The 72,089-nt window shown below is 38.0% G+C and overlaps 2 long non-coding RNA genes across 2 annotated transcripts; both read right to left on the bottom strand.

Annotated features, from left to right (window-relative positions):
• Window positions 1–31,552: 31,552 nt before the first annotated feature.
• LOC110905415 lies at window positions 31,553–33,314 on the bottom strand. Its single transcript, XR_004878401.1, has 4 exons — window positions 33,267–33,314; window positions 32,812–32,967; window positions 31,855–31,985; window positions 31,553–31,784 (listed from the first exon to the last, which is right to left on the bottom strand). It is a non-coding gene; the product is annotated as an uncharacterized LOC110905415 (long non-coding RNA).
• A 1,882-nt stretch (window positions 33,315–35,196) lies between these two features.
• Window positions 35,197–35,639, bottom strand: LOC118486350. The gene is made up of 2 exons (XR_004878621.1): window positions 35,553–35,639; window positions 35,197–35,478 (listed from the first exon to the last, which is right to left on the bottom strand). It is a non-coding gene; the product is annotated as an uncharacterized LOC118486350 (long non-coding RNA).
• Window positions 35,640–72,089: the final 36,450 nt, after the last annotated feature.

Here is a 72,089-nt window from a genome sequence, read left to right on the forward strand (position 1 = left end):
GATGGTAATTGGTTGAAAAACAGGTTTGAATAGCTTAATTGCTAAACCTACAAGTGGTTGTATGTTTGCGGAGGCTATAAGTAGTTAGGAATGAGAACCAGTTGATCCTACAAGTGGTTAAATCAAGGTCATTAAATTGAACTTAAGTTAACTATTATTCAGAAGATTGGTAAAAACAATATGATGATTTGAACCCCAATTTTACAAAAGGTAAAAACAACTAAACTTATTTTCCGGAAAAACCATTCTGATTAAAACAAACTTAAGTGTTTTGAAATCATTATGGGAAAATAGTTTTGTTGTGAGGGGGAGTTCTGATTGTTTAAGCCAAACGGATGGAGAGAGGTGTTTTGATATCAGTTGTCATGTTTCTGTATAGTTTGTTTTTCAATTTTCTTTAGATGTATTTGAATTTTAGGGGGAGTAAGAATTTTTAGAAAATCCAAAAACATCAGAAAATTTGAAAAAGCCAAAAACATGATAAAACAGAAAAATGAGTTTTTGTTGCATAAAAGAGGAAATGATAGTACATCAGTAGACTATCACAGCACGCTAAAGAATTGTAAAGTCAAATTGTGATAAACAATCTTACTGCGGATGTGTCAGTAGATTTTCGCACATTTAGTAAATTGAAAAGAGATATAAACCTAAATCAAACTTACTTAATTCGTGGGTAACTATTCTTGGATATATGGGTAACCCCCGAAATCTTGTTTGAAAGGTCCCGTATTCTGAGATACTAGGTCTTTATACTCAGTGATATCTGGGGTATTATTCCGGGACTTCTGCTCTATGGAAATACTGACCTAGTCCCCGAATAATACATTCTGCTAAAAGCTTTGAAACATAAGCTCGCCCTCAGCAATCTGATTAAACAATAAAATTGATAATCTTTGCTGTTGTAATAAAAGATCCTCTAAAGGGGACCCACCAAAAGTCGAGCCGTCATCTCTCTGCTGAACGGAAGTTCTGACCTGAGCTCTCACGGTTTCGCATCTACCCCTTTACAGATATCATCTGTGGTATACTCACCTGTAAGACTGAATATTTGGGATCTGGATACGGGAGTATATTCAAGTGGAGTCATACACAATTAAGTTTAAGTCTCTAAAACATTAATATCGTATCTCGATTCAATTGAAATCTGTGTGAAAATTTAAGTGGACAAACATACTGATAATCTAGGTAAATTGTTTAGAACTCAATATGTAATCAAGCTTAACGGTGTTAGTGATATGTTTCACAACTGATATGATCCTCTTGCACAAACTCACAAAAATATTGTCTGTAAATAGTTGTTTTCTGTTTTTCTATTTTTTAATTCTGAAAATCCAAAAAGATTTTTGGTGTGTTTTAGCATAAGTTTTGAAAAAGTCAAAAAGATTTTTGACAACTGGTGTTAAGATGCTGATTTTTGAAATTCAAAGTGCTAAACTTGAAGAACTGGTTTGGGAGAGTGTATGTGAAGTTGTTAATTTTGTTTGCAAAAGAGCTAGTAATCGATTCTGAATGCAAAATCATTATTATAGCTTATCAACAAAGTTTCTGAAAAGTTTGAAAGTTTAATTTTTAATAATAGAAACTTATAGTTAGGTAGAGATTGTGCAGGTTTATGCTGAAGTGCCAGGTTACGATTTTGAACCTGATGACGTTGTGAATTCCAGACTACGATCCCAGCTGTGTGAGAGGGGGAGTCTGAAAACACTGTGTCAACATTCAAGAAAGAAGAGTTTGTTGATGATGAAGATAGAGAATGAGGATTCTTGAAGTGACAGATATTTCAGAGGCAGGTTGTCGACTGATGAAGATAGTAGATTGACATGTGTGAAGACTCTATGAAGACTCCGTCAACATCCGAGGGGGAGTCTGTTGGTGCACTTACGTCTGCTGACTACGTCTTTCATTGAGTCTTGAAGTTGAACAGATCAAATATGGCACGGAAACCTAGAAATACATGTTTGTATAGGGTTCGCTTATCAGTCACTAGGTTAGGTCCGCTCATGTGTCATATATTGTCTAGGTTCGCTTATTCGGTCATTGACTGGATTCGCTTATATGGCATGAAGCCAGGTTCGCTTATATGAATGTTCATATAAGCGAACCCAACTCAGTATATATAGGGGGTGTTTAGAGCAAACCAAGACAGACAGTTTATGGTGTATTTTGTTCCGGCATGCTGCTGAAGTGCTGTCAAACCTTGTAATTGCGTTCAATATCAATAAAACAGCAAGTTTAAACTGAATACAGCTTGAATAGCACCGGATTATTAGTTTCCGTCTCTTAATTCGGATACGAACTTCTCTGAACGACTCAAACAGGGCCGAGATCGATCCTACAAATCATGACAACTCTTCAATCTTGATCGGTCTTCTTCAGGAACTTTTCCTGGAATCATGTACCCGGATCTTTCTCTGGCTCTAACTCTCGTCAGACTCCCTCTTTCACCAAGCTGGGATCGCTGTCTGGAATTTCTTATCACCTTTGAAATTATATCCAGGCTTTTTTCTCTAATTAAGCTCTCCGCAGGTTCTGATGCATCTCCTGGCTTTTCGAAGCAACAGGATCAGAAACCTTTCCATCACCTACACACCTCAAACTCTCAAACATATAACAAAAAATATTGTGATTCAAATTAATGAATCATCTAAACATTTGAGGATTTACTCATTAAAAAACTTTTCCAAAAATTTGAATCATTCTAAATTCTGATTCAACTTAATGAATCATTTTAAACATTTCAAATCAATTATCCAACCCAACTGTTCATCATGTTTAGCCTTTGGAATTTTGAAAATCAGCTCTTCAACATCAGTTGTCAAAAATCTTTTTGGATTTTTCAAAATATGTAAACTGAAATGCAGAAATGAAATATGTACAAACACTATTTTTTGTGAGTTTGTGAAAGAGGATCATATCAGTTTTGAGACACATCACAAGCACCGTTAAGCTTGATTTCATTTTAAGTTCTAAACAATTCACCTAGATTGTCAGTATGTTTGTCCTCTTAAATTTTCACACAAATTTCAACTGTTTCGAGATACGCTATTAGTGTCTTAATTACTTAAACTTATTCGTGTGTCCCACCACTTGAATATACTCCTGTATCCAGATCCCAATATTCAGTCTTACAGGTGAGTATACCACAGATGATATTTGTAAAGGGGTTAAATTGCGAGGGCCGTGAGAGCTCAGGTCGATACTTCCGTATACGCAGAGAGATGACGGCTTCGACTTTTGGTGTGTCCCCTTTAGAGGATCTTTTCTTCAACAGCAATGATTATCAATTTTATTGTTTAATCATTTTTGCTGAGGGCTTTTGCTGTATTTCAAGCATTTTGCAGAAAGCATTATACGGGGACTAGGTTAGAATTTCCATTCAGCAGAAGTCCCGGTATAATACCCCAGATATCACTGAGCATAAAGACCTAGTATCTCAAAATAAGGGACCTTTCAAACAAGATTTCAGGGGTTACCTATATATCCAAGAAGTTGTTACCCACAGAATAAGCAAGTTTGAATTTTTAGGTTTATATCTCGTCACAATCTACTAAATGTGCAAAAACCTACTGACACATCCACAGTGAGATTGTTTATCACATTTTTAACTTTACATTTCTTTAGCATGTTGTGATAGTCTACTGATGTACTATCATTTCCTCTTGTTTCAGCAAAAATCATTTTTAAATTTTTCATGTTTTTGACATTTTCAAATTTTCTAATTTTTTAAAAAATTTTACTCCCCCTAAAATCAAAATATGTTTCAATTTTGATTTTCTTGGAAAATTTGAAACAAACTGTACAAACTTGACAACTTGATGAGAATCACTTCAATTTTCCATCCCACCTGGCGTAAACAATCAGAACTCCCCCTTTCAACAAACTATTTTCCCATTATGATTTCAAAACACTTAAGTTTGTTTTAATCAAAATGGTTTTTCCGGAAAAATTAGTTTGTTTATCAACCACTTGTAGGTTTGGGGTCACTTCATCACTTTGTTTCTCAAACACATGAAAGATTTATCATTTCCGGTTTTAAAAACTCAACACCACTTGTAGAAAATCAAGTACAACTTAATGTCCCTAGTTTACCACATGTAAGACGAAAAATCACGAGAGTGAAATTTCTCAAGAAAGATGCCGATTCATGTTCCACGCTTACCAACCTGGGAACTCCGGCAAGTTAGGTTTTTCATTTGAAAAGTTTCACCCAAGCCTGACGATCCTTGGGTGTTTTTGAAATTCCTTTTGACAATGATGGAAAATTTTCATCATTCATTGTCAAACCGGAATCTCCACTTTTTACCTCAACCAATGGCTCCTCTGGCTTTGACGAACCAGAATCATTGCCTGCACATGGCTTGTCTGACTTTGACCTGTCAGATTCATCGCCTGCAGGTGGCTTGTCTGACTTCGACCCGTCAGATTCATCGCCGACCATTTTCTCTTTCCTTTTTAACCTGTCTGTCCTCAGATTTGTATCTGATGAACTCAGTTTGTCAGTCTTTAAAGAGCAAATTGGTTTATCAGATTTTTTATCTGATTTTCCTTTTGTATCCTAGGACAAAATCTTCTCCAAATACTCTCGCGCCTTCTTCCTCTTCTTTCTCAGTCTGTCTTTCTGCCCCTGTGAAAGTTTAACTTTCTTTTCTTGAATTGTCTATTCTTGAACTTTAGGTTTTTGAACCTTCTGTTCTTTGGGCTTGACATTGACTGGAATCTTTGCCATTTTCTGAGAATTAGCCCTCGATCTTTCATTTGATCTCCTTGGGTAAGCTCTGGGAATGTGACCTCTGATTTGGCAGTTATAGCATCTTCTCGTCTCATATCTCCAACTCTGGCAGTTAACAGCAATGTGTCCTCTCACTCCACAAGTGTAACACATTATGTTATCGTACCATTCACCACTTTCACACCAGATGCTCAGATCATAGCATTGTCTGGGTTTGTGGTAATCATCACTCCTCCTGAAAACTGGATTTGGCTTTGAAGCACTGTGGTCAAACCTGCACCACTTTTCACCAACTATTTTTGAGTTTTTGTTTTCCAATTTTTGTGATTTTTGAATATGATTGGATGACTGAACTGATGAACTTTTATTATCTTTTTGGGAATTTTTCAAATTTTTAATTTTTTGTTTTTGTTCTATAGTCTTCTTCAAAGGTTTCTGCATAGAGCATTCACCTTTTTCAGTAGAATGTAAAACAGTTTCTTGAAATTTTTCTTTTAATTTCAAAAATATTTTTTGTTTTTCATTTTCATCATCAGCTCCTTCATCACAATCCTCTACTTTGACATTGTCAAAGTTTGTGACATTGTCACTTATTGAAACAGAATTGATCGGTTTTGGACAGGGGATATTCAAAAACTTAGATGATGTCACAAAACCTTTCAATTTCTTTTCAAGCTCATTAATTGTAGCTCTTGAATTCTCTGCTTCATTCTCAAGCTGAGATATTCTCTCAAGATGAGACTTGATTGATTTTTCATTTTCAATTTTCATGTTTTTAAGAACAGATTTTTCATTTTCCAAAACTTTTATCTGTTCTTAAAATTTTGTTTCATTTGCTTTTAAATTTTTGTTTTCAAGCTTTATCCAGAAATTTTCATTTTCTGAAGATTTCTGTTTGCTTTCAAAAAAATTTTCTTCTAACTCTTTGATTTTCTTTCGAGCACTTTCACCTTCTTTTTCAAGTCTAATAATTTTCTGAAGATGGGAATTTATCATTTTTTGCTTTTCGATGTTATTTTTACTAAAAATATTTCTCCCATCTTCAAGAATTTTTATTTGACTTTGAAATTCTTTTACCATTTTTAATTTTTCATTTTCAAAACTTTTGATTTTATCATCAAAGATTTTTGTACTTTCTTTCAGTTTCTTGTTTTCCAATGTCAAATTGTTCAAACTACTTAACAGTTTGTCATTTTCATCTTTCAGTTTTTCACAATCTCCCTGCAAAACAAGAATCTGTATATAATCATCAACTTGCTTCTTATCATTCAACTTTTTGACTTCCAAAGTCAAACTTTCCGCATCTTTCAAGAGTTTGTCATTTTCAGTCTTAAAGCTGTCACATTTAGAGCACACTGATTTAGAACTTGAAGATCCAAACTTCACAGATTCTTCAATTTTTGAAGCTTCTTCTTCCTTTGTCCTGAATGTACCTGCACAAAAAATTTTAACGAAATCAAGAGGATCCGCATTCTCATCAATATAACAACCCCTCTTCATATCGTATTTCATAACATATTTTGCTCTAATACATTCAACAATCCTTTTGCTCATCTCAAACATTCACTCCATTCAATAGGTAATGCATCAGCAAACTTTGTTATTTTTTCAGCATCTGATAAGAAAATCTCATGATTTTTTAGGTAACCTAGTAAAACATTATATCGGTTTCTAGATCACCCAATGTTTCATTTTTCAAGCACACAAAATATTTAAAACTTTTTACCCGAACATCCTTTTTCACATTTCTATAACTCTCATCTATAAATCCTCGATTCCAATTATTAAAACTCTCAAAATAATAATTTTCCTCTTCATCAAACATCATTCTCATCTTTTAAACAATCCCAACAAGTTTTCTCACAAAACAACATGTCAAGCGAAATTAGAGTTTTCAAGTAGAAAACCCTTTGGAGCGGAATCACTTGGTAAGCCTCGAGCGGAATCAGGATGATTCACTTCGAGCGGAATCACAGTTAACCCTCAAGCGAAATCAGATTTTAATCCCTTGGAGCAAAATCAGAAATTATCCCTCGAGCGGAATCAGAAGTTGACAATTTAGAGCAAAATCAACAGATAATTCCGGGTGGAATCACCTCAGGAGCGGAATCACAAGTGAATCACGAGCGAAATCAGAAGATTCGAGCGGAATCACTGATTCCGCTTCTACCGTTTGGAGTGGAATTAAAACTTTTCAAATGAAAACCTAATTTCGCTCAGAATTACGAGCGGAATCAACCAAATGCTGTTTCGAGCGGAATCAGGTTTCGAACCATTTTTAATGAGTTTTAAGTCGTATTTTATGCTGAAACTCTCAAGGGTTTGTTAATTGTCAATTTTACACAGTCTGTGAAAATTTGAACCAGTTTTGGCCTTTAAAACTTTCTGTAGAGATGAAAGAAGGTGTAGGAATCAGAATTTTCCAGCGAAAACGAGCTAAACAGAAAGAACTCTTCCTCCTGAGCTCTGATACCACTTGTAGGATCGCGAGATGACCTAACGAGTCGATCAGAAGAGTGCTCAGACAGAATCAGAGGCGGAATTCATTGATTCTGTCTTTGTTTAGCTTGTTTAACACTAGAAATCACTAATTTTGTCTCTGTTTATTGATCTGCTAACAATATACAAGCTGGAGACGATTTGACAGGGCTTCGCCGTTACATACAAGACCTCAATTTCCTGATTTCGCTCATATCTGCCTATATATAGGCTTAGGGTTCCGCTCGAACATGCATGTGCATTTCGAGCAGAAGCAGACTTTACACATAGGAGCGGAATCATAGACTAAACAACAGGAGCGGAATCAGGATTTATGGTGATTTCGCTCCAAATGACACAATGTCATTTCGAGCGGAATCAGCCTTAATACAAGTATCCTCGATTTCCGTGCACTGTACAAACAGCCCTATACTAAGACTCGAACGAAGATAAAGTCGACAGACAACTGCACCAACATAACGACCTGGAAGGCATGTAACAACGACTCGAGTCAACAACAAAGTTGAGTGAGTTCACAGTTGGTTGTTTAGTTTTAAGCTGTTTCCGAAAACATGGTTTGTCTTTTGCTGCCTTACTTGCCGTGGGGGTTACCCCATAGTCTAAAATATGATTAACCAGTTCCTTCTTTATTACCCAAACCATATCCATAATCAGTGGGGGCTTCCCCATGTGAACCACTAGACCGTTACCACATCGACTACTAACGAAAATAAGTTGTGTCCTACGTCAATGTCTATCATCATTGACAGTTTGCCATAGTCCATTAGTACACGCCTGTCCGACTGGCACGGTGTGAGGTTTGTTAAACCTAATAGCGCTATTAACTAATGACTCGCTCGCCATTGGCCTCGGCGATTAAGTCGATATAAAATGAGGGACTTAATGATAGAATTTTGTCTAGTAAGTTTTAAGGTGGTTGTCCTACCCAAGGAGGACGAACGTACGTATTCTACCCAAGGAGAATGCGCAGGATTAATATTGGCATCCTACCCATGGAGGATGGCGGTACATATCCTACCCAAGGAGGATATGTAGGTTCCGTTTTAATTCTTTAACCCATTCCCAACCACTGGGAATCCCATGCCTTAAAAAGTGTGTGAACTCACCTTGGTTTGCTCGGTTAGATTAATTACTCAAATAATCAGGAAATCAAGCATGTCCTAATAAGGTACAGATAACAATCAGTTTCTCATGCATAACACGTATCCTACGTACGGTTTATCTACTCATTACTTCAATAACTTACCACACAATTCTAATGTTAAGGTACTTTATTAAGTTATATTATTTTACCCGAAAATAATATAACTATCTCACAAAATAAACAAGTATCCACACAAGTGTTCTAGTATAAGATATATATATTCTAAATATATATTTACCCATTTTTATTTACAAAAACCAACCTCCGACACTATGTATTTGTTACAAAAATTATGGTGAAGTTTATATTCGAAACACAAGTTATAAAATATACTTGTAACGCTTGTTTAGAAAATTATTTTCTAAGTGTTGGAATTTTTAGAAAATTTCGCCAGAGTTTCCTTTGTAAATGGAGGTGTCCATGCTAATAAGCATATCATTTTCTTTTCCAAAAATCATTCAACAATCAACAAAAATTTACCAAGAACAAACTATTCTATTTACAAACCAACATGAACTTGATGTTCCATACAAAACGCGTAGTAACTTGGTATGGCGTTTAGTGGGTTTAGTTACCCTTCAAAGTGCGTTTACTTTATTTAAAATCTCATTCTCGGGATTTTTAGATGTTCACAACTTGTGAACATATTTTACAAAAATATTTATTTACAACATTTTCATGTGTCACTAGTATCCATATACTTACTTTATTTCCAAAAATAATGTAAGGATCGTGATCTTTCAAAACCGTCTTTTAAACTTGGATTATTTAGGAAAATCATTCACAAGTTTTAGATCTACAAGATCACTAGTTCACTTGGTTTATTATTTTTCAAGAAAAATCATTTTTCTTTCAAGTTCATGTGTAGACTAAAAGATGACTATTTCATGCAAGCACATAATCACCTCTAACTTGTTAAACCATGTTTTTAATCATGCTTTAACAAGTTCCATATGATGATCAATCATCATATTACTAGTAATCACCAAGTAACATCATACATACGCAAAATAACATCATTCTAGCATTATTTCGTCTTATGTAAAGCTTATGTTCAAGTTTTATGTTTATGATCTTTAGTGTTCATATTCTTTCATCATGATATAACTATTAACCACTAAAAACATGGAGTAAACAAGGATCAAAGAGGCTTACTACTAGCTTTTAAGGTAGGGAAGAAACAAGATGCAAAAGTGGTGGATAATGGCAAACGAAGGTGGTCCTTTAACTTCTGCAAGCACCAAGCTTCCTTATTCACCTTCTAACATCTTGTGTACACTTGAGATTGAATGAATGAAAGTTGAAAATGGTGGTGGTGATGAGGGGTATGTTCGGCCGAGTTTAAGTGGGAGAGGGAGAGAAGGAGTTGAAGTGAGGATGAGGATGCTTAGTGTTTTCTTATAACCCTTAATTGATATTATCCAAGAGTCCTAGTGTTCCCCAAGTACCATGCACCATGAAATCAAAAACCAATGAAGATTACTTGATAGTTTTAGAAGATTTACAAATCTTGGGTGGGCCCCTTAGAGTGAGCCGTAGGTAGCATGGGGGGGGGGTAGATGTAAATTGTTGGGTGAGTAGGTGATTTAATGGAAGGTTAGGGTGTAGGACTTGTGTTTAGTGTGTTACATGCTTTATGTAATATGTTAGTGTGCTCGGGAACCATAACTAGCTCAGAAAAATAAAGATAATGTTTCTTGCAACATTTTAGTGTTCCGGATAATGTCCGGTTGTTCGGTTAGATACGGGTTCGTTAAAGCGCTAAGTTATTCCATATAGTGTCCTATATATATCTTTTTGTGACACTTTTAATTCCCAACACTTAGGGAAGCATACATGACTATTTAGTCAATTTTCTTCACAAGACTAGTATGTTAACAAGCACGTGTATGTATGACGCAGTAATCAGAAAGTAGTTAAGTAATTCAGCACAGTCATCAAGCACTTTTAATTAATATTAATAAATCGTACGAATACATGGAATTATGAGGGTTGTCACATATTTACCACCGTTCACACTCTTTAACATAGCACGAGTGAAGCAATTGGCTACTGACTAAATCAACAAAACTAAAAATGATCGAAGATAAGATAATATAATGCAATTAATGAAAATATTTAATACATCGTTTGGAACTGAATTAAAGCAGTATTTTGAAAACACATTTACTTTATTTGTAGATTTAAAATGCTATTTAGTTGTCAAATAATATTGTTATAACATAACTTAAATTTGTAATCCAGATGTCATATTAACATGACCAAATTACACAAATCAACTTTTATGTATACCCGAACATGCACCTTATACCTTTAAGTTTGAAAAGCAGTAGATCAATGTTAAACTTTAATTTTCTTTTCTTTTTTTTTTTTTGCAAGTATCAAGCTTTTGCACAAACTTGGTTCGATTTCTTAGATAAGTCATATCACATGCAAAATGTTAAGGTATTTTGGTCTTTTTCCAGCCCATTTATTTAGTAGTTCCTTTTTTAAATACACACACATTTACTAAATACAGAAAAAAACAACAAGAGAGAGAGAGAGAGAGAGAGAAAGTGAGACAGAGAGAGAAAGTTAAAGAGATGGAGGATGGTGGTGAGTGTTAGCAGTGACGGTGGTTGTGGTTCCAACAATGATGATAGGTGGAGATGTTCCCCGCCACCAACACAGATAGTGATAGTGATGAGGATGGTGTTGTCCCTTTGCGGACAGTGACGACGGGGTGGTTATGGTCAACAGAGATGAACAACGACTAGGATTTCATACTTAACCCCCGATAACGCCTCCAATAACCACACTTAGTGACAGTCACATGCTTGGATGTACAGCGACGGTAAATGTTTATGGTTTAAATGTTGGGTACAGTGGTGGTAAATGATGACGGTGGTAGTCGTTTTGGGGACAAGAGGCTTTTTAGTGATGGTTATGGTGGTGTTGGTGACTATATAGTGGTTGCTAGCGGCAGAGAACCCTCCGGGCAGGAGTCCGTGGTGTTTACATGGTAGTTGAAGGTGGTGCTTGATGGTGTCGTGGTGGTAGGTTTTCAGAGGTGAAGGTATGGTGCTAATGGTTTGGCGGAATGGTGTTCGACGTTGTGGTGACGGGGTGGTGGTAAGCTGTTAGGCAAGTCGTCAACACCTAAAGTGTGTAACCGACGGAGGTGGTAACCGACGGAGGTGGTAACCGACGGTGATTGCGACAAACGATGTTGGAGGAGGTAATAAGTTGGGATTAAAAAGACAAAAATACCCTCACATACTTTGCATGTGAGGTGAGTTAACAGAGAAAACATACTTGGTGTATGACAAAAGTTGATACCGCAACAAAATTTAAAGTAAAAGGCTGATTCTAGCGCTTTTCTAAACCAAAAGGTATAAGCTGCAAGTTTGAGTATACATAAAGATTGATTTGTTTAATTTTGAATATTAACGTAACAAAACATTATGGAAATCAAGTAAAAAAGGTGATTCACTTTATTCAAAATATTGTGTGAATGTGTTTGAAGAAGGATGTTGGTTCAAATATGATCAATTAATAACCATAGCCATGGAGCCTCTCGCCCGATGCCACCATACTAGAATATGCAAGAATCCCTACTTTTAGTCAACGAGGTACCGTCTGTTGAAGCTGATTTTACAATACGACAAGCTTTCGTCATTGTCACTTTGATACAACAAGCTACAAGGTCCGATCCGGAGAAGTACAGCGAAACAACGACATTGATAAGGTTGTTTCATGATGGAAATCACTTGAATGGAATATCGCCGAAGGAGTTTTCTCTAATAAATCACTTGAATGGAATATCGCGAAGGAGTTTTCTCTGATAAATCACTTGAAGGTGACAGGGATGGGAGTGTGAACTTTGATCTAGTTTGATGGGTCAGTGATAAATTGAGAAAGGGAAAGGATCGATTGAGAAAGGGTAAGACCTCACAGTGATCAATTGAGATAGGGGTGTGGATCAATTGATGGGTCGGAATATGACCGTGTTAGAACGGGTCTTAGTCTATTTTCCGCGTGGTTGTATTAATACCGATCGTTCGTTACGACCTAACCCGGTTTTTGCGGGTGTGTCAGTAAAAAATAAAGACGGTTTAACGTGCATTTGTATCGATTCTCGGAATTGAATAAAATAACTGACAACCACCTCCTCATTTACATCAGTACAAGTGTTTTAAAATGTTATGTTTTGTGTTTTTCTTCCCTAAACAACCCAAAACATTATGGCTAAGTCCAAAACATGATGCCTACATGTCAATTCTTATGTCTTCTCACATTTCGTACAGGAACCTCACACAATATATATATATGGAAGTATTTGGAGAAAACTCATGGTTATTGTGAACCTAGGAAACTTTAACCTCCTCATATTTTTAGATTTTGAAAAAAAAGCACACATGAAATATACATGTTTTTAAGAGTTTTGAACAAAAAAAAAACGCCACGAGGATATTTTTTTTAAATAAACAAGTTTTGCGCAATGCGCTGTAACATATGTTACACTAAAACTTGTTTATTTTTTAAAAAATCAGGTCGGCACTTTTTTTATATTTATTTTCTCAAAAACCTTAAAAACATGTATATTACATGTGTGATTTTTTTCAAAAAAAAATGTTTGGAGCTTAGAGTTTCCTAGGTTTTCTCAATAACTAAGGCTTTTTTATATATCCTTTCTCTCTTATACATATATCCCGCCAAAACCAAATTTGGCACAATATTCCTTACAATATTCTGGTAGCTGCAACCCGTTAACTAACTATTTAAGTTGCATCTTTAGTCTCACATACCAAATCCTAATCACCATCGCAATCGTCAGACTAATCTTATGGTTCATCTTCCGCCCAAGTATCCCTAAATTTTACGTCGTCGATGATGTAACCCTCACTCGATTTACCCCCGACCCTACCAACAACACTCACAACTACAACATCACCTTAACATGATGTACCAAAACTCTAGCCGTCTTTTGGGGATCTACTACCAAATTATTGAGGCTAACGCGTTGTTTCACGACTAGCGGTTTTCGACAGCAGTTGAGCAATGTTTTTTTAAGGCACAAGAAGGAGAAAAATGTGGCATCATCCTTGACGTTTCTTTTCTAGTAATTGGGGAATAACCTGCAACTAACTCGTTGACGCATGGATCTCAAGTTTCATTTTACATAACCTTGTTGGAAAATGTTGTAGATTCGTGTAAACGAAGGAGATATGAGTAGGTTATGAATTTCTTGAAAAAAAAAAATAAAGGGGTGTCAAAGGACTTGTCTCCTTTACAGGGGTGAATCTACACTATCCTGTGGGGGAGTGGCCACCCCCTTAGAAAATAGTGAAATTTTAAGGAAAAAATCTTTGTTGTCCGGTTCCAAGTTCGATTAAGTCTGCCTATTGCCTCAATCCATACTAAAGATAACATCATCAAAGATTTTTAGGTTAGCCATGAAAACTTCTGTGTTTTAAGCTTTTGAGTAAACTGCCATTTTGGTCCCTGTGGTTTGGCCAGTTTTGTCACTTTAGTCCAAATCTCAAACTTATTACATCTGGGTCCCTGTGGTTTGCATTTTGTTGCCATTTTAGTCCAAATTTCAAAAACCCCCTATTTTGACTGATTAAAGCTGTCCTTTAGTGCAGGGGCATTTTGGTCATATATGCAAAAGTGCCCAAACCATTCAACCCCATCATCACCATTCATTGCCTTCACTGTATAAACCACCATTTAAAACCCCTGATCAGTTTTCGTGCAATTCACCTACTTTCCCCAAATTTAATTCAACAACCATCTCCCACCTGATCTAGCTCAACACCCTCTTCAAATACTTATATAATTCAACAATTTCTTGCTGTTTTTAGTAAAATGGAGAGCAAATGGAGGAAAGTAAAGATGGCTTTGGGCTCTAATTTCTGTGTTTATGTTCCTACGGCTAATACCGACGTCTCACCACCGCCATCAGACGCCGCCTTGTATACACACATACATCTGCAGCTCTCTCTCTCTTATCTGAACTACCACCACACCACCACCACCCCCACCACCCCCACCACCGCATCATCCCCACCACCACCATCCCGCTGCCGCCAACACCACCATCTCTCTCTTCTCTCTCTCCTCTCTGTCCAACCGATTTCTTCTTCGTCTCTCAGCTGAAACGATCTGTGCATTCCCCTAACAATTCTCATGAGATTGAAGACGAATTAAAGAACAATTGAAGAGCGATGAAACCCTAACCCTAGCCTTAGAGAACCTGCAATCGGAAAGATAATAAGGCACGAAAAGAATCTGTGATTTGAAGAGTGTCGATTGAGAACAGAGATCGAAGAAACCCTAGAGGAATTTTGGAATTTGTGATGTGAAGAGTGTCAGAGTGTCGATTTGAAGGGGAAAGTTTGTAGGGTTTTTGTGGAGCACAAATCGATTTGAAGGGGAAAGTTGGTATGTCTGTATTGTACTGTGTGTATGTATGTATATCAGTATATGTATATATGGAGATGGAGATGAAATTGGGTATGGTTGAACACGTGGCGGAAGTTTGGGGAGCACGTGAGTGTCAGGTGAGGTGAGAGAGAGTGTGTGTGCAGGAAGAGTGTATAATGACCAAAATGCCCCTGGGGAAAATGACAAAAACCAGGTTTTTTTTTTTTTTTGAAATTTGACCTGATTTGAGATTTGGACTAAAATGGCAACAAAATGCAAACCACAGGGACCCAGATGTAATAAGTTTGAGATTTGGACTAAAGTGGCAAAACTGGCCAAACCACAGGGACCAAAATGGCAGTTTACTCTAAGCTTTTTTTATACTTTGGTGGTGAGAGAATGAAGAAGACAATGTGATTTTGCGTTGGGTGGTGTGAGGCTATATAAAAACAAAATGGTACACAATCATATGAATGAGTGCAAACCCCATCAAAAATATACCCAACCACATTTTGACGCGTAGACTTTGAAACTCTAAATCTTGTTTTTCTCTAATGGAATTATTTTATAGAACACTCTTTAAGAAGAACCCGTGAGTTTCACGGGTGGCTTAACACAAACATGTAATATCTATTGGCATTGAGATGAACTTTGTAATGAAAGAACTTTCCAATATAAACACATAAAAATGATACTGAACTAAAAAATTATAGATAAATGAGTACATGAAAATCACAAATCACTAAATTTAGCTATGAACCTTTATATATGATTTAATTGATTTTTTTATGATATATTAAACATGTTTAATGCATGGCTCTCGGTTCTCTACTTTTTTAGTGTTCCTCATTAAACCCAACACACACAACACACACACACACACACACACACACACATATATATATATATATATATATATATATATATATATATATATATATATATATATATATATATTCAAGGATAATATTCATTTTAAAGATCTAAATGAGAATGTTTCAAGCATATATCTTTGTTTATAAATTAAACTTACGTTTTATGTAAAATATTCAATTAGCTTGTTACTTTGTTTCACTATTTTTAGTGGATTGTAATAGTATGTAAAAGTGGACCATTGAGTTAAACATTCATAATTCATACTTCAATTTATAATCCAAGTATTTTGTGACATTACTTCTTCCACTCAAAAGTCGTTTCAACATCATATCAATGGCCCATACATAATCATCTGATGGCCCGATGCTACTACACATTGTATCCATATCAACTTACCTTGTAACCTTGATATTTAATGTGTACGACTTAAAAAGATCAAAAGATAAAATGTCCAAAAGGGTAACCTTTCCTAGGCAGTGCTAGGTACCAGCTTTATGTTATTTTACCAAAATAAATTAATGGATCTTGAAATAATATTCTCAACACGCAACCTACAAAGAGCAAGAAATAAAGAAAAAAATAAGCAAAAAAAAAAACTATAAGTACCAATAATACTTGTACATAGAAAGTTCTCCATTAGCGCCTTTCTATTTCTTTAAATTTCAATCTATGTATGACCCAATCAAAAGCCGCCTCCTTTATCTCTTCAATGATCTTGTGCTGAACCGCGTTTGCACATTTGAACACTTTCCCATTTCTTGCTTTCCATATACTCGACATCGTTAAAGCATAGACTGCATGAATCAATCTTCTTCGAGCCGCTGAACAATCCAAGTCGTTTATACTCATTTTTTTCACAAACTGTATCACTGTTTTGGCCCAAGGGTATATTCAACAAACTTTTTTATGTGATGCCATATTCCTTCCATAAACCTGCTGGTTATTAATAGATAACCCGCCGTTGCAAAAGACCCATTTTACATTTGCATCTGGATCCTCTATTCGATAACATCGCCACTGTTGGAATCCTTCCCTCCACTGCTCTCCATAAAAATAAACTGACTTTTGGTATAACTATTTTATTTCGGAAGAAGTCATCCACTAATCTATTCACATCCAAACTGCATAACAGCGCATGCCTTAGGGACTTAACCGAATAACTCGTTTCGACATCGTCTTTCCAAACCGGTAAACACATGACAACAACACGATATTATTAACAATCTGCAACACAAAACATAAGTAAATTAGGTAAAAAAAATAGCATCCACATGTTTTAAGAGCAGGCATCAAGGATATGGACTTGAAGTTTACAAAATCACCACTACAAAAGTAATAATCTATCACCACTACAACTTTGGAAGACCCCACATTTGAAACATGAATGTGAACATCTCCATGGACCTACAAAAAGTTGAGAGAAACTATAAATGGAGTATTGTTTTTACTTTTTATAGCACTTAGTATATTCATGTTTAACACATTAACTACTTATTAAAGTACCAAATTAAAAAAAAAATTATTCATATTTAACATATTAACTACTTATTTTAGTACCAAATTAAAAAAAAATGTTGGTGAGTCAACTGACTTGACTAACCTTTTTCAACCTGTATCTAAAAACTACCCCTTTTGCCATTACTCAACCCGCCTATTTTCCGGTCTTTACTTTTTTCAGGAGGTTCCAAAAATTCAAAGTTTTCTATTAAACTGCCCGTTTGACCGAACTAATTTTGCTCCAAACCCATATTGAACCAAACTTAATTATTAAATATTTAAATGAACCGAACTCATTTTTGATCTGAATCCGAACTCAACTTTTAATCCTAACCCATATTGGCCCGAACCCATTCTGACCCAAAGTAGCTTTAATCGGTGACTGCACCTGCCTGGCCCGCCCAGTTTGCTAGTTGGTTCAAATACTTTCCTTAAAAGCTACATGCCAAGTAATCTTTGTTGTGTGCACAGTTGAGATGTATCAATGATACGAAAACCACATGCCAATAAATAACTCATATCGACCTCATTGTATGCGCAAACTACATTCTCACCATCTATTTTGATGATGATCTCTTCAAGCTCTTCGGAGTCCTTGTCCTAAAAATTAAAAACTATAAGAATTAAAGCTTCAATGCATTATAACTTTTAATGTCCATAAAATATTTCACATATATATACTCATCAATTTAGTAATAAAATTATCTTTGAAAATATAGGTGAATTATTTGAAAAGTGGTGATTTCTTTTCCACAAGTAGGCCTATATACTTTAATATTTGGGTACCCATGAAGAACTTGTAAAAAAAATCTATGGAGTACCTTGATCACATGGTGATTGTTATTTGGGTGTATAACCGAACCATTCACTATTATAGGTAAAAGAGAAATGGTAAATGAAAAAGGTTAATAGACGGGTTTCTCACTTAACTCGGAAAAAAAAAACATAAGTTTAAGTAGAAAGTCCATCGATATGCTCGTCGAATTTACGGCCCTTCTAATCCCAGACACTTAGCAACACATCTAACACGTAACCGGTCTCTTCCAAGCACCTTCTCCAGAGAAAAAAAAAACATAGTTTATAATAATGACTTATAAAGTCAAAATGAAAGTCAAGGTATGTTGTACCTAAACATAACGTCAGTTTACTTGTTCCAACCAGTCGATTTTCACGCACACGTACACTTTCATATTTGAACACATGGCTACTTCTTTTTAAAATGGATGCTATTGTGTACACTCACACCATTAAATCACCAAGAAGTCGAACGCTAACTTCAAAACTTATTCTTGGAGATATTATAAATGGAGGAGCCGTAAACCCTTTCCTAGAATTGAAAATAAAAAAAAAATAAATAAATAAAAAGACTTAAAAATGGAGCAATAATCTTGAAAAAAAACCAAATTTTAAGAAAAAATAGATTAAAAGCGCTCCTGTTGTGCACAATATCCCCCGTGCTAATGTCAACATAACCCAATGATTCATGTTTTTAAACAGCAAAACAACCTCAACGTAACTGGATTTGTATGTGTTATTTTAGGTGCAGTTTCTAACTAACAGTCTTGTGTTTAGACAACTCAATCTGGCCAAACAAAAAAATACTCGTTTTGACTTGCTATTCAACCAGGCCGACCAAACCATGACCTGAAGAAAGTAGCGATCACAACTCACAAGTATAACTCTCTTGTAGCCCGTGGATTTTGACTAAGAGAGATATTGATAATTCAATCAGCAATATTAAATCAACTCGACCATGAAAGTCTATTACTTTAGGTGCCAATTTGGAACCAGTTTATCCGAAACAAAAAACTACTTGTTTTGACTCATTATTCAATTAGCCCGACCCAAACCTGAAGAAAGTAATCTCACAAGTATAACTATCAAAGAGCCCATGGACTTGGGCTTAAATAGATATGGAGAAATCAATAAGCTCAAATAAGAAAGTTACAATGATCAGTTTGACCACAATAATTATGTGACACTCGAGGTTTTTCCGAACGATCACCTTGTAATATTTTGTGTATATGATTATTATTAAATGAAAACGTGATCCTTTGTGCATTTTATGTGTTGTATGTATTATATATGTAGTATAGATATATTTATGAGAACCGAAACCACGACCCGAGACCACGACTCGCAACCACTCGGTTGCGAGTGGGTCACTCGGTTGCGAGTGGGCCTTTGGGCCGTAACCGGTTTGGGTCGAAACCCCAAGCCCAACCCGAAACATCCCCTTGTATATATATCCCACCTTTCCCCCACTTCTTCCATTTTACACACACAAACACTCCTCAAACTCTCTCTCTACTAGAAATCCTCAACAACACACCCCAATCCCTTCCTATTTTCGGTTCAAGCAAAGATCCCGGACAAGAAACTCGGTCAAGACTATCACTCGGACATTCCATCTTCTCGGTTCTCTTTTCTTTGTTTTCGGCTCCTCCTTTCATAACCGGTTAGTGCTATCTTTTGTGTTATCTTTTGTGTATAAGATTTATATGGGTTAAAGGAACTAGAAATGCTTGGTTAGTAGTTTTTGGTATGACTTTTAGGTTGATTTGTAAAAGTTTGACACTATGTGGTTACATGTTTAGAAATGGTAGTGTAGGAATGTTCATGCCAACCAAAACTATGTTCAAGATTATAAAAAATGAATGCTTCGTTGTTCTTGCAAAATGATGTTGTTAAATATGAGATTTCGGATATATAATGCATGATTTCTTATTTTGCATCATGATCTTGTTGTAAATATGTAATTTTTGGTTCATAAATGTGTGATTTGTTATGGTGAAAACCCTAGAAATATATGAAGATAGGATGAACTTGTTTGAATATGACTTGAAGATGTAAAAATGGCAAAGTTTGATCTATCTTTACTAGCATTCAGATTAGGCAAAGTGTTAGTGAAATATTATTGGTTGTTTCCTAAAATGGGCCTGAATTCTTGGTACTATTTGGACTGTCATATCTGCATCATCACGTGTATATGAAAGTGACAGATTACGACTCGCAACCACGGCATTACGACTCGCAACGACAGCATTCCGACTCGAAACCACACGGTTGCGACTCGCAACCAAAGCATGACAAGTCGAAACCTCGAGATTGCGACTCGAGACCACGCCGTTGCGACTCGCAACCAAAACGTGATGGCTCGAGACCACGGTTGCGACTCGCAACCACAGCGTGACAAGCCGAAACCACCTGGTTGCGACTCGAGACCAGCTGGTTGCGAGTGGGCTGTCCATTTTAGTTATTGGGCCATTCTGTGTTAACTTGGGCTATCTGTTAAGTGGACTATGTGTTGCTGTTTGACGGTGTTACTGTTAGGGCCGGCCCAATAACCCCATGACTGTTTACCTGTATGTATGTTACGTGCCAGTATGTGTTTTACGTGATTACTTGTACACCGAACCTGACCTATACCGGTAACCATGTTAGGACGTGGTGACCAACGTGATTGACAAGTAACCTAAACCTACCGAGCAACCCAAGGTGAGTTCACAACTTAAAAGCATGCGTCCCGGTGGTTTGGGACACGAGACTAACAACCCTATCCCCTGGTAAAAGGGGATACCATTTACATACCTTCCCTAGTTATTGGGAACAAAACTTACTTTTCCTTCCCGGGTATTGGGAAACCTTTTGGTTAATTACTGTTTATACGGATTGCAACTAACGGCACTAAACGAAACTCTATCACTCAAGTCCCTACTACAAATACCGATTAGTCGCCGGGTTAGGCGAACGGGTTATTAGTTGATAGCGCTATTTAGGTGTTTACCAGCCTCACACCGTGCCCTGGTTTGGGACGGTCGTGAACTAATGTACTCAGAAATCCGTCAATGATGATAGAACATTGACATCGGGGCATCCTGCGGATACGCAACGGTTACCTAGTGTTCGGTATTGGAAAAACAGTTTAGTCGCTAACTTTTGGGGTAGCTCCCCAGGGCATGTATAAACGGATAAATTAACCGGTGAAACAAAGTTTTTGGTAATTAAAACTGGACAACTAGTGAACTCACTCAGCATTATTGTTGACCCCCTTACTGCATGCTTTGCAGGTAACCAGTGACGAAGGAGCTTGCAGCTTGGGAACGTGTAGTGTCTGTTCACCCTTGTGTTGGGTGTTACCTTATTTTGAGTCATGAACTTTGTTTTAAACTACCGTACTTATGCTTCCGCTACTTGTTGCTATTTTGGAACTTGAAACTTTAAACTCTGAACTTAATATTTACTAAGCTTATGATTAGTAAGTATTACTTTTGTTATCAACTCAAACAATCAAGGAGCTGGGAACAACAATCAGAACAACAATGCTGGGAATGGCGCTAGAGGAAGAGCATTCGTGATTGGAGCTGGTGAAGCAAGGAATGACCCCAATGTCGTGACGGGTAAGTTCCTACTCGATGATCGTTATGTTTCTGTGTTATTTGATTCCGGTGCCGATGCTAGTTATGTATCCCTACGTATTAGTAAGAAGCTTAAGCGTCCGCTTTCGTTACTAAGTTCTCCGCATATCGTCGAGTTAGCTAATGGTAGAAACATCGAGGCCTCACATGTTGTCAAAGGCTGCAAACTAGAGTTGTCTGGTCAGACATTTAGTATCGACCTTTTCCCTGTTACTCTTGGAAGCTTCGAAGTCGTTATTGGTATGGATTGGTTATCCAAGCATCGCGCTGAGATCCTCTGTCAAGAGAAAGCAGTTCGTATTCCTCGCCGTTCTGGCGAACCCCTCATTGTACAAGGTGGCAAAAGTGGAGAAATCTCCGGCATTATCTCGTTCTTGAAGGCCCAGAAGTGTTTACGGAAAGGGCACACCGCTATCTTAGCACTTGTTACCAACACGCAGGAAAAGGAAAAGAGGATTGAAGACTTTCCAGTAGTGCGTGACTACCCCGAGGTATTTCCTGAGGAATTACCTGGACTCCCTCCCCATCGTCAGGTCGAATTCCAGATCGAGCTAGCTCCCGGAGCAGCGCCTATAGCTCGTGCACCTTATCGACTAGCCCCCGCAGAATTGAAGGAACTCTCGACGCAACTACAAGAACTTTTGGATAAAGGATTTATCCGTCCTAGTTCATCACCCTGGGGAGCACCGGTACTCTTTGTTAAGAAGAAGGATGGCACGTTCCGAATGTGTATTGACTACCGTGAGTTGAACAAGGTTACCATCAAGAATCGTTACCCTCTCCCGCGAATCGACGATTTGTTTGATCAATTGCAAGGATCAAGCTACTATTCTAAGATTGACCTGCGATCAGGCTACCATCAGTTAAGGGTCCGTAGCGAAGACATTCCCAAAACCGCATTCAGAACTCGTTATGGTCATTATGAATTCCTCGTTATGCCCTTTGGAATGACCAACGCCCCTGCAGTGTTCATGGATCTCATGAACCGGGTATGCAAACCCTACCTCGACAAATTTGTGATCGTGTTTATAGACGACATCTTGATCTACTCGAAAAGTCAGGAAGAGCATGAACAGCACCTACGCCTTATCCTCGAACTCCTTCGCAACGAGCAACTGTATGCCAAGTTCTCGAAATGCGACTTCTGGCTTCGAGAAGTCCATTTCCTTGGGCACGTGGTTAACAAGGACGGAATCCACGTCGACCCAGCTAAGATCGACTCTATAAAGAATTGGCCTACCCCTAAAACTCCCACTGAAGTTCGCCAATTCTTGGGATTGGCAGGTTACTACCGCAGATTCATTCAAGGATTCTCAAAGATTGCACAACCCCTCACTACACTCACTCAGAAAGGCGTCACTTACAAGTGGAATGTAGCACAGGAATCTGCTTTTCAGAGGCTTAAGGATAACCTCTGCAGTGCTCCTATTCTCTCGTTACCTGAAGGAACGGATGACTTTGTGGTTTACTGTGATGCGTCTATTCATGGACTCGGTTGTGTGTTGATGCAACGCGAGAAAGTTATTGCTTACGCCTCTCGACAACTTAAGACACATGAAAGGAACTACACAACACACGACTTGGAGCTAGGAGCAGTGATATTTGCGCTTAAGATATGGAGACATTACCTGTACGGTACCAAGTGCACCATTTACACCGATCATAGGAGTCTCGAGCATATCTTCAAGCAGAAGGAATTAAACATGCGGCAACGCCGATGGGTTGAACTTTTGAATGATTATGAGTGCGCCATCAAGTATCATCCGGGCAAGGCAAATGTTGTGGCGGACGCCCTCAGCCGGAAAGACACTGTACCAAAGCGCGTGCGAGCATTACAACTTACCATCCAGTCTAGTCTCCCTACCCAGATTCGAAATGCTCAGATTGAAGCTCTGAAACCGGAAAACATCAGGGCTGAGTCCCTGCGAGGATCGAGGCAGCAACTAGAACAGAAAGAGGACGGCGCCTACTATGTGGCAGGGCGCATTTGGGTCCCACTTTACGGAGATCTACGAGAGCTTGTGATGGACGAAGCCCATAAGTCCCGTTATTCAGTACATCCTGGTGCAGATAAGATGTACCACGATTTGAAAACCACATACTGGTGGCCTGGCATGAAAGCCCACATAGCAGCCTACGTTGGCAAATGCTTGACCTGCGCAAGAGTCAAGATCGAGTATCAGAAACCAGCAGGCCTACTACAACAACCGGAAATCCCGAAGTGGAAATGGGAGCAAATTTCCATGGATTTTGTCACAGGATTACCTAGATCTCAACGCGGGAATGATACTATTTGGGTAATAGTAGATCGATTGACTAAGTCTGCACACTTTCTGGCCATTAAGGAAACAGACAAGTTTTCTACCTTGGCAGAAATCTATTTGAAGGAAGTAGTCTCCAGGCACGGGGTGCCAACTTCTATTATTTCTGACCGAGACGCTCGTTTTACTTCCGAATTGTGGCAAGCTATGCACAAATCCTTTGGCTCACGTTTGGACATGAGCACCGCTTATCACCCGCAAACGGATGGGCAGTCTGAACGCACCATCCAAACCCTGGAAGACATGCTTAGAGCATGTGTGATCGATTTTGGCAAGAACTGGGAGAAGCATCTGCCGCTGGTGGAATTCTCCTACAACAACAGCTATCACACTAGTATTCAGGCGGCACCTTTTGAGGCATTGTACGGTCGTAAATGCCGATCACCTCTCTGCTGGGCGGAAATAGGTGACAGTCAACTCACAGGCCCAGAACTAGTGGTAGATACAACGGAAAAGATTTCCCAGATCAGGCAACGCATGGCGGCAGCTCGTGACCGTCAGAAAAGCTACGCTGACAAGCGTAAGAGACCGTTAGAATTCCAGGTCGGGGACCGGGTTCTACTTAAAGTCTCACCCTGGAAGGGTGTGGTTCGTTTCGGTAAACGAGGCAAACTGAATCCACGGTATGTTGGACCATTCGAAATTACCGAGAAAATCGGTAAGGTTGCTTATAGATTGAACCTGCCTGCAGAGCTGAGTGCAGTGCACAACGTCTTTCATGTATCTAACCTGAAGAAGTGTTTGTCGGATGAAACACTTGTGATTCCTTTTAAGGAACTGACGATTGATGAACAGCTACACTTTACTGAGGAACCGATTGAGATCACGGATCGAGAGATCAAAACCCTCAAACGTAGCCAGATACCCCTTGTACGAGTTCGTTGGAACTCACGGCGCGGCCCAGAGTTTACCTGGGAGCGGGAGGACCAGATGAAGTCCAAGTATCCCCAGTTATTCCCAAACGAAAACCCCAGCACTGAAGCTACAACCGAATTTCGGGACGAAATTCCAAACTAACGGGGGGATGATGTGACACCCCGTTGAAACACGCTAGCTTGGCAGTGGCTGCTTCAACTTTCGGGACGAAAGTTCTTAAAACTTGGGGATAATGTGACACTCGAGGTTTTTCCGAACGATCACCTTGTAATATTTTGTGTATATGATTATTATTAAATGAAAACGTGATCCTTTGTGCATTTTATGTGTTGTATGTATTATATATGTAGTATAGATATATTTATGAGAACCGAAACCACGACCCGAGACCACGACTCGCAACCACTCGGTTGCGAGTGGGTCACTCGGTTGCGAGTGGGCCTTTGGGCCGTAACCGGTTTGGGTCGAAACCCCAAGCCCAACCCGAAACATCCCCTTGTATATATATCCCACCTTTCCCCCACTTCTTCCATTTTACACACACAAACACTCCTCAAACTCTCTCTCTACTAGAAATCCTCAACAACACACCCCAATCCCTTCCTATTTTCGGTTCAAGCAAAGATCCCGGACAAGAAACTCGGTCAAGACTATCACTCGGACATTCCATCTTCTCGGTTCTCTTTTCTTTGTTTTCGGCTCCTCCTTTCATAACCGGTTAGTGCTATCTTTTGTGTTATCTTTTGTGTATAAGATTTATATGGGTTAAAGGAACTAGAAATGCTTGGTTAGTAGTTTTTGGTATGACTTTTAGGTTGATTTGTAAAAGTTTGACACTATGTGGTTACATGTTTAGAAATGGTAGTGTAGGAATGTTCATGCCAACCAAAACTATGTTCAAGATTATAAAAAATGAATGCTTCGTTGTTCTTGCAAAATGATGTTGTTAAATATGAGATTTCGGATATATAATGCATGATTTCTTATTTTGCATCATGATCTTGTTGTAAATATGTAATTTTTGGTTCATAAATGTGTGATTTGTTATGGTGAAAACCCTAGAAATATATGAAGATAGGATGAACTTGTTTGAATATGACTTGAAGATGTAAAAATGGCAAAGTTTGATCTATCTTTACTAGCATTCAGATTAGGCAAAGTGTTAGTGAAATATTATTGGTTGTTTCCTAAAATGGGCCTGAATTCTTGGTACTATTTGGACTGTCATATCTGCATCATCACGTGTATATGAAAGTGACAGATTACGACTCGCAACCACGGCATTACGACTCGCAACGACAGCATTCCGACTCGAAACCACACGGTTGCGACTCGCAACCAAAGCATGACAAGTCGAAACCTCGAGATTGCGACTCGAGACCACGCCGTTGCGACTCGCAACCAAAACGTGATGGCTCGAGACCACGGTTGCGACTCGCAACCACAGCGTGACAAGCCGAAACCACCTGGTTGCGACTCGAGACCAGCTGGTTGCGAGTGGGCTGTCCATTTTAGTTATTGGGCCATTCTGTGTTAACTTGGGCTATCTGTTAAGTGGACTATGTGTTGCTGTTTGACGGTGTTACTGTTAGGGCCGGCCCAATAACCCCATGACTGTTTACCTGTATGTATGTTACGTGCCAGTATGTGTTTTACGTGATTACTTGTACACCGAACCTGACCTATACCGGTAACCATGTTAGGACGTGGTGACCAACGTGATTGACAAGTAACCTAAACCTACCGAGCAACCCAAGGTGAGTTCACAACTTAAAAGCATGCGTCCCGGTGGTTTGGGACACGAGACTAACAACCCTATCCCCTGGTAAAAGGGGATACCATTTACATACCTTCCCTAGTTATTGGGAACAAAACTTACTTTTCCTTCCCGGGTATTGGGAAACCTTTTGGTTAATTACTGTTTATACGGATTGCAACTAACGGCACTAAACGAAACTCTATCACTCAAGTCCCTACTACAAATACCGATTAGTCGCCGGGTTAGGCGAACGGGTTATTAGTTGATAGCGCTATTTAGGTGTTTACCAGCCTCACACCGTGCCCTGGTTTGGGACGGTCGTGAACTAATGTACTCAGAAATCCGTCAATGATGATAGAACATTGACATCGGGGCATCCTGCGGATACGCAACGGTTACCTAGTGTTCGGTATTGGAAAAACAGTTTAGTCGCTAACTTTTGGGGTAGCTCCCCAGGGCATGTATAAACGGATAAATTAACCGGTGAAACAAAGTTTTTGGTAATTAAAACTGGACAACTAGTGAACTCACTCAGCATTATTGTTGACCCCCTTACTGCATGCTTTGCAGGTAACCAGTGACGAAGGAGCTTGCAGCTTGGGAACGTGTAGTGTCTGTTCACCCTTGTGTTGGGTGTTACCTTATTTTGAGTCGTGAACTTTGTTTTAAACTACCGTACTTATGCTTCCGCTACTTGTTGCTATTTTGGAACTTGAAACTTTAAACTCTGAACTTAATATTTACTAAGCTTATGATTAGTAAGTATTACTTTTGTTATCAACTCAAATACTCAGTATAATTGGTGGCTGGATCCTGGTCGGTCACGCCCTCGAAGCGGGTGTTATCCGCAGGTGGATTTTGGGGGTGTGACAAATTACCTTGGTAGTTAGGATGCAATAGCCCAATCTTGGATGAAGCACTACAAACTTCCACGTGCAACTTATCATTCACAGGAGGCTCTTTGTAAGTGCAGTTCCTGCCGGGTATCTATCGCTTATCAGTTCTGTGTCAACCAAAGCAGAAGTCCAAGTTAAAGTCAATGATAATGAAGATTATCAATTGCTGAAGGCATTCCAGACGACTTTCTAGTGTTTCGGATTATTGTATTGTTTTGTATCCCGGACAATGTGTTTTGTCCGGGTTTAGTCCCTAGCCTATATATATGTGTGTATTGTGTAAATTAGGGCAACCCTTGAGTGCTTGGTGCACCTCTCACAAGATCCCATCCATTCTCCATCACTGTGTGTATTCTAGAGAGAGAGGGAGACTATGTGTTAGTGAGAGAAAGCTAGGTTTAGATCTTTGTGATCTAAACCAGCTTGTAGATTGTAGATGATGTATACTCCTTTGGTTTGTGTAACCTGTGATGACTGATTCATCAATAAAGAGATTCATCTTCTACATATTTCTATCTTGTTCATATTTTGTTCTTCATGTCTTGAATCAAGTGCAATGTTTAATGTTCGCCATCCATCCGGTGCTTTTACAGTGGTATCAGAGCATGGTTACCGATTCGGAATGGTCTAACCGCCTTCCGAATCACCATTGCTCTTGATTTGATGTTTGTTAACGCCAAACATCTTGAAGACGTGAAGATTTTGGTCCAGATATGAAGAAATTCGAGAGCTGTGTTGGAGAGAACTGCTGGATTTTTGGTAGATCTAGGGTTTTGATCTGAAAAAGGCTCTGTTCGGATTTTTGTAAGTGTTTTACTCGTCCGAGTTTCCATTCTGTGTCTGTGTTTTAGGGGTTTTGGTGAACCAGTGTGAAGTCACACTGGGGAAGTGTGAAGTCACACTGGGGAGATAGTCCGGAGACTGGTCACTAGAGCTTGTCCGAGTTTTCTAAGGATTTAGATAATCCGAGTTTTAACAACTTGAGTCCGAACTTTTAAAGTCGGAGTTTTTATCAACTCTAAGCTCCGAGTTTTCAGAAGTCTGTGGTTTGGTCGATTAACTGTTCTGAGTTTTCAATAGTCTGAGTTTTGGCTTTAATGTTCAACAGTCCGAGTTTTTACTTCGAGTTTTTGCTAGAGGGTCCGAGTTTTGTGCAAGTCCTTCATGGATTCGACCTGGCCAAACGTCGGTTTACTTGTTCAAACCAGTCGATTAAAAAACTGAACATAACGTCAGTTTACTTGTTCTAACTAGTCGATTAACTCTTCTAACTTGAACTTGAACTCTGCATCCCATCTTGGATATCTGTTCTTCTTTATATATTGCTCCCCATCAAAAATAAACTTCAAAAATCTGTATAACAAATAAAACCAGAAACTTATATTTTGCAAAAGCATACCTTTGTTTTTCTTTCATCTCCTTTGAAGAGGATCCTGACATAAGGATTGGTATGGTGTGAGGTTAGATTCTCTGAGTGCCTTATACATTGGATAAACCTGCATGCCTAAAGCGATTATAAATATATATATATATGATAAGGATCATGTGAGAAGTAGTAGGCTATTTGAGGAACTTGAGAAGCATTCTGGACCACACATTTTCCTTACGCAAAAAAATGCAAAAAAAATGTAAAAAAAATGCAAAATTTTTTTTTTTGGAAAAATCGCAGATTTTTCTTTAATAATTTAATTTTTTTTTTAATTTTTTTTTTGGATTTATACACATGTGTATATTGTTAATCTTTTTACCTATACATATATGTATATTGTCAATTATACATATATGTATATACATGTTTAAAATTGAAAAATAAGTGTTATTTAAGGTTTAGCATTAGTATTTAGGATTTAGCATTAGGGTTTAGGGTTTAGCTTTATGGTTTGGGGTTTAGCTTTAGGGTTTAGCTTTAGGGTTTAGCATTAGGGTTTAGTAATAGTATTTAGGGTTTAGCATTAGGGTTTAGCTTTTGGGTTTAGCATTAGGTTTAGCTTTAACTTTTGGGTTTTGCTTTATCTTTAGGGTTTAGCTTTAGGGTTTAGTTTTAGCTTTAGGGTTTAGCATTAGGGTTTAGAATTGGGGTTTATCTTTAGGGTTTAGCATTAGGGTTTAGAATTAGGGTTTAGCTTTAGGGTTTAGGGTTTAACATTAAGGTTTAGCTTTAGTGTTTATGGTATAAGTTTTAGAATTTATAACACCTATTTTTTCAATTTTAAACATGTATATACATATATGTATGTGTTAATATATATATATATATATATATATAGTTAAAAGATTAACAATATACACATGTGTATAAATCCCAAAAAAAAAAAATTAAAATAAAAAATAAAAAATTTAATCCTTAAAGAAAAAGCTGCGATTTTTCCCAAAAAAAAAAAACAAATTTTGCATTTTTTTCACCTTTTTTTTTTTGCATTTTTTGCTTAGGGAAAATGTGTGGTCCAGATTGCTTCTCAAGTTTTTCAAATAGGGTGGACTTCTCTTAGGATCTCTACCCTATATATATATATATATATATATATATATATATATATATATATATATATATATATATATATATATTACACTTGTAAACATTACCTTCTTTCTACCTATAAATGAATTAGAATTTAGGTTAAAGCATTTCAGGTATATGATTTCTTCAGGTTCCTGTCAAGCCTGTTGTATGTCCCTTAAAACCCATTTATCAAGTTCAATATGGACGCCACCTGTCACGGATATTCTAGGCCTCATAATTCACTAAACGCATAGATCCCCTCAATTATCACAATCTGGGACCTTGGGACATCAAATGTCTTGAACAAATGAAGCTCAAAAAAAAAATTTAACCCTTTAAAAAAGAATTATTAATTTCTTTTAGAAAAAAAATTATGAAATAATAACCAAGTTTTAATAATAGTCACCCATACTTTTTCTAACTATAAAATTGGTGTGAAAAAGATATTAACCTGGTGAAGAAGAAGGACAACAACAGGAACCCAGAGGGGCGGTTGCACAGATGACTCACCATCCACCAACACCCACGACAAATATTATTACATCAACTGATTCAAAACATAAACCCTAATAAAAAATGAACATAAAAAAAACTGACCTGGCCAAATTTGATGTACTATGTCAAATCCACATTGTTCCTAAAGAGAACACTACTGAATTGGAACAAAACAACATTAGACAATTTAACTTCACAATATATCAAAGAATATACCCTAATCTGAATCACACAACTTTATGGATTCGAATAATAGAAAGTTCAATTAGATGAACTATAAGTTATGAACTTGTATACTAACCTTAATCAGAGAGATGCTAGATGCTGAGAAGATTTAAAGAAAAACCCTAATGAAAAAAATGAGATGGTTGCTTTCTCAATTCACCCTACCACAACTGTCGTCATCTACCAGTGAAATGTCTCATAATCCATTATCCATTAAGAATCAAAATAAAACTGAAAAGAATGAACATCGATTCAAATAAACTTAAAATTGATTCAGTGAAATTCCTTGTAGTCCTAGCCGCCGCCTGGAATCACTATTAAACCCTAGATCGGCAGAGAGAAATCACTGTTAAACCCTAGATCTGTCCTCACCAGTGTCACTTTCAATCAAGCTCAATCACCTTCGGATTTTGAAACAACAATTGCTAAAGTAGTAGAAACAAACCACTCTCAAAAGAAAAACTAAAATTAATAGTACCTTAATTAACAGGGGTTTATGTTGATAAACCACAATCAGTTCTTTGGTGATGCACCAACAGTGATGAAGATATCAGACAACAAACCATAACAATTTAACCTCAATCATTAAGTGGGATTGAATCTACCATTGGCGTTGCGAATGAATATGGTGGCGTAGGATTAGGAGCAAAAATGATAACGAAAGAAAAAGGAGAGGAGAAGAATCATTACAATTTCTTAGGCATGCTGTAGCAAGAGCTGTATACCCAAACATTCGGTTAGCACATTTCGGCGTTGTAATGTTTTTGAATAATTCTTGAATTTTTATGATATATGGAAAATTGAAGAAAATTCTCATTCCATAGTATGGAACAACTATCATGAAGAAATGCCAACAACAAAAATGTCAAGAGAAGAGAATACTTCAATGTGAATGCCATTAGAGTGAAATTGAATGATAATAATTTTTATATAAAGATCGAAAAATGATACTTTATGTGGCTACACGAGTCAGGTTCCTTGCATTAAATACATCAGATATCAACATCAATATATCCCCTAAATTGCATTATTAATGTCGATTCTCTACTTAAAAAATTTAACACAATATTTCACAAACAAGATGTGTTCGCTCAGTGGTGAAGCTTGAGATTTCTGACCGGGGGGTCGAAAATGTATATACCTAAAAAAAATTATAAAACCGGGGGTCAAAAACGTATATATGTAAAAAAATCTATAAGAAAACTACATACCGGGCACTACTGAGAGAAAATTTCGGGTCACCCCCCCCCTGCGGCCCCCACAAAGTTGCGCCCCTGGTTCTGATAAGAGGACAACGTATTTTAACGTTGTATTCGACATTATTGTGTCCCCATACAGCACCCTGATGTTAAAAGGTGACAACTAATAAATGGTAACTTCATTAATAATAGTAAACAATAACTTCATGAGCTTAAAAATCTGAAACATGTTGAGAACAAGGAAGTGTTGCACAACTAGCCGATTATCTCGTGAGTGGGTGAACTTAAATATGATAATCCATTATAAGACAATATAATGCATTTGGGAAAATATATAATACATATGATCGAACTTCATATTTAATACACCTGATCACACTTTCTAAAAAGCATTATCTAGTAAACCATGGAATTCTATCATTTCAGTTTAAGAAATACATTTAGTTATTATTACATAATGTTACAAGATTACTCGAATATGAATTAAATTGTCATATTAGCAAACCAAAGAATAATGGAAGTAAAATGGCATTTAAGGATTCATTTCATACCCAACGAAGCATATTTGTGGTGACATCCCGTATTTTTGTAAGCATATATATTCGTATACCCTACCAACACTCATGACACGTGTGCAACTTTGGATTGTGGAAAATTAACTTTTAATAAGTTAAGGGATCAATATTGTAATTGTTTGCAAAGATGCAAGTTCCAGGGACTTCAAGTGCAGATTCTGTAAATACGTGCGTCAAGGCCGGCTCAACCTTTTTGGGGACCTAAAGCCAATTAAAAAATGGTGGCCCTGTTTGCAAAATAATTTTGTAACCTAACATTGATATTGGATATAAACAAATCTATTTTTATGACTTGTTTGTTTTCAAAATGGCTGAGATGTGTTCCTAGTATTAAACATAATCACATAAAATTCTGTGACAACCTTTAAATACATAAAATAAAATGTGATCATACCTTTTGTCCTTCCAAAAAGGATCCAGAGCAGGATGAAGGATGAGATATGATGATCTAGAATGAGCGTTTATTAGCGAATTTTAAGAATTGGAGAGATCACGACAAAAGTGACCACATGGAGTGCTTCTTTCCATGAATCACCTAAAAGCAAGTTCCCTATCATCACACAAAGCAAAAGATTAGCAATTTTACACTTACTATTTACGATCATCCAATTTCCTACTGAAACAGACCATAATATGTCTATGTTTCCACACAATTTTGGCAATAAAAATGATATTATCTAATTTCATTTTGTGGGAGTTGTTTCGTCTTTCAAATATCTTCCTTCTTTAAATGTTCTTGCAGTATTCCAGAGTATATGATATATTGGGGAAAAAATTAAAATTCCATTAAAATAAAATCAAACACATATAATGCATTTCATGCTTTGGGAACTGAAATAAAAAACATACCACTTATAAACTATAAATCATGGAGACTGCAGTATTGTCTGTATCATCTGTTACATACCACAACAAGAATTGTAGATTGAAAAACCAAATAGCAGTAATAAAACTCGAAAGAATGATCATTTACCTTTGATCAGATGTGCATGTTACACAAAAAAAAAAAGTATGCGCTTGATGACTATTGATCTTTCCCAATTGATTCTCGACTTCCAATTTCCTTCCCGCATTTATTTTGAGACCTAATTTTGTATCCATTCCCTCCTCCAAAGTCCAGGCTCCAAGACCCAAATCACAAATCCCCATTCCCAGACCCCTACAACAAGCCCAAATCTGAGGCCCTTGACATGTGGTGGCCCAAAGCTAGGGCTTTAGTTCACTCCCTCTAAGGCCGGCCATGCGTCACCGACCAAAATATCCACCTTTATGGTCTGTAAGGCCACATGCAATTCACTATCTTGTTAACCCAGAAACCAGGCGCCAACTCCGCATAGTTTTGGGCTTACAGACCGGAAGGGGATCCAGGTTAGGGTTCGTAGTCGACCTATAGTAGCTCTACAACGTGGAATCTGCAGATGCGAATGGTGGCAAGATCTCAACCTGCCACAGCTCCAAGACGCATGTTAACACGTGTTCATCCTCTACGTTCGATATATGGAGCGGCTTTTTGGATAAGATTCTTTGAAGTTGAATTCAAATAGAATAAAAGAAAAACCTATCAGATTTATAATTTTGAATTGGGATTCTTTGAAGTTGGATTCAAGTAGGATAAAAAACACTTGAATTAGAAATTATGAATTCCTGTAGGTGCAATTTAAAAAATCAAAATTAATGTAATTCTATTGGTTAACTGAGATTTTAGTTTGAATACTAGCCAACACAGTTCGATTATTTTATATCCGAATTAAAAACTTGTAATTAGAATTCCGTTCACTGATTTTTCTAAATCTGGGCCATTTCAACCATTAGAACCCATTCTAGCTTTTGCAGGTAGAGATGGTGATATTATCTGATAATGACCATTATTTCTAAACTAGTTTTTGTTTTAAATAATCTAAACTGGTATTATTTACTTGAGAGTTTTATGGCTTTTTTTTTCTAGTAAAACATTATTTCTAATGTTGTGGTTTATATCTCCATATATTGTGTTATACTCAAGTGATATAATGTGATTTCAGTGTTGAAATCAGATCATTTGTGTGGAAGTCTTAAGTGGATATAATTGTCGATATTAAGAAATTATTTATTTGAGGGCATCAAAATGAGAGGGTTTTGTATTATTAAAAAATTCAGAATAGAACTAGACGTGTTTTTGATATTGGTTTCGTATTATTTGCTCCTTTGAAGTTGGATTCGAATAGGATTAAAAAGCGATTATATTAAAAAAAATCACAAGTATTCATATTGGATTCCCGAACCGAATTTTATTCAAATAGTTGCTAACCTGTGTCGAATATTTTAAATACCAATTAAATTAAAATTCGGATCATTGAGTTCCCTAAATCTAAGTCATTTCAACAATGAGGACCCGTACTAGCTTATATGGCTAGAGATCCGGATATAATCTTATAATGATATAATCTTATAATGATAACCCGTAGCAAAGGCAACCTCCCTTAAAATTAATTTTGGTTTCAAATAATCTTAACTAGTTTTTTTTTTTTTTTTTTTACATTTTTTTGCACTTTTATACAACATTATTCCTACTATAGTGGTCAAACCGAATAATAAGGAATCCCTTTGAGGCAGTTTTGTAATATTTGTTTTTGTGGCACTTTTTTTACATTTTTATTGCACTATTGTAATATTTGTTTTTATGATAAACTGCTCATCTTTGCCAACAATTTTTCTTTAACCTTTCCCGCTAATGATAAAGTTTAGCACGTAAAAATCATATAAGATGAATAAAATCAGGAAGCAATACCACGAGTAGAGAAAAAATAATAAGATGAAGAACTTCGAGGATATAGGGATAATTCATTTTCGACTTTGGTAGTTTTATTAAAATCAAAATCCTCGTGAAATTGTTTACACGAGACAACAACTAACTTAGTGGTGTGGGGAGTACTACCAACGTTTAAATAAATAAACTAATTATGACAGCAACACCTAGATGGATTTCCTATGCAAGAACCAGTTCCAAAGTGTAGTCTTTGGCAAAGAGTTAAGCAATCCTCCTTTATTGCATTACAATCTCCTAGACATGCTGGACCAGGAGCTGTATAGAAAAACATTTTATTAGTACCTATAAAAATTCTTAAATGTATGGAAAGCTAAAGAGAAATCTCATACCATAACATGGAACAAAAGTCATGAAAAGAAATGCCAACATCAAAAATCTCAACACAAGAAAGTGTTTTGATGTGACAGCCATTAGTTTGATGTTTGATATTGCTTAATGTTGTTTTTCTACGAAGAATGAACAGATGATGGATGTTCTGGTTGGAATAGTTCTTATATAGCCGTACATGTATATATACATTAAATACATTAGATATTATCATTAATATATCACTTGAATTGTACTATTAGTTCTATCATTTTAATTGTACAATTATTTAATGCAGATTCTTTACCTAAAATAACACAATATTACATCAACAACCGGTGTTGTAATATTGAATTTGGCGTTATGATATGTCCACATTATTACACTCTAACCCGAAAACGTGACACTTTTAATGAAATTAGAATTTAATTACTAATAAAGCAATCATTGTTTACATGAATAAACAATAGGTCCGTTAATACTAATAAACCAATTACTTCATCATATATTATAACTAATCACACAACATAATCACAAATCAATAGAGTTTACAGCGAGGAAGGTTAAACATTTATCTTAAATGTCTATTTACCACCGTTCACACTCTTTAACATAGCACGAGTGAAGCAATTGCCTACTGACTAGATGAACAAAACTAAAAATGATCGAAGATAAGATAAGATAATATAATGCAATTAATGAAAATATTTAATACATGGATTGGAACTGAATTAAAGCAGTATTTTGAAAACACATTTACTTTTATTTGTAGATTTAAAAAGCTATTTAGTTGTCAAATAATATTGTTATAAGATAACTTAAATTTGTAATCCAGATGTCATATTAACATGACCAAGTTACACAATTCAACTTTTATGTATACCCGAAGATGCACCTTATACCTTTAAGTTTGAAAAGCGGTAGATCAATGTTTAACTTTAATTTTTTTTTTTTTTGTTTGCAAGTATCAAGCTTTTGCACAAACTTGGTTCGATTTCTTATATAAGTCACATCACATGTAAAATGTTAAGGTATTTTGGTCTTTTTCCAGCCCATTTATTTAGTAGTTCCTTTTTTAAATAAACACACATTTTCTAAATACAGAAAAAAAATAAAGAGAGAGAGAGAAAGTTAAAGAGATGGAGGATGGTGGTGAGTGTTAGCAGTGACGGTTGTTGTGGTTTCAACAATGATGATGGGTGGAGATGTTCCTCGCGACCAACACAGATAGTGATAGTGATGGGGATGGTGTTGTCCCTGTACGGACAGTGACGACGTGGTGGTTATGGTCAACGGAGATGAACAGCGACTAGGATTTCATACTTAACCCCCGATAACGCCTCCAATAACCACACTTAGTGACAGTCACATGCTTGGATGTACAGTGACGGTAAATGTTTATGGTTTAAATGTTGGGTATAGTGGTGGTAAACGATGACGGTGGTAGTCGTTTTGGGGACAAGAGGATTTTTAGTGATGGTTATGGTGGTGTTGGTGACTATATAGTGGTTGCTAGCGGCAGAGAACCCTCTGGGCAACAGTCCGTGGTGTTTACATGGTAGTTGAAGGTGGTGCTTGATGGTGTCGTGGTGGTAGGTTTTCAGAGGTGAAGGTATGGTGCTAATGGTTTGGCAGAATGGTGTTCGATGTTGGTGGTGACGGGGTGGTGGTAAGCTGTTAGGCAAGCCGTCGACACCTAAAGTGTGTAATGGTGACGCAAGTGGTAACCGACGGAGGTGGTAACCGACGGAGGTGGTAACCGACGGAGGTGGTAACCGACGGAGGTGGTAACCGACGGAGGTGGTAACCGATGGTGATTATGACAAACGATGGTGGAGGAGGTAATAAGTTGGGATTAAAAACACAAAAATACCCTCACATCCTTTGCATGTGAGGTGAGTTAACAGAGAAAACATACTTAGTGTATGACAAAGGTTGATATCGCAACAAAATTTAAAGTAAAAGGCTGATTCTAGCGTTTTCAAAACCAAAAGGTATAAGCTGCAAGTTTGAGTATACATAAAGATTGATTTGTTTAATTTTGTATATTAACATAACAAAAAATTATGGAAATCAAGTAAAAAAGGTGATTCACTTTATACAAAATATTAGTTAACCAATTCAAACTTAAGCTTAAGCTTATATGAAAAGTATTTTTCAAGAACAAATATCTTCAAGAGTAAAATGTGTTGGACCGTGTGCGTGACCCTAAACAGTCAGTAAAGGCAGTTCATCTTTGTATACAGAGGCGGAATCAAAGTAAACAAAGTCACAACAGCTTTATCCTTTCAATTTCCTTTCTATTAATAATTTCTCAGTAAATTTTGACAGCAATTCGACACCGACAGTATGACCAGATTCCGCTCCAACGTTACAAATGAAATCATTACACACATATTTATAGTAGTTCTGATTCCGCTTGAAACTGTTCAAGCGGAACCCCATGATGACTGATCTCGAGCGGAATCACCGTGTAGCATTTGGAGCGGAATCACAACTTGACATCTGGAGCGGAATTACAATCTAAACCCACTTTTTCAATTCCAAACTCCAATCTAACCTATCTAGACCTAAGACTCGATTAAGACGCAGTAAACAGACATTCAGTGCACTAACAGACTCCCCCTTGGATGTTAACGAAGTCTTCGGCGTCGAGTCTTCAGTAGTCTTGGTCTCTTCTCCAATTCTGTCTTTTCATTGTAAAAGCTTTCTCTTCACATGTTCAAGATCTTGACTTAGTTCTATCTTCAGTCTCCCCTTTGACTGTTGATCCAGAACTCTAGACTCCCCCTTTCACAGACTCCCCCTCTCGGTAAGCCGGGATCTAGGGTCTTGGTCTGGTTCATACTTTGACTTTTTGAGCCATGGGAATGATAAAAATCCACAACCTGTTACTCAAACAAATAACATTACAATCTATTGATTTTCAACAATAAATCACAATATCTATCAGTTTAGAAATCCACTCAAGTATTCAGGTCCAAGTTAATGACCCTGATTACTCAATTAACCTACCAAGTCCAATTTAATGACCTTGGTTGATCCTTTTGACAAACAAACTGATTTTTGTTTAACATTTTAAAACATTTTCTGAAAATAACAAGTATCAAGTTAATAAACTTGTTTTTTACTTTTCAACAACCCAATATTCATCAAGATAAGCTCTCCTCATTCTCTAGTCCCGAACTTTTCCTGCATCTGCTTCAATCTTTCAAAAATCCAACGATCAACTCTCCATTTTGGTTTGTCGGAAAATAAAGAAGAAAAGAAAAATCTTTTTGGATTTTAATAAAGTTTCTAAACTAGGAAATGAAATACAGAAACTTAAATTGCAGAATGTAAAGAAAGTAAACTATTTACAAACATATTTTTGGTGAGCGTGTCAAGGAATCATATCAGCTATCAGACAAGTTACAAGTACCGTTAAGCTTCAATTTCATACTCAGAATTAAAAAATTCACGTAGATTGTCGATATACTGATCTACTTTAAATTTTCACACAAATTTCAATTTATTCAGGATACGATTTAGGTGTTTTAGGAACTTAACTCATTCATGTGTCCCACCTCTTGAATATACTCCCGTATCCAGAATCCCAATATTCAGTCTTACAGGTGAGTATACCACAGATGATATTTGTAAGGGGTTAGATGCGAGGGCCCTGAGAGCTCAGGTCGATACTTTCGTATACGCAGAGAGATGACGGCTTCGTCTTTTCGGTGTGTCCCCTTTAGAGGATCTTGTGTTTAAACAGCAATGATTATCAATTTTATTGTTTAATCAATTTGCTGAGGGTGATGTTGTGTTTCAAGCAATGCGGAAAGCATTATTCGGGGACTAGGTCAGAACTTCCATTCAGCAGAAGTCCCGGAATAATACCCCAGATATCACTGAGTATAAAGACCAAATATTTCAGAAAGAGAGACCTTTCAAATGAGATTTCAGGGGTTACCTATATATCCAAGTAGTGTTCCCCACAAATTACGCAAGTTTGAAATTTTTAGGTTTATATCCCAAACAAATCTACTAAATGTGTAAAAACCTATCGACATATCATCAGTGAGACTGTTTAATGCTTTTAAACTTTACAAATCTTTAGCGTACAGTGACTATCAAACTGATGTACTATCATTTTCCCTTTTTACACAAGCTCTTTTTCAATTTTCTATTGTTTTTGGATTTTTGAATTTTCTCATGTTTTTGTATTTTTGAATTTTTTATTGTTTTTGTATTTTCTGAAAAAAAATATCTACTCCCCCTAAATACGAAAACAAGTAAAAAATCGACAAACCATTGCAGATTGTTTCTCATCTTCATCTACAACAGTACCTTCATCAACGCCAATAATGCCATCCGACACCGAAAGAAGCATCATACCATTCTGTTTTAAAAGATATTTAAAACGAGTTTTATCAAAAGCTTTGGTATATAAATCAGCTTTCTGTTCGTCAGTGTGGATTTTCTCAATTCGAATCAACTTCTTCTCGAAGCAATCTCGGATGAAGTGATGTCGAATTTCTATATGTTTAGTTTTAGCGTGATGTACTGGATTTTTTGTTATATTTATTGCGGCCTCATTATCAACAAAAAGAGGTGTGTTAAGAAACTGCAAACCGTAGTCGCGCATCTGTTGCTGTATCGACAGGATCTGAGAACATCAATTGCTAGCAGAAACGTACTGCGCTTCACATGTGGATAGAGCCACAGACGTTTGTTTCTTACACTGCCAGGTAACCAAGCGAGGTCCAAGGAACTGGCATCCTGCAGTTGTTGATTTTGCATTGACTTTGCAGCATCCGAAATCCGAATCGGAATACCCTTCGAGCGTAAAGTCGCCTTTTCTAAGATACCACAGCCCCAATGTAGGAGTTCCTTTCAGGTAGCGTAATATCCTCTTCACAACAATCATGTGCGAAGCTCTCGGGTTAGATTGATATCTTGCTGCGAGGCACGTTGGGTGCATTATATTAGGACGTGAAGCAGTTAAGTACATCAATGAACCTATCATGGAACGATAAAACATCTCATCAGCCCTGTCTCCGGTGAGATCTGGGTGAATCCCATGATTTGTTGCTAAAGGGGTAGCAGCTGGAGTAGAACTTGACATTCCAAATTTCTCTAGAATATCATGCACGTACTTCGTCTGGTGAATGAAAATTCCCTCAGGTAGTTATTCAACTTGAAGTCCCAAAAAGAATTTCATCTCCCCCATTGATGACATTTCGAATTTTTGCTTCATCACTGATTCAAAATCTTTGCACAATTTCTCATTCGTTGACCCAAATATTATGTCGTCCACATAAATCTGCACTATCAGAAGATGTCCGTCGACCTCTTTAGTGAAGAGAGTGGCATCCACTTTTCCACGAATGAAGTTGTTGGCTAGTAGGTGTTGAGACAAAGTCTCGTACCAAGCTCTCGGGGCCTGGTGTAAACCATACAGCGCTTTGTCCAGCAGATAAACTTTGTTTTTGTGGATTGGGTCGGTGAAGCCCGGCGGCTGTCCGACATAAACCTCCTCTTTAACCTTCCCATAAAGAAATGCCGATTTTACATCTAACTGATATAGTTTGAAGTTTTTCCAAGATGCAAATGCCAGGAAAATTCTGATTGCTTCTAGTCGAGCTACAGGAGCGTACACTTCAGTAAAATCAATCCCCTCCTGCTGACTAAAGCCCTGAACAACGAGTCGAGCCTTGTTTCGCACAACTACTCCTCGATCATCTCTCTTACACTTAAATACCCATTTTGTGTTGATCTTCCTGTGACCATCTGGTAAATCTACTAGCTTCCACACTCCTAATTTTTCAAACTGACTCAATTCTTCTTGCATCGCATTGACCCAAGAATCTTCAGTAAGCGCCTCTTTGTAAGTTCGCGGTTCGATCTGCGAAATAAAACAACTCAATGAAAATTCAGTTTGTAAAGGTGCTACTGTAGAATAAAAACATGTAAGCCCTTGGTCAATTTGACGTCTCGTGCGAACGCCTGATTTTAGTTCTCCTATGATCAGCTCCTCTGGATGGTATGAAAGAGTTCGTGGCATTACTTCGCTTGGAACATCTACATCACCTTCCAGATTAGTAACATTCTGATTTGCATCATGTTCACCAATTTAGTTTGTTTGACTCGAAAGCTGAATTTGCTCCCCCTCAGAATCTGAATCACCACGATCAAATATGGGCATATTCTCAGATTCTTGATTATCATTCTGAACCGTCTGATTATCTTGAGCAACTTCATCGTGTTAGACATCATCATGTTCACCAGCATTACTTGGACCTGCTTCATCGTCGTTCGAAGTTTGTCGTGGTCGCATTGAATACTCGGCTGGGAACCTTTCCTGCGAAGACTCATACACTCGCAAAATATCCAACTCATCAAAGAAATCCTCTTCTTCTTCTTGTTCTTCCATCATGTCACACGAATCCCACAACTTGTCGTAATGATAACGCCATGAATCTCCAGGATTCTGCGGCGGCATTGTATAACCTTGACATTCAACATTTGAAGCTTCAATAATCCGCTTCAAGCTTGGAACAAAGACATGTCGTAACGGACTTGCATAACCAATGATTATTCCCTCAACACTCTTTGGACCCAACTTTCCAAAAGGCTCTAGAACAGTACAGGGTGACCCAAACGGTTCAAGATACTTCAAATTAGGTTTGCGGTTATTGATCAACTCAAAGCACGTTTTGTTGAATCTCTTGACAGTGAGAACTCTGTTGAGCGTATAGCATGCGGCGGAAACTGCTTCTGCTCAAAAATTTATCGGTAGCTTTGAATCAGCAAGCATTGTTCTAGCCGTCTCGATTAGTGTCCGGTTTTTGCATTCTGCGACTCCATTTTGCTGCGGAGTGTACGGAGCACTAAACTCATGCAATATACCTCTTTCATCACAAAATTCTTCCATCTTGTTGTTCTTGAATTCAGTACCATTATCACTTCTGATTCTTTTGATACGCCTTTGGTAAAGATTTCAATTTTCTTGAACAACGCCATCAAACTATCAAACGTTTCATCTTTCGACTTCAAGAATGATACCCACGAAAATCTGGAATAATCATCAGTAACCACAAGACAATAAACATCTCTTGTAATACTTTTGATATTCACAGGACCAAACAAATCCATGTGAAGTCTCTCCAGAGGTCTTGAGACTGAATTCACTTGCTTTTTAGGGTGTGACTTTTTCTTCTGCTTGCCTTTGACGCAGCTAATGCACTCCCCTTCCAGATGAAAACCTTTCACATGAACACCAGTAACCAAATCATTGTGCACCAAGTGACTCATTTTTCGTAAGTGAATATGCCCCATCTTCCGGTGCCACAATCTTGATTCTTTCTCTGTTTCTCAAGACACAAAACAATGAGCCTGACCCGTGGTTGTAGTAGCTACGCTCATGTCCAACACGTACAGATCATTGACTCTTGGTGCCCTCATGATAATCCATTCTTCAGGGATAACAAATCCCGGCTTCAATATCAAACATTCTTTGTCAGTGAAGTGAGTGGTATACATCCTGTCATAGATCTGCGAGATACTCAGCAGATTGTTCTCCAGCTCAGCAATGTAGTTAACTCTTTCAAACGTCACAATCCCATTGGATAACGTTCCTTCACCAATAATCCTACCACCTTGATTACCCGCGAATCCTACATAACCTCCATTGAAATTCCTAACATCATACAACAATGCAGTCTTCCCTGTCATATGTCGAGAAGCTCCACTATCCATAATCCATCGTGAAACTAATCTCGGAAGTTCCTACACATATCACAGATTGATTTAAAACACATTTCAATAAAGATGCCGATTCATGCTTCGCGATCAAGGAAGCTCCGGCAAGTCAGGTTTTCATTCAACGAAGAATATATCCACCCAAGCCTGACCAGCCTTGGGTGTTACCATGTTGCCTTCAATTTTCCCATTTTGTTTCTTAAGATTTTTAGCTTGAAGTGGTGGAAAATTTGCATCATCCACAATTGGGACTGAATTCACCACCTTTTTCACTTGTGAAGTTGAAATTTGTTTCTCTGTTTTAGGCTTCCAAATTTGTTGAGATGATGCAACCCGTTTGTAAAACTTGTCACTTTTAGTTACCATATTTTTAATAGGTTCATTTTTGACTTTGATGTTTTCATTTTTCAAAACCTTTTTCTCTACAAACATTGGAGCTTTTCCTTTCTCATCAACTTTCTTTTTCTGAATCTTCACAACTTCAGTCTTAGGCTTCAAGTTGGTACACTTTCGTGCAATATGTCCAACTTGATTACATCTGAAGCATGTTCGAGTGTCAGCTACTCGACTTGTGCCTTTAGACTGAGGCTGTGACGCTTTCTTCTCAAAGAACTCTTCATTTGATTTTGAAAAAATCTTTTTCTCTTCATCAGAAAGTGAACTTGAACTGTTCACAAACACTTTCTTTTCAACAAACTTCTTGTGTTGAACATTTCTCTTTTGATAACTCTTACCACCCTGATAACCACCCGACCAATTGTTTCGATTGTTTCGATTGTTGTTATAAAAACGTGGTGGAACAACAGGTTTCTTTTAATAAGCTTTATCTTTCTCAAAATTCATTTGCCTTTTTGTTTGTTTTAAACTTTTCACTTCAGCCAAATCGATTTCAACCATTTTGAACACATTTTTCAATTTTGAAACATTTACATTCTCTAGAGGAAACTCAGAATCCGAATACAACTTATCAGATCCCGACATATTGTACACGACAAGAGTAGGTTCATCATTTAAGTTGTTTTTGGACTTCTGTCTCGGAATGTATTTGTCCAAGAAACATCCATCATCTTCAATTGAATCATCTTCAGACATCAAAACACTTTCTGCTGTGCTTTTAACAATCTCTGTCTGAACACTATTATCAGCCGATGAAGAAGAAAAAGTAACATCAATTGAATCCGGAAGTTTTACTTCATTTTCTTCTTCAAGATCAACCAACCCAGATTGCTTTTTCGAATAATTGTCTAGAACTGGTGGTGGAACTTGATGAAAACCCACCTCGGTTCCATCCGAAAAGACAACTTCGCCAGCTTTGTTTTTGCCTATGGGTTTTGGAATAATATGTTGCAAAACAAAGCTTGCGGAGTTGTAACTTTTTAGCTTCAACTGGATTCGCTCATTTTCAATTTCAGCTTCTTGAAATTTAAGCTTTAACTTTGCGATTTCATCCAGTTGTTGATTGATCAATTCTTCTTTTAACCTAAGCATTGTCGACAGATGAACATTTTCTTTATATGTTTTACCATTTCTATCATCATTATCTTTCATTGTGCTTTTAAGTTTCTCAAATTTTTTAGTGATCTGACAATTTTCAAGAACTAACCTTTCATTTTCTTTCCTAACCTTTTCATGGTCAATTTTATCATTTTCAATTTTGTTAGTTAATTCTTTTAACCGTTCAGTTGAAGCTTTCACCATTTTATCACGATCAAGAATTTGATCCTCAACACTTCTGACTCTAGCAGTCAGATCTTCAACCTTCTTACCGTTGAGATAAGTGATTGTGCTACAAACTTTGCATTCCTTGATGCAATTTTTGCAGTCAACATCACCATTGACTTTCTTACCTGACTCAGTCGTTGACGCATTTGAACTGACCTGGCTTTTAGACTCAGAGACGGATTTAGAATCTACCTCAAGTGCCTTAGCAGCCAGCACCTTGTCAGTCATCTTTCCCATGTTTTCAGCATTCAACTCCTGTATCGTGTCAATGATTCCATTGTCAATCTTCTTTGATTTCTCTTTCTCTTCTTTCTCCTTCTCCTCTTTCTCTTTCTTTTCTCCACTTCCCCACCATTTTCTTTGCCAGTAATTATCTTCTTCTTTTATTTCTTTGATTATGGTTTCCAAATCAAGAGTGTTATGGTCAATAGCAATGTTTCCCTGGGGGTCAAGATAACATTCCCTATCTGGATCCCATCTCCTTGCTCTTTTTGCCTCAGAAAAGATACCAGCTATTCTGATCATTTTGTTCGTAGCTAACAAATTTCTGTGACCATACTTCTGTTCTTCAGTTCTGTTGTCTTTCCAAGGAACAGGTTCAGATTTTGCCATGAATGCAAATCCAACCGCATTCTCCTCAGGTAACAACTCGCTCCAGTCGTAACCTTCATCATCGTGAATTACTGCTAGAGCTCTAGATTTCTCTTTGTTATCCTCAAGCTGCTTCATTCTCGGCGGTTCTGATTTATACTGATGATAAATCTCCTTCTTGTAGTAATCTTCTCTGAATGGGTTCTCAGATTCCTCAGCATACGCATTTCGACATTCACGCTTAAAGTGACCTTTCTGCTTGCACTTGAAGCACGTCACCTTAGACTTGTCAAAGCCTAACTTGGTAGAAGGTCCACCAACAGACTTTCTTCCTGTAATCTCCATGAAACGCTGTGCCCGACGAACTGCACTGGCCATACACCACCTTATGTCGATCAATTCCATCTCCTCCGGATCGATCTGATCATAATCTTCCTTTGTCAGATTGGTGTTGCCTACTTCCCTGCTACAAGACTTTCATATGATTCTAGCACAGACGCTAAGAAAACCATCTATTGCTTTGCTGACTCCTCGCTGAAGTTTTGAGCGTTCTTTAAGTCTACAGCGATGTTGCATTGAAATAAATTCTTTGCATCAGACTAGTTTACAGATGACGAAGATACACTGTGAAATCCACTGCTTTGACTCTCTTTGCTTGAAGTGTTGGAATTCTCAGCAGAAAACGCTGTCTTGGGAGATGTATTCTTTGGCATCATGCTTTTTGGATAATACAAATCCAAGTTCTGCTGGTAAGACGAATGATTTACTTTGTGTGTCTTCTTTAACTCCAACTCGTGACTCTCTAGTCTCTCAATCAGCAAATCTACAGTCAACACTTCTAGCGGCATGATAGTATTTTTCAGCATCAACGCATAATATTGCCAATCCATCTCATCTGGAAACGCATCAAATAATTTGTCGACTAGCTCTTCTCGAGAATAAACGATTTCATGTCTCGCCAGTTCCAGCTTCAGGTGCCCAAATCTCTCAATCATTTTAGAAACTGATTCATTCTTTAAACACCCAACCAAATCAAACTCTTTTCTAAGTAGTTTCTTTTTGTTTTTCACTATTTCTGTACTTCCTAAACATTTGGTTTCTAACTTTTTCCAGATATCTTTAGAACTGATGTACTCGATCAAAGATATTATATCTTCTCGAACAGACTGAAATAGCTGTGCAATGCATTTTTGCTCAGCGACAAATGCCTCTATTTCTTCAGGTGATGTTAAGCTTTCACCAGTTTTGCCTCCGTCATTGTATCCATTCTTTAGACTCTTCCAGCTAGGATAAGCAAAGGCCCTCAACCAATCTTCAAACTTCTTGGCCCACCGACTGTACTCTTCGATAGCCATCAATTTCGGGGGTTTGTTATATGTTCCAAATGCACTTTCAACTTCCAAAGCATCCGATAACTTTTTTTTTGTATTTGGCGTGTTCTCATTGGTGTTGCTAGAAGAAGTATCGTCTCCAGAATTTCCAGCAAAGGCATACAAATCGCTAAACGGGTTCATGAATATATCATCCATCTTGCACGTACCTGAAAAATCAACAAACACTTAGAAAATTTTTCGAAATTTTGAAAAACAGCTAATTCAAGCGGAATCAGCTTTCGAGCGAAATCAACAGAACTGTTTAAGCGAAATCAAACAGTTAATTTCAAGCGAAATCTGATTCAAGCGGAATCAGACTTTTCGTTTCAAGCGAAATCTAAACTAATCTGATTTCGAGCGAAATCAGAAGATAACTTTCAAGCGGAATAAGAACAGATCTTAATTCGAGCGAAATCAGATAAAAACTTTCAAGCGGAATCTGAATTTTATGTTTTTACAAGCGAAATCACCGAACAAACTTTTCAAGCGGAATCAGGTTTTTACCCATTTTTTACCATTTTTAATCCGTATTTTAATCTGATTCTTTCGAAGGTTTGTTAATACTATGTTTTACACAATATATTCGAAAATCAAGCCATTTCAACCGTTGGAACTAGTTCAAATCAGAAAAGTATGAGAAGAAGAGAGTAGAAATGAGAAGATCCGGTAGAATCAAGCTGCTATTTTGACAACCCGAACTTTTCAGGTTAGTAATGTTTAACCTCGTGATCTTAACTCCTCGTTATTCCTCTTTAAAGCGTTACACGCTCAGTGTTTGTATGATTCTGTAACCGTATATTAGTGCATCGGGCCACATCTTTGTGCAACATGTTCGAGTGGACCGTACCCAAAACCCTTGTGGTCCAATAGGAACATATTGGGCTGAAATCGGCCCATCATAGTAACAGTTTACTTAAATCTTGTGGCAACCTAATTAAATGGTGGCAACCTAATTAAATGGGCTTGAGCCAATTTTGGCCAAGGTGGGTAACCGTCCCAAACTTTTATCAATGTTATTGCACGTAACTTTTAATTAGCCAAAATCTCTATTAATTGTAGTATGACTCTCGGCCTATTTACATTTGCAATCTAGCCAATGTGACACCCAAATCCAAGCTGGACCACCCCCCTTAATTGTTAATGTGGACAGTTTGCTAGGGGTTGTTGGCAGCCTATTCTACTTGGGCTTAAGCCCAGGGTCACGGCCAACAAGGAACCGCCCCAACTATCATCTTTTATTTATGCGCGTATCTTGTTATGGTAACTGGAACTCTAAACACAACCCTAAACACCCCACCCCCCTTGAAACCGCGAAGGCAGGAGAACCCCACTCTTCCAAGTTTGCGTACGACTGAAGAAACCCCCACCCTTCGTGACATCACATTCTTGGATGAGGCTTGTTGGGTTAGTGAATTATTATGTTTAAGTTGTATGGATAGTTGTTGTGTATGACTTGATCGCATGATGTTAGGGTTATATTAGACATCTTGTTAAATTTCCTGTGGTAATTGTTATCAACTTGTTACGAGAATCAACCGAAGGATTATTGCGAATATGTTATTTTTTAGATATTAAAGTTATGAATGCATGATAGTGGTGATAGGTATGACTTCTGATACATGTTACAAACTTGGAGAGAAAGGTTGAAGTATGATCTCTTGGTGATGTATGTTTACATTATTATTAACAGTTTAGGTTGAATGTTTTGATTAATGTGTGTGGTAAATTGTAATGGTAATCCACTATTATGAAAAAAAGGGGTATATGGCTTGCATGCTGAACATTGGGATCTTTCGTCAAGAAGGGGGTCCCACTGTGATAGATATGGCGGCATGTATTCATGTTTGTAAATATGATATGTGTGCATGTCATTAATATTGGATTACAGTTCACGTGATATTAATGAGTAGTTGTCATCGGCCCATGTAAGTACAAAACACAATTCAAGGAGCCCATGTGGATAAGTACTAATTAGATTTGGTCCAATCAATTTTTAGTATTATTTGGTCCAATCACTAATATTGAATTAATTAGATGTACACACTTGCATGAATATTAAGAGTTGTAATTTAATACTTGGGAGGTGGACATGCAAACGAACTATGGTTGGAGGATGCAACATCTACTATGTAATATTATGATATATAATAATGTTGGATTGCATGATGAATTGTTACAATGTGAATGTTTTATATGCTTGAATGTTAACTGATTTAATTGATCGAACAAACCGATACGTGTATTTAATTTCCTTGTTTTGTGGCCGATTGTAACTGGTTAAACTAAACCGCACACAAGTAATGGACCGTACATTTTTCAAATGGTGAATTGAATGCTAAGTGTCAATGTGAAACTTGAACGAGAATTGGTATATGTATTTACATGTGTGCTAATTGCCTAATATGTGTTACAAAGTGGTGTGTAAATTATGAAATATGATGACTGAGTGATTTTACGCGTATGTGAAACTGATATTTATGTGATAACCGTATTAGGACTTGGTTGTCACACGTGAAACAAGTAATATAACATACCGAGCAAACCTAAGGTGAGTTCACTACACTTTTCTAAGCATGCGTCCCGGTGGTTTGGGACATCTGGTAAACGTTTCTAAAGGGAATACTGGGTAAACTGTTTATTTGGGATGTTGGTTATTGAACACAGTATAAATCATGTAAGACCCCATACATCTACCGTGTTGCTGAAGAAGCAACGAGGTATTTAGTTGATAGCGCTATTAGGTTTGGCACCCTCACACCGGGCCGAAAGGACGGGCGTGAACTAATTACCTGGACTTCATGACCAATGCCTAGTTAGAGGCATTGGGGTTGGGCATTCTCATCGTGTACATATAAGACCCCTTACATCTATTCAAGGTTGTTTGATACCTTGACATCATGACCAATGCCTAAATGGAGGCATTGGGGTTGGGCATTCACATCTAGTCGCCACATACGGTAATCGAGTAATAACAACATCAAATCAATTTGTTAAATTGTTTTATACATGTGACTGATAACTAAACACGGTAACAAAACTTTGAACTCACCAGCGTTGTCTGATACACGTTTTTCTGCATGCTTGTAGGCTTATAGGTACACGTCATTGGAACTTGCTGTCTGGGATGCTGGAGTGGTCATGGGTCGAGATACATGGAATCACAACACAAGTCTAATGGTTTACTTACGCGTGGTTTATTAAACACTTAATAAATGAGTTATGCTTCCGCTGTGTACAATGAATTATATGTAACGTTTCGTAATACTTTATGATAATGAATGAAAATATATTTATATATACTTATGAGTTCAATGTGATTGGTGGCTAAGATCCTGGTATGTCACACGCCCCGCGGTGTTTCCGCAAGTGGTATTTTGGGGGTGTGACAGTTTGGTATCAGAGCCACTGGTTATAGTGAACTTGATTTTAAAACATTTTTTTGTAAAACCAGACTATAACCGAACGGTTCTGAAAGCAAGAATCCGACCATGACACTCAGCTCCAGATTGCAAGGTTAGTCTCTCGTTTACTCGTTGCACTGCATAACTAGTGAACACTTACATATGATATTGCATGTGACTGCACGTTTAGCACAACAGTATGAATTCATTACTTGCATGTGTTATGTGATTGGTAGTGTGATGTTTTCTTAAACACTCATGACTCGCGCGTTGTGATGTTATTTGCTTTCTACTCGAGGTTGAGGAACCATTTGACATGAGTTAGGAGGAGCTGAGATGAACATGCAAATCACAATATTATTGTGGGTGCACACATAATAATAATGTGGGGTGCATGTGAGTCCCAGTGAGGCTTAGCGAGTGAAAAAGGGGTTATGTTCTGTTATTTAATCAGTGAGAAACGTAACAAATCTATAGGAGTCCTAGCAGTGATTGCCTCCTACTTGAACGTGATCTTTTCACTCCTCTCTCTGAATCCTTTTCGAATCTCGATGCTATAGAGTATTACCTGAACACCCATCTGAACGCCTAGCGAACTGTTTAGAATGTTAGGTGCTTGTACGAACGTCTCTGTGATGGATGTCGCAGCGTCGAATGATTGGTCTATACCTTTCTCACCCTTCTTCGTTGGCTGGAACTTAACGTATTGACGTCTTAGACCCGGAAGTGTGATCACTTCTGCAACGCTCTGGGAATATACCGTGTATTACTCAGTCAACTCGCAAGAACGATGGAGAAAAGGATGAGCGTAGTGCCTTACCAACCTTAGTATTTGGACGACCCTGATTACCAGCAACGAACATCAGCAATTGACGCCAATCGAATCTTTAACCCTAGATGGCGACTCATGGGAGTCGACCCTTACAAATCAATCGGGACATAAGCGACGACAACAAATTATAGTATGGAATGTGTGACTACCAGCACAATGGACAGCACCTTAGGACGTGGCACAGAAATGTGAAGAGGTGGACCCTGTTGGTGAAGGATCGTAGGACTCCGTTTTAAGCAACGGAAATAGGGGTAACAGTCACGGAAAGATCAAGGAACTCGCAATCGTAGCTTTCAGTATGGAAACAAAGGTAACTTTGGCAAGGATGGACTGTTATTAAGTCAAAATGTTAACAACCAAGGGAACGACGACAGTACTGGAAATCCTGGTAACGAACACAACAACACTGGAAACGATGCTCATGGAAGGGCATATAGGATTGGCGTGAGCAACGCCAGGAGTATAGCAACATGGTGGCTTGGATGGGTCGCTTCGTCTCTGTTCTGTTTGACTTGGATGCTTCTTGGAACCGAACCTATTGTGGAATCAACTGATGGCAAGTCTAATGAAACCTCATATGTCCGTTGGAGTATCAACCCGACCTTGTGGGACAAGTATTCGACATCGACCATCCTTCTGCTATCCTCGATAACCTTGATGTAGTAGTTGGTATGGATTGGTTATCCATACATCATGCAGATATACCTTGTGAGAAGAAAACCTTGCATACCCCTCTCCCTAGTGGAGAATCGTCATCTGTCCAAAGTATCAGAGTTGTGTAAAAGGTAGCATCAATTCTACAATGAAGCCCAGAAGTGTCTACGGAGGGATGACCCCGCCATTGTTAGCAACCGTTACTGATGTTAAGGCTAAGGAAAAGAGGATCGAGGATCCGCCAATTGTTCGTGACTCCTCTCCGTGTGCAATCCGAGGAACTTCCAGGTTTACTCCCACACTTTTAGGGAAGAATCCCAGTTTGATCTCATGCCCGAAGCAGCCTGATTACCCGTACTCTTTACCGATTTGCACCAGGAGGGTTGCAAGAACTGTCTAATTAACTACAGAAACGGTTGGACATGAGTTTCATCGGATCTAGTTTATTGCTTTGGAAAGCCCTAGTTATATCCATGAGGATAAGTCTTTTCGTATGTATCCTGATTATCGAGAACTTAACAAGGTGGCAGTCAAGAACTGTTTGCCTCGACCATGTATTGACAACCTATCGACCAGTTGCGAAGAACAAGCTCCCAATTCGAGGATTGACTAACGAGCAAGCTATTGTCAGAAGGAAGTCTAAGGGGAGAATGTCCCTACAACGGCATATCAAACGCGGTGTGGCCAATTCGACGTTGTATTCCTAAACATTTGGGCTAATCATCACCCTGGTAGCTATATGGATCACATGAATCGATTATGCTTATTGACGACGCGGTGAACCATTTCCAGGAGATAGGAGCATCATGGACAACATCTGTATCTTATGTCAGAGCTCCTGAGGGAGGAACCATACCGTGTGAAGTCTTGTACAATGTAACATCTGGATTTGAGGGACACGTTTTGAGCATGTAACCAACGAAGTGGGGACATACGGGGATCTTGTTAAGATCCATTTTGTTAGAAACTGATTGACACCAAAGATCCCTTCGAGGATTCAGTGGTATATCATCATGGTTCGAATCAGAGTCACAGTTACACGTCGACGCAACACGAGAGAGTGATGACTTACGTAATGGAGTTACAAAGAGGAACTGCACGACACACAACCGACAGTGGAAACCGTGGTCTTTGGATTTACTTGGAGGCATTACTTGGACAATACCGAATGCGTTACTTAGACCGATCACAAGGGCCTCCCGTGTTCCCTGGTTTCGAAAGAGCTAAATTAGTAAATGGCATCATTGGATGGAACTTTTGGGAGGATTACGACTGTGGAACTGAACGTGAGCTTTGCAGCTCACTATCGACTCTAACTTACCTGATCAGACTCGCTCTGTTCAAACTGGAGAACTAACGAGGGAGAGTTTCCAAGTTGAGTCCATGCGAGGCATGGAGGAGCAACTTTAGCAAGACGAACGATATTCACTACCTCATGGAACGAAGGTGAATCTCATTTCACGACAGCAGTAGGGAAATTGTGTTGAGCAAAGCACATTTTGAAGAAAGATGTTTGGATCTGTAAGCCTTGTGCTAATGATTGGGCATGAAAATCCGCCTGGCAATGTATGTGTATGACGTTTGATTTGTGGAAAAGTCAAGGCGAAGTATCAGAAACGGCAACACCCATATGGAAGATGGGAGCACACTGCAATGGATTTTGTCACTAGTCTACTCACAACTCGGAACAGAAACAGTAACACATGGATGATCGTTGATCACCGCATGTAGCCAGCACACCTTCTTGCAGTCAAGGGAACTGACGAGTCTTCCCAGCTTGTGAATATTCATCTGGAAGAGACGGCTTTTAGGCACGAGGTGCCAACTCTTGTTACCCTTGATTTTGAGTTATACCCAACTTCAGGTACGCAATACGCACACCTTTGGCTCACATCTAGACATGAGCATTACTTATAACTGTAGGTCAACCGAGCAGAGTAATGAACCATCTGGACACATGAAGACATGCTGCGAGCATGTGCGTGATCGACCTGCATTCGAAACTCTCGGGAAGATTATTGAGATTACAAATCGTGTGGCGACAACGCGTGATCACTAGGAAACCTGATAACTTAGGAAATACCGGAAGTTCGCTACAGGCAAACGTGTCATATTGGAAGTCTCACCGTGGGAGGGTGCGGTACGCCTCGGGGAGGTTGGCGAGCTTAACTTACATCATGTTGGGCCATACAACATTCTGAGAAGAATCGGTAGCGTGACCTACAAACTTGACTTACCTGATGATTTGGGTAGCGTACGTGATGGCATTTATGTCTCGAATCTACGGTAGTGTTTGTCCGATGGAACGCTTGTGATACCCTTATTAGAGTTTGAGATTAAGGACAAGTTGCAATTGTTGAGGAATCTATTGAAATCATGGACCACGACGTCAAGATTCGTTAACATAGTCAAATTCGAATCGAGAGAGTACGTTGGAACTCAAGACGTGGACCGGAGTTCACGTGGGAGCGCGAGGGCCAGATGAAGCTTAAATATCCTCATTTTTTTTTCCTGATGACCAATCTAATTCTGGTAAAACTGATGAATTTCGGGACGAAATTCCTCTTCAAGTTGGGGATGATGTGGCACCTGAGAAAAATCCGCAACAATCTTGATTTCTCACTTCACTCCTCTGTGCCATTTGGGACGAAATTTCTTTCAAGTTGGGGATGATTTGACAACCCGAACTTTTCAGGTTAGTAATGTTTAACCTCGTGATCTTAACTCCTCGTTATTCCTCTTTAAAGCGTTACACGTTCAGTGTTTGTATGATTCTGTAACCGTATATTAGTGCATCGGGCCACATCTTTGTGCAACATGTTCGAGTGGGCCGTACCCAAAACCCTTGTGGTCCAATAGGAACATATTGGGCTGAAATCGGCCCATCATAGTAACAGTTTACTTAAATCTTGTGGCAACCTAATTAAATGGTGGCAACCTAATTAAATGGGCTTGAGCCAATTTTGGCCAAGGTGGGTAACCGTCCCAAACTTTTATCAATGTTATTGCACGTAACTTTTAATTAGCCAAAATCTCTATTAATTGTAGTATGACTCTCGGTCTATTTACATTTGCAATCTAGCCAATGTGACACCCAAATCCAAGCTGGACCACCCCCCTTAATTGTTAATGTGGACTGTTTGCTAGGGGTTGTTGGCAACCTATTCTACTTGGGCTTAAGCCCAGGGTCACGGCCAACAAGGAACCGCCCCAACTATCATCTTTTATTTATGCGCGTATCTTGTTATGGTAACTGGAACTCTAAACACAACCCTAAACACCCCACCCCCCTTGAAACCGCGAAGGCAGGAGAACCCCACTCTTCCAAGTTTGCGTTCGACTGAAGAAACCCCCACCCTTCGTGACATCACATTCTTGGATCAGGCTTGTTGGGTTAGTGAATTATTATGTTTAAGTTGTATGGATAGTTGTTGTGTATGACTTGATCGCATGATGTTAGGGTTATATTAGACATCTTGTTAAATTTCCTGTGGTAATTGTTATCAACTTGTTACGAGAATCAACCGAAGGATTATTGCGAATATGTTATTTTTTAGATATTAAAGCTATGAATGCATGATAGTGGTGATAGGTATGACTTCTGATACATGTTACAAACTTGGAGAGAAAGGTTGAAGTATGATCTCTTGGTGATGTATGTTTACATTATTATTAACAGTTTAGGTTGAATGTTTTGATTAATGTGTGTGGTAAATTGTAATGGTAATCCACTATTATGAAAAAAAGGGGTATATGGCTTGCATGCTGAACATTGGGATCTTTCGTCAAGAAGGGGGTCCCACTGTGATAGATATGGCGGCATGTATTCATGTTTGTAAATATGATATGTGTGCATGTCATTAATATTGGATTACAGTTCACGTGATATTAATGAGTAGTTGTCATCGGCCCATGTAAGTACAAAACACAATTCAAGGAGCCCATGTGGATAAGTACTAATTAGATTTGGTCCAATCAATTTTTAGTATTATTTGGTCCAATCACTAATATTGAATTAATTAGATGTACACACTTGCATGAATATTAAGAGTTGTAATTTAATACTTGGGAGGTGGACATGCAAACGAACTATGGTTGGAGGATGCAACATCTACTATGTAATATTATGATATATAATAATGTTGGATTGCATGATGAATTGTTACAATGTGAATGTTTTATATGCTTGAATGTTAACTGATTTAATTGATCGAACAAACCGATACGTGTATTTAATTTCCTTGTTTTGTGGCCGATTGTAACTGGTTAAACTAAACCGCACACAAGTAATGGACCGTACATTTTTCAAATGGTGAATTGAATGCTAAGTGTCAATGTGAAACTTGAACGAGAATTGGTATATGTATTTACATGTGTGCTAATTGCCTAATATGTGTTACAAAGTGGTGTGTAAAGTATGAAATATGATGACTGAGTGATTTTACGCGTATGTGAAACTGATATTTATGTGATAACCGTATTAGGACTTGGTTGTCACACGTGAAACAAGTAATATAACATACCGAGCAAACCTAAGGTGAGTTCACTACACTTTTCTAAGCATGTGTCCCGGTGGTTTGGGACATCTGGTAAACGTTTCTAAAGGGAATACTGTGTAAACTGTTTATTTGGGATGTTGGTTATTGAACACAGTATAAATCATGTAAGACCCCATACATCTACCGTGTTGCTGAAGAAGCAACGAGGTATTTAGTTGATAGCGCTATTAGGTTTGGCACCCTCACACCGGGCCGAAAGGACGGGCGTGAACTAATTACCTGGACTTCATGACCAATGCCTAGTTAGAGGCATTGGGGTTGGGCATTCTCATCGTGTACATATAAGACCCCTTACATCTATTCAAGGTTGTTTGATACCTTGACATCATGACCAATGCCTAAATGGAGGCATTGGGGTTGGGCATTCACATCTAGTCGCCACATACGGTAATCGAGTAATAACAACATCAAATCAATTTGTTAAATTGTTTTATACATGTGACTGATAACTAAACACGGTAACAAAACTTTGAACTCACCAGCGTTGTCTGATACACGTTTTTCTGCATGCTTGTAGGCTTATAGGTACACGTCATTGGAACTTGCTGTCTGGGATGCTGGAGTGGTCATCGGTCGAGATACATGGAATCACAACACAAGTCTAATGGTTTACTTACGCGTGGTTTATTAAACACTTAATAAATGAGTTATGCTTCCGCTGTGTACAATGAATTATATGTAACGTTTCGTAATACTTTATGATAATGAATGAAAATATATTTATATATACTTATGAGTTCAATGTGATTGGTGGCTAAGATCCTGGTATGTCACACGCCCCGCGGTGTTTCCGCAAGTGGTATTTTGGGGGTGTGACAGTTTGGTATCAGAGCCACTGGTTATAGTGAACTTGGTTTTAAAACATTTTTTTTGTAAAACCAGACTATAACCGAACGGTTCTGAAAGCAAGAATCCGACCATGACACTCAGCTCCAGATTGCAAGGTTAGTCTCTCGTTTACTCGTTGCACTGCATAACTAGTGAACACTTACATATGATATTGCATGTGACTGCACGTTTAGCACAACAGTATGAATTCATTACTTGCATGTGTTATGTGATTGGTAGTGTGATGTTTTCTTAAACACTCATGACTCGCGCGTTGTGATGTTATTTGCTTTCTACTCGAGGTTGAGGAACCATTTGACATGAGTTAGGAGGAGCTGAGATGAACATGCAAATCACAATATTATTGTGGGTGCACACATAATAATAATGTGGGGTGCATGTGAGTCCCAGTGAGGCTTAGCGAGTGAAAAAGGGGTTATGTTCTGTTATTTAATCAGTGAGAAACGTAACAAATCTATAGGAGTCCTAGCAATGATTGCCTCCTACTTGAACGTGATCTTTTCACTCCTCTCTCTGAATCCTTTTCGAATCTCGATGCTATAGAGTATTACCTGAACACCCATCTGAACGCCTAGCGAACTGTTTAGAATGTTAGGTGCTTGTACGAACGTCTCTGTGATGGATGTCGCAGCGTCGAATGATTGGTCTATACCTTTCTCACCCTTCTTCGTTGGCTGGAACTTAACGTATTGACGTCTTAGACCCAGAAGTGTGATCACTTCTGCAACGCTCTGGGAATATACCGTGTATTACTCAGTCAACTCGCAAGAACGATGGAGAAAAGGATGAGCGTAGTGCCTTACCAACCTTAGTATTTGGACGACCCTGATTACCAGCAACGAACATCAGCAATTGACGCCAATCGAATCTTTAACCCTAGACGGCGACTCATGGGAGTCGACCCTTACAAATCAATCGGGACATAAGCGACGACAACAAATTATAGTATGGAATGTGTGACTACCAGCACAATGGACAGCACCTTAGGACGTGGCACAGAAATGTGAAGAGGTGGACCCTGTTGGTGAAGGATCGTAGGACTCCGTTTTAAGCAACGGAAATAGGGGTAACAGTCACGGAAAGATCAAGGAACTCGCAATCGTAGCTTTCAGTATGGAAACAAAGGTAACTTTGGCAAGGATGGACTGTTATTAAGTCAAAATGTTAACAACCAAGGGAACGACGACAGTACTGGAAATCCTGGTAACGAACACAACAACACTGGAAACGATGCTCATGGAAGGGCATATAGGATTGGCGTGAGCAACGCCAGGAGTATAGCAACATGGTGGCTTGGATGGGTCGCTTCGTCTCTGTTCTGTTTGACTTGGATGCTTCTTGGAACCGAACCTATTGTGGAATCAACTGATGGCAAGTCTAATGAAACCTCATATGTCCGTTGGAGTATCAACCCGACCTTGTGGGACAAGTATTCGACATCGACCATCCTTCTGCTATCCTCGATAACCTTGATGTAGTAGTTGGTATGGATTGGTTATCCATACATCGTGCAGATATACCTTGTGAGAAGAAAACCTTGCATACCCCTCTCCCTAGTGGAGAATCGTCATCTGTCCAAAGTATCAGAGTTGTGTAAAAGGTAGCATCAATTCTACAATGAAGCCCAGAAGTGTCTACGGAGGGATGACCCCACCATTGTTAGCAACCGTTACTGATGTTAAGGCTAAGGAAAAGAGGATCGAGGATCCGCCAATTGTTCGTGACTCCTCTCCGTGTGCAATCCGAGGAACTTCCAGGTTTACTCCCACACTTTTAGGGAAGAATCCCAGTTTGATCTCATGCCCGAAGCAGCCTGATTACCCGTACTCTTTACCGATTTGCACCAGGAGGGTTGCAAGAACTGTCTAATTAACTACAGAAACGGTTGGACATGAGTTTCATCGGATCTAGTTTATTGCTTTGGAAAGCCCTAGTTATATCCATGAGGATAAGTCTTTTCGTATGTATCCTGATTATCGAGAACTTAACAAGGTGGCAGTCAAGAACTGTTTGCCTCGACCATGTATTGACAACCTATCGACCAGTTGCGAAGAACAAGCTCCCAATTCGAGGATTGACTAACGAGCAAGCTATTGTCAGAAGGAAGTCTAAGGGGAGAATGTCCCTACAACGGCATATCAAACGCGGTGTGGCCAATTCGACGTTGTATTCCTAAACATTTGGGCTAATCATCACCCTGGTAGCTATATGGATCACATGAATCGATTATGCTTATTGACGACGCGGTGAACCATTTCCAGGAGATAGGAGCATCATGGACAACATCTGTATCTTATGTCAGAGCTCCTGAGGGAGGAACCATACCGTGTGAAGTCTTGTACAATGTAACATCTGGATTTGAGGGACACGTTTTGAGCATGTAACCAACGAAGTGGGGACATACGGGGATCTTGTTAAGATCCATTTTGTTAGAAACTGATTGACACCAAAGATCCCTTCGAGGATTCAGTGGTATATCATCATGGTTCGAATCAGAGTCACAGTTACACGTCGACGCAACACGAGAGAGTGATGACTTACGTAATGGAGTTACAAAGAGGAACTGCACGACACACAACCGACAGTGGAAACCGTGGTCTTTGGATTTACTTGGAGGCATTACTTGGACAATACCGAATGCGTTACTTAGACCGATCACAAGGGCCTCCCGTGTTCCCTGGTTTCGAAAGAGCTAAATCAGTAAATGGCATCATTGGATGGAACTTTTGGGAGGATTACGACTGTGGAACTGAACGTGAGCTTTGCAGCTCACTATCGACTCTAACTTACCTGATCAGACTCGCTCTGTTCAAACTGGAGAACTAACGAGGGAGAGTTTCCAAGTTGAGTCCATGCGAGGCATGGAGGAGCAACTTTAGCAAGACGAACGATATTCACTACCTCATGGAACGAAGGTGAATCTCATTTCACGACAGCAGTAGGGAAATTGTGTTGAGCAAAGCACATTTTGAAGAAAGATGTTTGGATCTGTAAGCCTTGTGCTAATGATTGGGCATGAAAATCCGCCTGGCAATGTATGTGTATGACGTTTGATTTGTGGAAAAGTCAAGGCGAAGTATCAGAAACGGCAACACCCATATGGAAGATGGGAGCACACTGCAATGGATTTTGTCACTAGTCTACTCACAACTCGGAACAGAAACAGTAACACATGGATGATCGTTGATCACCGCATGTAGCCAGCACACCTTCTTGCAGTCAAGGGAACTGACGAGTCTTCCCAGCTTGTGAATATTCATCTGGAAGAGACGGCTTTTAGGCACGAGGTGCCAACTCTTGTTACCCTTGATTTTGAGTTATACCCGACTTCAGGTAGGCAATACGCACACCTTTGGCTCACATCTAGACATGAGCATTACTTATAACTGTAGGTCAACCGAGCAGAGTAATGAACCATCTAGACACATGAAGACATGCTGCGAGCATGTGCGTGATCGACCTGCATTCGAAACTCTCGGGAAGATTATTGAGATTACAAATCGTGTGGCGACAACGCGTGATCACTAGGAAACCTGATAACTTAGGAAATACCGGAAGTTCGCTACAGGCAAACGTGTCATATTGGAAGTCTCACCGTGGGAGGGTGCGGTACGCCTCGGGGAGGTTGGCGAGCTTAACTTACATCATGTTGGGCCATACAACATTCTGAGAAGAATCGGTAGCGTGACCTACAAACTTGACTTACCTGATGATTTGGGTAGCGTACGTGATGGCATTTATGTCTCGAATCTACGGTAGTGTTTGTCCGATGGAACGCTTGTGATACCCTTATTAGAGGTTGAGATTAAGGACAAGTTGCAATTGTTGAGGAATCTATTGAAATCATGGACCACGACGTCAAGATTCGTTAACATAGTCAAATTCGAATCGAGAGAGTACGTTGGAACTCAAGACGTGGACCGGAGTTCACGTGGGAGCGCGAGGGCCAGATGAAGCTTAAATATCCTCATTTTTTTTTCCTGATGACCAATCTAATTCTGGTAAAACTGATGAATTTCGGGACGAAATTCCTCTTCAAGTTGGGGATGATGTGGCACCTGAGAAAAATCCGCAACAATCTTGATTTCTCACTTCACTCCTCTGTGCCTACTTGTCAAATTTCGGGACGAAATTTCTTTCAAGTTAGGGATGATTTGACAACCCGAACTTTTCAGGTTAGTAATGTTTAACCTCGTGATCTTAACTCCTCGTTATTCCTCTTTAAAGCGTTACACGTTCAGTGTTTGTATGATTCTGTAACCGTATATTAGTGCATCAGGCCACATCTTTGTGCAACATGTTCGAGTGGGCCGTACCCAAAACCCTTGTGGTCCAATAGGAACATATTGGGTTGAAATCGGCCCATCATAGTAACAGTTTACTTAAATCTTGTGGCAACCTAATTAAATGGTGGCAACCTAATTAAATGGGCTTGAGCCAATTTTGGCCAAGGTGGGTAACCGTCCCAAACTTTTATCAATGTTATTGCACGTAACTTTTAATTAGCCAAAATCTCTATTAATTGTAGTATGACTCTCGGCCTATTTACATTTGCAATCTAGCCAATGTGACACCCAAATCCAAGCTGGACCACCCCCCTTAATTGTTAATGTGGACTGTTTGCTAGGGGTTGTTGGCAGCCTATTCTACTTGGGCTTAAGCCCAGGGTCACGGCCAACAAGGAACCGCCCCAACTATCATCTTTTATTTATGCGCGTATCTTGTTATGGTAACTGGAACTCTAAACACAACCCTAAACACCCCACCCCCTTGAAACCGCGAAGGCAGGAGAACCCCACTCTTCCAAGTTTGCGTTCGACTGAAGAAACCCCCACCCTTCGTGACATCACATTCTTGGATCAGGCTTGTTGGGTTAGTGAATTATTATGTTTAAGTTGTATGGATAGTTGTTGTGTATGACTTGATCGCATGATGTTAGGGTTATATTAGACATCTTGTTAAATTTCCTGTGGTAATTGTTATCAACTTGTTACGAGAATCAACCGAAGGATTATTGCGAATATGTTATTTTTTAGATATTAAAGCTATGAATGCATGATAGTGGTGATAGGTATGACTTCTGATACATGTTACAAACTTGGAGAGAAAGGTTGAAGTATGATCTCTTGGTGATGTATGTTTACATTATTATTAACAGCTTAGGTTGAATGTTTTGATTAATGTGTGTGGTAAATTGTAATGGTAATCCACTATTATGAAAAAAAGGGGTATATGGCTTGCATGCTGAACATTGGGATCTTTCGTCAAGAAGGGGGTCCCACTGTGATAGATATAGCGGCATGTATTCATGTTTGTAAATATGATATGTGTGCATGTCATTAATATTGGATTACAGTTCACGTGATATTAATGAGTAGTTGTCATCGGCCCATGTAAGTACAAAACACAATTCAAGGAGCCCATGTGGATAAGTACTAATTAGATTTGGTCCAATCAATTTTTAGTATTATTTGGTCCAATCACTAATATTGAATTAATTAGATGTACACACTTGCATGAATATTAAGAGTTGTAATTTAATACTTGGGAGGTGGACATGCAAACGAACTATGGTTGGAGGATGCAACATCTACTATGTAATATTATGATATATAATAATGTTGGATTGCATGATGAATTGTTACAATGTGAATGTTTTATATGCTTGAATGTTAACTGATTTAATTGATCGAACAAACCGATACGTGTATTTAATTTCCTTGTTTTGTGGCCGATTGTAACTAGTTAAACTAAACCGCACACAAGTAATGGACCGTACATTTTTCAAATGGTGAATTGAATGCTAAGTGTCAATGTGAAACTTGAACGAGAATTGGTATATGTATTTACATGTGTGCTAATTGCCTAATATGTGTTACAAAGTGGTGTGTAAAGTATGAAATATGATGACTGAGTGATTTTACGCGTATGTGAAACTGATATTTATGTGATAACCGTATTAGGACTTGGTTGTCACACGTGAAACAAGTAATATAACATACCGAGCAAACCTAAGGTGAGTTCACTACACTTTTCTAAGCATGCGTCCCGGTGGTTTGGGACATCTGGTAAACGTTTCTAAAGGGAATACTGGGTAAACTATTTATTTGGGATGTTGGTTATTGAACACAGTATAAATCATGTAAGACCCCATACATCTACCGTGTTGCTGAAGAAGCAACGAGGTATTTAGTTGATAGCGCTATTAGGTTTGGCACCCTCACACCGGGCCAAAAGAACGGGCGTGAACTAATTACCTGGACTTCATGACCAATGCCTAGTTAGAGGCATTGGGGTTGGGCATTCTCATCGTGTACATATAAGACCCCTTACATCTATTCAAGGTTGTTTGATACCTTGACATCATGACCAATGCCTAAATGGAGGCATTGGGGTTGGGCATTCACATCTAGTCGCCACATACGGTAATCGAGTAATAACAACATCAAATCAATTTGTTAAATTGTTTTATACATGTGACTGATAACTAAACACGGTAACAAAACTTTGAACTCACCAGCGTTGTCTGATACACGTTTTTCTGCATGCTTGTAGGCTTATAGGTACACGTCATTGGAACTTGATGTCTGGGATGCTGGAGTGGTCATGGGTCGAGATACATGGAATCACAACACAAGTCTAATGGTTTACTTACGCGTGGTTTATTAAACACTTAATAAATGAGTTATGCTTCCGCTGTGTACAATGAATTATATGTAACGTTTCGTAATACTTTATGATAATGAATGAAAATATATTTATATATACTTATGAGTTCAATGTGATTGGTGGCTAAGATCCTGGTACGTCACACGCCCCGCGGTGTTTCCGCAAGTGGTATTTTGGGGGTGTGACAGCTATGGTATGAACTCCTCGTCCTGAGCTCTGATACCACTTGTTGGACCGTGTGCGTGACCCTAAACAGTCAGTAAAGGCAGTTCGTCTTTGTATACAGAGGCGGAATCAAAGTAAACATAGTCACAACAGCTTTATCCTTTCAATTTCCTTTCTATTAATACTTTCTGAGTAAATTTTGACAGCAATTCGACATCGACAGTATGACCAGATTCCGCTCCAACGTTACAAATGAAATCATCACACACATATTTAAAGTAGTTCTGATTCCGCTTGAAACTGTTCAAGCGGAACCCCATGATGACTGATCTCGAGCGGGATCACCATGTAGCATTTGGAGCGGAAACACAACTTGACATCTGGAGCGGAATTACAAGATATCCTGATTTCGCTTGAAATGACTTCTTGACATTTCGATCGGAATTACAATCTAAAACCACTTTTTCAATTCCAAACTCCAATCTAACCTATCTAGACCTAAGAGTCGATTAAGACGCAGTAAACAAACATTCAGTGCACCAACAAAATGTCTGGATAGCTTATGTGGTTTGTCTATATTTCACATTTAGTCCCCAACTTTCTAAAATTAGATTGTTATTCCCTATGGTTTGATAAATTGTTACTCAGATAGTGTCCCTGATAGTCCCTGGATGACCGTTAAGTTTTTTAGTTATGTTTATGTGAAATGACCAAACTACCCTTACTTATAACAATAATAATTAAAAAACTGAATTGGAGCAGAAAAGGATAAACCAACATCTGGCGAGAATCATGTGTGTCTTTTAGTCTAATTTTGTTTTGCATGTACATTGTGACCCTGGACATGTTAATTTCTTTTCTTGAACTTTGTCCTTAATCTGGAACCTCTAGTGTGAATGTGTTTGAAGAAGGATGTTGGTTCAAATATGATCAATTAATAACCATAGCCATGGAGCATGACGATGTTGTTGCTCTCGCCCGATGCCACCGTACTAGAATGTGCAAGAATCCCTACTTTTAGTCAACGAGGTACCGTCTGTGGAAGCTGATTTTACAATACGACAAGCTTTCATCATTGTCACTTTGATACAACAAGCTACAAGGTCCGATCCCAGAGAAGTACAGCGAAACAACGACATTGATAAGGTTGTTTCATGATGGAAATCACTTGAATGGAATATCGCCCAAGGAGTTTTCTCTGATAAATCACTTGAAGGTGGTCAGGACGGGATTGTGAACTTTTGAATTCTAGTTTGATGGGTCGGTGATCAATTGAGAAAGGGAAAGGATCGATTGAGAAAGGGTAAGACCTCACAGTGATCCATTGAGAAAGGGGTGTGGATCAATTGATGGGTCGGAATATGACGGTGTTAGAATAGGTCTTAGTCTATTACCGCGTGGCTGTATTAATACCGATCGTTACTACCTACCCCGGTTTTCGCAGGTGTGACAGTAAAAAAAAGAAGGTTTAACGTGCATTTGTATGGATTCTCGGAGTTGAAAAAAAAACCGACAATCACCTCCTCATTATTATATATATCAACTAATAACATTACTTTGCGCCAGTTTACTTTCGTTTTTATGGTTTTCTCCACAACAGTTTCTTGCTTTTCACTTTGGACAACATTTTTAGACCGGTGTTTGTCTCTTATGTTGCCATCAAATGATATTCCATCTATCAATCATAGTCAAATATTATCACTACATATGTATTAAAATTATTTATAAGATGTTGTGTTTGGTAATTTACATAAGAAAATAACATGCTTCATGTCATGTTAATTAGTAACTTTTTTATGGGCTTTTAAAAAAGAATTAAATTTTACTCAAATCCAAAGCTTACCATTTACAAAATTGTTTTTTTTTTTTCACGTTTTTATCTTTTACAATTTAAGGTCTAATATACTTTTCATCTTTCGCAAATTTAGTTTTACGTTTCATTCAAATGCGAGTTAACACGACGCAACGTGCGTGTGTGGTTCAACATTTTTACGTTTCGTTCAAAATTTTGCAAGTTAACATGGCGCAACACGCATGTGTGGTTCAACGTTTTTAGGTCTATTTTTTCGCGTTTAGCAGATTCGTTGCAATGCACGGGTTCTAGATAGACTTAGTTATTCGTATCTATATTTTACGTTTCAGTCTATTTTTTTCGCATTGACACGCCGCAACTTCAGTGTTGGTGGTCGTTGGCGATGGTCGTTGGCGACGGTGTGGTATTTGTGCTATTTGATACGGTTTTACGCCCCGCCGCACCGCGGGGGCCTTAATTCTAGTTTATATCAATACAAGTGTTTTAAAATGTTATGTTTGTGTTTTTCTTCCCTACAACCCAAGACATCATGGCTAAGTCCAAAACATGATGCCTACATGTCAATTCTTATGTCTTCTCATATTTCTTACAGGAAACTCACCCAATATATATATGTATATATATATCTATATAATGGAAGTATTTGGAGAAAACCCATGGTTATTATGGTTATTGAGAAAACCTAGGAAACTCTAACCTCCTCATATTTTTGGATTTTGAAAAAAATCACATGTAATATAAATGTTTTTAAGAGTTTTGAGCAAAAAAAAAATGCCACGAGGATATTTTTTTTAATAAACAAGCTTGGCACAACGCGCTGTAACATATGTTACACTAAAACTTGTTTTATTTTTTAAAAAAAGAGTTAATTACATAGTTAGTCCATGTGGTTTGCACAAAATAACATACTTAGCTACTAAATAGTTTAAAATCACCTTCTAGGGTATTAACTTTTCATTTTGTAACTTTTGGAGGTATAAACTTCTTGGGTATTAACATAGTTAGTCCTTATGGTTTGCACAAAATAACATACTTAAGTACTAATAGAATGTGATTTTAAACCTACAAATAACGTTAATACCTCCAAACGTTATAAAATGAAAAGTTAATACCCTAGAATGTGATTTTAAACTATTAGTATCTAAATATGTTACTTTCTGCAAACCACAGGGACTAACTATGTAATTAACTCTTTAAAAAATCAGGTCGGCACTTTTTTTTTTATTTGCTCAAAAACCTTAAAAACATGTATATGACATGTGTGATTTTTTTTTTAAAAAAAAAATAAATGTTTGGAGCTTAGAGTTTCCTAGGTTTTCTCAATAGCTAAGGCTTTTTATATATCCTTTTTCTCATATATATATATACTAGTCGTTTACCCGCACGATGCGGCGGTAAACATATCACTTAGGTTTGTGAGTTTAGGGATATGTACGGGGCGGTTCGTTTTGAGCCATAACCAAAAACAAATTCGTGAATCAACGGAAAACACAACACTTGTTAGTAATTCTAAGGGTGTGCATGAGAAGGTTCAGCTAAGTTGGGTCATAACTAAAATCTAAATTTTGAGTTGACGTATCATGGGGATTTAATGACGTTTATGCACCCACCTATTAATCACGTTCACACCAAAGAGATGAGTTTGGTGGCACTGCTTTTGTATTTGTAAAAATAATCTTTAATAACAATTAAGCCACATTTTATCATATGCAAGCTTTATCTTGGGAGAAATGAGTTGTTTTTATATTGTAGACATGTAATTTGCCTTTTTGTGCTTGTTTTCCCTTTTCTTACTCGGTGTTATAAACATATGTGTACTTTGTTGACGTTCGAATAAAAATTTATATACTTATAACATATTATAATTTCTTTAATAAAATGGTTTAGGAGGTTTTATACATTCCAAAATAGCTTTTGGGCTACATTGGACTCATACATGAAAGGCCTTATTTCCGATTTAGCTTAAATTTTAAAGACCAATCCATTAGAGAATAAAATTAGCCCGGTTGTTGACCCATTTGGTAAAAAAAGAAGTTGAGTGAGTACCATTCCATACATATGGACTATGTTCTCAAGTTCTACAAATTTTGACTTTGTTTGAGTTTGACCCATCCTTTATCCTTTATGGTCGTTTAACGGCTTGATTGTGTGTATCAAGTTCTACAATTTTTGATTTGAGGATGATACGTCTCCGACGGTGGTGGAGAAGAATCTTTGTTCATGGTGAAAAAAATAGATTTGGACATTTGTCATTCAGCCTTGGTAGAAATGAAAACTAAATAATGGTTGCAAGTCAATAGCTCTTCCATTGGTTGACATATAAATGTGCAAGGGGTGTCTTTACACTGATAATTTTTTTCCCCAGATGTGATTTTTTTCAGAAGGTTGAGTTATAAGCTTTAATTTGTGCTTATTAAGTAACAGAATTAGTCCAAGTTTGGATTCTGAAAATGGTTAAATAGTTAGTGTGTCAAATGTTTCTTTTTCAGATGGTGTTCCCTAAACCAAAATGTATATTTAAGAATTAGTGAATGGAAAATCAAAATAAAAGTTAGTGTGTCAAAAACAGTTGTCGTATTTAAAACGTTTTTTTTTTCTTTCTGAAATCAATTTTAAATACCTTATGTTTTATAAAACATAATCTTATTAGTTTATCATAATGCAATACTTAGCAATATACACAAAGCGGGTAAAAACCCATCGGAATCATCAGATAAAAATTAAGGAGTAAAAAATGCCATGGGAATTATAGCAGCTATGAGTAAACCTTGCGCCTCATGAAACAACTGATTGCTTGATAGCCCATTTGTTAGCGTTAGCGTTGGAAACCTGCATATGTCATTAAAGTATAAGTTAAATGATTGATCATTGCATATTGCATGTATTGAACCAAAATTATGAATCAAATTAGTCCAGAGTTCAGTATAAACTAAGAACAGAAAATTTTAACTTTTTTTTTAAATGAAAACAAACATAACATTATGGATACAGATTGTAATATTAGCTCTCATACAAATATGTCCCAGTAGTAGATGTCATTTGTAGAAGAAACTCACAAACATAAGATGCAAGTAGTGTTTGTTAGACGTATAAGGATACATATATGTTCGGCATTATATGTATACAAATATAGATAAGCTAGATATAGTTATTATTATTATTATTTATATTATAGGGCAGTTACAAAATAATCATATATCCCTATGTATGTACGTATATATATATATATCTGTATTACCAGATCTGTAATTATCAATTCATTCTATGAACATTATCGTTTAGGCCATCTTTAGAATTACGTTTACTTATTCGAAAGATTCCAACAAAGTGGTATCAGAGCCACAACATCCGATCCAAGAAATCCATTTACGTTAACAGTTACAATTCATTATCGAATTCAAGATCATGAATCAAACGCAAGGAATACAAACACAGATTCCCAAACTGACTGGACAGAATTATTATCATTGGCACATTCAAATGAAGGTATTGCTTGAATCACAGGAATTGTGGACGGTTGTCGATGAAGGGTATCAAGAACTGGGACCGAATCCGTCTGAAGAACGATCCGCTGCATACCGGGAATCAATTAAAAAGGACAAACGGGCCCTGCATATCATATTTCAGTCTGTAATCGACACAGTTTTTGAAAGGATTTCACAGGCAAGTTCAGCGAAAGAGGCATGGGTTATTCTTCATAAATCATACAGGGGAGAAACACGCGTAAAAACTGTAAGACTTCAATCCCTCTGATGTGAATTTGATTCTTTAAATATGAAAGATGGAGAATCTGTTGAGGAATACTTCAACAGAACGATCCATTTAGTGAACCAATTGCGGATGAATGAAGAAAAATTAGATGAACAGAGGGTTGTAGAAAAAATCTTACGTAGTTTGACTAGGAATTATGAATCGGTTGTTATAACGATCGAAGAAACAAAGAATCTTGCAGAAGTATCCACCGAAGAACTAATGGGGATACTTCAATCACATGAATTAAGACTAAAAAGATACGAAGATAATCCTGTTGAACATGCGTTTCAAGTAACGAATGTAAACCAAGATCGATCTAGGCAGCCGTTTAAGAACGAATCCACAGGAAGGGGACGAAACAAATATAAGGGCAAGAATTTCAATATGAATTCAATAAGATGCTTCAATTGTCATAAACTTGGACATACAGCCAAGTTTTGCCAACAAAAGGATGAACGCGAGAAAATGGATAATGCATTAATTCATACAGAAGATGATGCCGATGAACAAGATGACACTATGTTCATGATATTTAACATGGAGGAGACAGTCAAAAGTGACTGTTGGTATCTTGACAGTGGCTGCAGTAACCACATGAGTGGTAACCGAGAACTCTTCTCTCACCTTGATGAATCTTTAAAAAAGGAGGTGAGAAGAGGAGATGATAAACGGTTGGAAGTATTAGGCAGCGGAAATGTCTCTATTACTATTAGAGGAAGAGAAAGGAAGATACCAGATGTATTTTATGTAAAGGGGTTGAAACATAACCTGTTAAGCGTAGGTCAACTCATAGGGAAAGGATATGAAGTTGCGTTTAAAGGAGATAGATGCGTTATCAAAGATTCAAATAATGAATTTCTTGGTATTGTTAAGATGACCAACAATAAGATGTTTCCATTACATCCCGAAAGCGATCTGAAATATGCCATGAATATGACTACCTGTGATTCCTCACGTCTATGGCACAGACGCTATGGGCATGTGAACATGGATACTTTGATTGACATGAAAAACAAGGACTTAGTACTTGGACTACCAAAGGTAAAGAAGGATGATAGTGTATGCGAAGGTTGCATATCTGGAAAACATGCCAGGAAACCATTTCAAAAGAAAATGGTCTGGCAAGCAACTGAACCACTACAATTAGTTCATTCCGACATATGTGGTCCAATGAGAACAGAATCCATCGGTGGATGTAGATATTTCATCACATTCATCGATGATTACACTCGGAAGACATGGGTGTATTTTCTCAAATTTAAATCTGAGGCACTATATCACTTCAAGAATTTTAGAGTCTTGAATGAGAAGCAGTCAAATCATGTAATCAAAACTTTAAGGACGGATCGCGGAGGAGAATATTGTAGCAAATCATTTCAGGAATATCTGAGACTGAATGGGATTCGACATCAACTTACTAACAGCTATACTCCTCAACAAAACGGAGTAGCCAAACGGAAGAATAGGACTTTAATGGAACTAAGTAGAAGCATGATGAATATTAAGCAATTACCTAACTGTTACTGGGCAGAAGCGGTAGCATGCACTACTTACATCTTAAATCGAACAATTACGAAGACCAGACCAAACATCACTCCTTTCGAAGCCTGGAATGGACAGAAACCAAATGTAGAACATCTGAGAGTATTTGGTTGTCTAGCTTATGCTCTTGTACCCAAACAACACAGAGACAAATTATCCAACAAAACAATAAAAACAATATTTGTTGGATATAGTGAAGCTAGCAAGGGTTATAAGCTATATAACCCTCAAACTAACAAGATTATCATTAGTCGTGATGTGATCTTTGATGAAAATAAGAGATGGGTTTTCGAAGGTGAAGGATCAAATGCACCGTTTATTATTACTGATGGAGAGGAGATACCAATTCAACATGATGAAGAGAAAAACAAGAACCAAGAACAGGAAATTGATAACCTCACAACAGATAACGTAAACGGAGAACAAAATCAAGAAACTACCAATAATGATCAACAAGTTTGTAGTGACTCGGGGACAGATGAAGCACAACAACAAAGTGCTGATCGAGATCAACAAAACAATGGTGACACTTCATCTACAGATTCAGAAAACGAAGTCATTAAAACCAAAAGCATTAGAAATGTATATCGCAATACTAGAAAACTCTCGAATGCAGAGGTGTTACAGAAATATAACCAAAATCAAGTAGTGAATTTTGTTCTCTATGCAAGTACAGATCCGACGAGTTATGAAGAAGCAAGTAAAGATACAAAATGGATAGAAGCAATGGACAGGGAAATGGACTCCATTAATAAAAATCACACTTGGGTACTGGTGGATCCACCAAAACATCAGAAGCCAATAGGAGTGAAGTGGATTTATAAAACAAAATATGATGAAAAGGGAAATGTAGACAAATACAAAGCCAGATTAGTAGTAAAAGGATACAGGCAG

The sequence above is a fragment of the Helianthus annuus genome, chromosome 14 (genome assembly GCF_002127325.2).
Source record: "Helianthus annuus cultivar XRQ/B chromosome 14, HanXRQr2.0-SUNRISE, whole genome shotgun sequence".
Classification (NCBI taxonomy): domain Eukaryota; kingdom Viridiplantae; phylum Streptophyta; class Magnoliopsida; order Asterales; family Asteraceae; genus Helianthus; species Helianthus annuus.